Source organism: Phoca vitulina, unplaced genomic scaffold (assembly GCF_004348235.1).
Source record: "Phoca vitulina isolate PV1807 unplaced genomic scaffold, GSC_HSeal_1.0 scaffold35, whole genome shotgun sequence".
NCBI lineage: Eukaryota > Metazoa > Chordata > Mammalia > Carnivora > Phocidae > Phoca > Phoca vitulina.
The window spans coordinates 9310511-9382599 of NW_022589738.1; the positions used below are offsets into that span (position 1 = coordinate 9310511).

The 72089-nt window shown below is 38.8% G+C and overlaps 2 protein-coding genes across 2 annotated transcripts; both read left to right on the forward strand.

Moving 5' to 3' along the window:
* Positions 1–2170: 2170 nt before the first annotated feature.
* LOC116646005 (melanoma-associated antigen B16-like) lies at positions 2171–6876 on the forward strand. Its single transcript, XM_032426486.1, has 2 exons — positions 2171–2184; positions 5779–6876. Exon 2 carries the CDS (start codon positions 5845–5847, stop codon positions 6874–6876), a length of 1032 nt encoding a protein of 343 aa, XP_032282377.1. The 5' UTR covers positions 2171–2184; positions 5779–5844.
* Positions 6877–25934: 19058 nt separating this feature from the next.
* Positions 25935–26966, forward strand: MAGEB16 (MAGE family member B16). Its single transcript, XM_032426487.1, has one exon. The coding sequence runs from the start codon at positions 25935–25937 to the stop codon at positions 26964–26966; it is 1032 nt and encodes a 343-aa protein (XP_032282378.1).
* Positions 26967–72089: the final 45123 nt, after the last annotated feature.

Genomic DNA, 72089 nt, shown 5'->3' on the forward strand with positions numbered 1-72089 from the left:
TCTTTATGAATGAATGCTGAATTTTATAAACCAGTTTAGCAATTTAGGAATGATTTTTTTTCATTTAATATGTTAATGTGGTATTCCCTTCACTTATGTGAGTATAAAACTTCCAGAATAAAAAGTTTTAAAGTGGTTTTTAATCTGCTTGGAACTAGAATTTCTATTAAGTATAAGGGAGGATTTTAGTCACATTTGTTTTTAATATGAATATCAAAATGTACCAATGTGATTTCTTATTAAAAAACAATATTCTTTCCCCTACTTCTCTGAGTAGATAATTTTTAACAAACCAGGACATGATATATAGTGGGTCTGTTTTGGAACATGCTATTCACTTCTTTTGGTCTATTTCTCTATGCCTACATCTATAACACAAACTCTTATTACTACAGTCTTTAATATCACATCTTTTTTTTCAAGAGTATATTAGCTATTCATAGCCATTTGCAAGTAGATTTAAATTTCAGAATTACTCCCCACTCATTGGGGAGTCTACTTCTCCCTCTGACCTTCCCCCCTCTTGTGCTCTCTCTCACTCTCTCTCTCTCTCAAATGAATAAAATCTTTAAAAAGAATAAATTTTAGAATTATCTTGTCAGCTTTCACACAGAATGCACATATATAGTATATAAACATTTACACATAAAAATTATGTGGCTTTATTGAGAAGGAGGGATTACAGTCATTAATAGATTAAATTTGAGGACAATTAACATGTTTACCTAATTGAATCTTCCATCTAAAAACATATTTCTCCATTTAGTTAAGTCTTTAGTAATTTAAATAAATAATAGTTGTATAATTTTTCTATAGAGTTCTTATATTTTTTGTTATATATATTTTTAGGAATCAGGCATTTATTATGGTAATTTACAAGATATTCGTTGTTTAATTTCATCTTTATACTGCATTGCTGCCACAAAAGTGTCTTTTTGTATATTGATCTCATACCCAGCAATTTTATTTAAAAATATTTTTATTGATTTAATAGTTTTTCTTTAGTATATTTTCCTCATATACAATTTATTCATGTTTAATTATACTGACACTGCTTCTTATTTTCTAGTTTCTATCTCTATTACTAGTTTCCCATTACTTTATTATGTAGTGTCTTTATGAAAATGTAGACTAGAAATGGTGATAGCAGGCATTTTTGTTTTCTTCTCAATATTAAAATAAAAGGTTTCAACTTTTCCACATGAGATACGATTTTTACTCTAGGGATTTTTTTATAGATATCCTTTATCTACTTTGAAAACATACCTTTCATCAAGAATGAATAATGATTATTTTTATGAAACACTTTTCTCTATCAATTGAAATATATTTTTAAAATTCATCTGTTGATGTGGTATGCCAGTCCTTCACCTATTTGACTTCAGATTCATTCTTCACTCTTGCTCTGTTCCATACTCTTCTATACACAATTCCTAGGCATCAAGATGCCAATTCAGTTCAGCCAACAGGAGAACTCAGAGGAGATTAGACCCCAGGAGGATGGGAGTGCCCCAAACTTTTCTTCTTCCTTTGCATTATGTAGATTCTGCTTCAGTTGCTACATCTTGATTGCAGCCTTCATCTCTGATAGCCCACCACAGATCCTGGCCCCTGCCTGTTTGTGTTCCAACTTCTTCATTTCACATTAAGACTGGGACATGACCCATTCCACGCTTGGCAAGGGTTTCGGTGGGTAAAGTCATCAAGAGTTTGCCGAGATATAGCATTTCCCAGAAAGCCTTGAGTCATAAGAAAGGAGCCAAAACGAGAACTGCCAGTGAATGAGGACAGAAAAGAGGCCAAAACCAAAGAATAAGGGTGGGTCACATAGACACGAGCCAGTGCCTATTTGAGCCCTACTGGTCCAGGCAGGGCTCTCCGACTGAAGCATCCCCTCAATTCCTCTCGAGGGTTCTAGGGGCATGAGGACATTGGCATGAGAGGCATGACATGGGTTCAAGAGAGGGATTAATTCCAAGGCTACCAGAAGTCAATAGGACTATGACGAGGGACCAGCCGCAACCTCCACCGTGAAAGAGGCTGGTGTGCACAGCCCCGCCCCTGCTGTTGACCCGGAAGAGCCCAGGCAGGTGTAACCGGATGTGACGCCCCCTGATTTCCTCCTCCGGATTGTCGGGTTGCTGTGCGGGATTCCTTCTGGGGCTGTGCGGGATTCAATCTGAGGTGCGTGGAACCAAGTCAGCCGAGGGAGGGGTCCCAGGTGCTACTTGGAGTCAAGTAAGATTCCAAATGAGAACTGAGGAGACCTCGTATCACAGAAATGAGGGGACTCATTAGATGAGAGCCCCAGTCCAACTCAGGGAAGCCCTGGACCGGTCTGTCAGGCTGACCTACGACACACTTCCTCTTTGGAGGAATTGAGGCGACAGCGTTTCTGTTGCGGGGCTAAGAGTTCCCTGACCTGCTGGTAGTCCGGAAAAGGCCCCCGAGTGAGTCCTGAGGGGACCACCCACCCCAGACAGTGGTGGACTCAGTGAGCCTCGGCCAGTCTGTGAGCCCTGGGAGGCGTCGGGCAGGGGTGGCGGGAAGTGTTGCTGACTGACTTCTGCCTCCAGAGTCTGAGGGAGGGAAGAGCTTAGCCTGAGGCAGGCGGTGTCCCGTCGGCAAAGGAAGGAGCCTCAGGCCCTGCGGGGGACTCCTGTAGGAGTCCGGGCGAGGACCCCGCGTGAGTTCTCATGCTTCCCCTGACCGCGGGTAGAGGTTGTGGCGCAGAATCGAACCCCTGTGGTCAGGTCTCCATGTCGGGCGGATGAGGTGTCCCCTCACTTCCTTTCTGGGCATCTCAGACACGTGGGGCCTTGATTAGAAGGTGGAACCTCAGGTAACAGATGGCAGCGGGCACATCACCAACCACTTTGGTCCACCCTGGGAGGTTCCTGAAAGGAATGACCACGTGTAGGTGACTTCACGTCATCCTTTTGGGTTTAAGAGAGGGGTGAGGCTTGGTCTGAGGGAGTGAAGTCAGGTGGTCAGATGGAAGATTTCCAGGTGCTTAAAGGATTCAGGGTAAGGACACAGAGTTATGTCTAAAGGGACCACCCACCTCAGAACACAGGTGGCCCCACGATATCCACCCTTGTTGGCAATCCTGGGAGGCCACGGGCAGGGATATCCATGTAAAATGTCCCTTTAATTCTCCCTTGGAGGTCACTAGCAGGTGGGTGTGTGGTATAAGGAGTGAACAACGGTACAACAGAGGGGAGGGCTGACACAGTGCCAGGAACCAAGGTGTAGACATTGAGTCAGGACTAAGGGGCCACCCATTCCAGTATAGTGGGAAGTCCATGAGCTCCCCTCTGTCTCTGCATTTAGCCCTTGGAAGCCTGAGGCCAGTGGTCAGAATTCTCACATTCTCCCTTCATCTAACAGGGGCCTCAGGGAAGTAATTGTGTCTGTCTGAGCGGCAGCCTCAGGTTAACAAACAGAAAAGTGCCCAAGGGGTTGCAGGAACCTATGAAGACACGGAATTAGTACTGAGGGTATCAGTCACACCAGGACGGAGGGCCCATCGGCAAAGAACTCCTGCTGTCAGTCCAGGGTGTGTCAACAAGGATCACCTGATAAGATATTGCTCTTCTTCCTTGTGGGGTTCCAGTGAGGAGTGTTTGTATATACAGGGCCTACAGCACATTAGGTGAGCAAAGGATGAGTCCCAAGGTCTGTTAGGACCAAGGTAGGTTCTCTGAAAGAGGTTTGAGGGGCCTGGCCACCCCAGAACAGAGAAGCTCCAGAGTTCTTGCCCCTCTTCTCAGCAGTGGTAAGCCTGGCGATGGTGACTGAATGAGATTTCTCTTTCCTTCCTTCTCGGTTGTCTTAGGCAGAATAGTCCTTTTTCTGGTGGGGGTGACATTAGGTTTTAGCAGGTGGGGACTGAGAGGCATGAGAGGGCATGTGTCTACCAGTAGCCAAATAGAGGCCTTGAGTGAGGGCTGAGAGAACCACCTATCCCAGAAGATTGGAGCCAAACATAATTCTTCTTAGCCCTGCTGTCACCCCTGGGAGGCCTGGAGCAGAACTGAGACATGCCCTCATTTCTTGCTCAGTAAGCTCAGGGTGATGAAGAATGGTCTGTGGAAGGGTTTCAGATCCTAGGTCCTACTATTAGTCAAGGGAAGGACCCTAAGTGAGGCTGATGAGGACACCTGCTCCAGAACAGAATAATCTGAAAAGAGCCCTGTCTTGCTGTGACATTTGGAAACTCTGGATGTGACACCCCTTAATTGCTCCTCAGTGGTCACAGGAATGAGTCTCTAGCCTGAGGGAGCAAGAGCAGTTCAGTAGAGGGGAAGAGGCTCATAAACTGTCAAGTTCCAAAGTATACACCTTGTTTGAGCAAGGAGGTGACCATCTACTTGAGCACAGTGAGACCCTTTGAGACCTGTCCTCCCCCTGTAGTCATTACCTGATAGGTCCCAGACAAAGATGGTCAGGATTCTCAGTGGCTCACTTCATACACTGGGCACCGAGGGGATTGGGACATATTCAGAGTCAGCAACGGACAGGGTGGCCAGGCACTACTGGAGTCCGTGTGGGACATACAGAGTAAGAACTGAAAAGGATCCACCCCAAAACATAGGGTCATCAAAGAGACCCTGGACCTTCATCAGTCCAGAGAACTCTGGGCAGAGACTACATGACAAGATCACCATTTTGGTGGTGGTGGTGGTGGTGTGTGTGTGGGGGGGAGGGGGGGTGGTTCACACAGGTGAGATCCTTGGTGTATGTACCTACATTATATGAGGTCATCAAGGAAAGGGATCCAGAGCCTCTCATGGGTCACAGTAGGACATTAAGTGAGATCCAAGGGGTCTACCCACCCCAGAAAAGAGTTTTTCTTTACAGTTTCTACCTCCTTCTGTTAGCCCAGGAAGCCCTTATAGAGGGGTATAGGCAGTGTCCTTCTTCACTTCCTTCTCAGGTAACTCGTGAAGATGAGGCATTCTTACACACAAAAGAGTTGACATCACATAGAGTGGTCAGACCTGAGACCCCACCAGTTGCCAAGTCAAGAACCCAGAGTGAATACTGAGGGTCCACTGACCCCAGGAGAGTGGGGATCATGATGAATGAATCCTGCCCTGAACTGTCGTCAGCACTGAGAGGCTATGGGAAAGGCTATCTGTAGACATATGCCCTAATTACCTTCTAGAAATCAGAAGGTGGAGGCTTTATTCTGAAGGGACAATGTTAGGTCAGCAAATGAAGAGATCCCAGGACCTGCCTGGATTCAGAGTGAGGCAACTAAGTGAGAACCGGGGTGTGGGGGGACTACCAACAGCAGTATAGATAGCCTCCACACAGTCTAGGTCCTGCTGTCAGCCCTGGGAAACCCCAGGTAGGCCTTCTGGAGGAGGTTCCTCCATCAGTTGTCTTGGGAGATGTGACTTTGGTCTTCGGGGACCACCCCATATTAGTATAAGGGAGGTACACCGGGCCCTACTGAATGCCAAGTTAATGAACCTGAGTGAGGACCGATGGGTCCACCCTCCTCAGAACAGAAATGGCTGTCTAGAGCCCCACCACACGTGCTTACTGCAATCTCTGAGAATTCTCAGCCTGGGTTTGCTGGCTGCATCCTCAGGAGCATTCAGACATCCTCCTTCATTGCTCTTCAGGGACATAGCAACCAAGAGGTTGGGAGACCTGTGAGGCCCTATAACAGTGTTGTCGGGAGAAGTCCATTGGAGGCAGTTTTATCAGAGCCACCCCAGTGGAGTTTAGCAGCTGAGGCCATTCACATCTCCTTCTTCCTCTTAGGCTGTGATTCCCCATTGCCCACTCCCCTGTCCTCACTCCTGTCTATTGCCACTCATAAAAGTCACCATGCTTCAGAACCAAAAGAATCCACGATGCTTATACGATCAGTGCTTTCAGACCTTCAGTGAGATCCAAGATATGGAAGTTGTACAGGTCTCCAGGGCTCTGGAAGAGACCCATCTCTCCTCTTATCCTCTGATGCCTGGCAATTCAGAGGAGGCTCCTGATGCTGGTCAACCCAGTACCCCTGAGAGTCATCAGAGTTTCTGCTCATCTTCCATTGCCATCACAACCACCTCATCAAGTGAATTGAATGAGGGCTCCAGGAGCCAAGAAGAGGATAGCACCTCATGGGCTGGGCCTGACCCCAGGAATGTGCCCATGGATGCTGTAGATAAGAAGGTGATTTCGTTGGTCAATTTCATGCTGTTCAAGTATCACATGAAAGAGCTAGTGACAAAGGCAGACATGCAGATTGTCATCAAAGAGTCTGAAGACCACTTCACTGAGATCTTCCTGAGAGCCGCTGAGCACATGGAGATGGTCTTTGGCCTTGATGTGAAGAGAGTGGATCCCATCAACCACTGCTATGGCCTCTTCATCAAATTGGGCCTCACCTATGATGGGGTGCTGGGTGGTGAAGAGGGCATGCCCAAGACCGGCATCCTGATCTTTATCCTGGGTGTGATCTTCATGAAGGGCAACAGTGCCACTGAAGAGGAAGTCTGGGAAGCGCTGAATTTGACGGGGGTATATGCTGGGAGGAAGCACTCCATCTTTGGGGAGCCCAGGAAGCTCATCACCAAAGATTTCGTGAAGGAAAAGTACCTGGAGTACCGGCAGGTGGCCAACAGGGATCCCGCACAGTTTGAATTCCTGTGGGGCCCGAGAGCCCACGCTGAAACCACCAAGTTGAAAGTCCTGGAGTTGATGGCCAAGTTTCACAGGACTGACCCGAGTTCTTTCCCATCTCAGTATGAGGAGGCTTTGCAAGATGAAGAAGAGAGAGCCCGAGCCAGAATTTCAGCCAGGTCTGTCTCTGCTTCTGTGGCCACTGCAAGTTCTAGGGCCAAGTCCATTCATTTCTCTTGCTCCTAGAGAAGCCTGAGGCAGGTTTTTCACTTTGTGTTTGTAAAAGGGCAGTTAGTGTTCATAGAATTTAGGTCTGAGTTGGGGCTGAAAGGAACACAGTATATATGCCTATGTGTTCCTATATTATTGTGTAACTTGAAAATTTATTCTTTTTTAACATATGTATTTGTTCAAATATTGTTTCTTTAATGTAGATTTAATTAGCTTCAGCTTCACAAAGTTTATGAATGACATTGGTCACATATTTAATGCTATAATGAATTTTATTTTATTTTTTTAATGATTTATTTATGTATTTGCGAGAGAGAGAGAAAACAAGCGAGGCAGGGAGGGGCAAAGGGAGAGGGAGAGAGAAACCTTAGCAGATTTCGTGCTCAGCATAGAGCCTGATGCTGGGCTTGATACCACAACCCCGAGATCACAACCTGAGTGGAAACCAAGAGTTGGATGCTCAGCCAACTGCACCACCCAGGCGCATCTGCTATAATGTATTTTAATAGTAAGTTTTGTTTTGTAAAAATATTGTGTAGCCATCTATCTTATTTTGTCATCTGGAATAAGAACATGGCATTGCTATAGGCTTTTCCTTAGAAATATGAACGAAGTCTGTTTTAAGATATTTGAGGTCAATAGAAAAATAGAGAAAAAAATCTAAAAGATATTCAGATCTTGGCATTCCTATCCTTTTCATTTCTTGTTACATAAAATTAAGTGATACATGCATGGATTTGCTTAGATCTTTTAAGAATGTATAAGAAATAAATCTTAATAAATTAGAACTCATGTTCACTGGATCCTTTATTCCCCAAACTTTTATTGAATACCTGTTCTTTGGAAAGCACTGCACTGCTTCTGGGAATGTTAGTATAATGACTCAGTGCCTGTGCATAGGGTGTTAACATATATGAGCAATAATCCTTTAAGGACAATGTGGGATCTTCTAATACCTAAGGACAAGTAAAATGGAGGTGTGAGTAGATATAGGTGGAAAGTCCATATGAGACTTGTCAAAGTGTTAATGCAGTTAGGTATGGCAGTTTGGGGCTTTTGGAAACTTCAAGTCTTTCAGTGGAAGTTAATTTTACATTAAATTGGGTGGTGGGCCAGATGAACGTGAGAGTATCATGAGCACAGACCAGTCCCTAAAATGGTGTGTCTCAGAGTTAAAACCCAAATGTTTGGAGTGGTAAACTGTTGTTCGCTGTTACTTTTGGATCACGAGTAAGCCAGAGAGAAATTCTCATCTGGAACAGGAATGGAAGGGTTTCTGCATTCTTGTCCTAGCACATTCGATCACAGTGCACGAGCCAGGTGTTTTATGTACGTATCTGTAAGGAATTTCTGGAAAATATAGATGATGCTCCATTGAGATTAGACACCCAGAAGCCACTGAGCTGGCACTGCCATGACTTAGCCAGTGCCCACTTCATTCAAAGCAAAATTAAGCTGTCTTCATTGTAATTTGTCAAACAATAAGCAAGGGCAAAATTTTGGTGGGGATAAAAGGAATGAAAAAGTGGGGGGGAGGGTGGCATAGAAGGTGTAGGTTAGGAAGAACTTCTCTATCCTTCTAGATTCTTGGCTGTGACCCCTTGTAATAAAAAGAGAAATGAACAGGAACAAATTTTAATTATGTATATACATGTAGGAACCCAAAAAGATATGAGACTCAAAGAAGTGACTAGAGAAGGAAGCTTTTAGTGTGCTTTTATAAAAAAAAAAAAATGTCTTGTGAAGAATTGACAAGACAAAGGGATTTGGTCTAGGAGTATCAAATGGTAAAAAAGTAGCAAGTTTTCTTTACACAGGCTTCTTGGCCCTAAATTCCCTGTCTCTGGTGGTAAGGATGCCCTGTACCCTTTTGGTACAGCAAGGGCACCTTTTACATGGGAGATTTCTCTCCTGCTTCAAGGGGAACAAAGGAGGGTTAGAGTGTCCTTGTGACAGCAGTTTCTCCAGTACTTTTAATTCAAAATATCCAATATGCCAAAGTGGCATATTTTGGGACAACATATTCTCAATCCCTACAAGGTACAGCAGTGAGTGAGTGGAGGAGTTGGTCCTTGACACAAATTTTAGGAACTTTGAATTACATCCAGCTGGAGAAGATATTCCTATACCCAAATGAAATAACATAAAATTTGAGGGGAAATTTTTATAAAGTTTTACTTGCTGAGGAACATTTTTGTCTGATTGGATATAGCATGTCCTATAGCACTTTATATTTTCTGAGAAGACCTAGATTTAGAAAACACATTATGCACACACACGCACACAGGTGGGGGTGACAGGATTTGGGATCAACATAATGACAGCAATAAATGATTCATTCAAGTTCTAAGATATGCCAGGCACTGTGCCATGTGCTTTATATACTCTATACATATTCCAAGAGTCCTAGAAGGCATGACTTATCAAACCAAATTCACAAATGACTATCCTCAAGCTCAAAGAGCTTGTCATTATACCGCATTTCACATGTCTAGTATGGGAAAGAGATGACATCAGACCTCTTCTTGGAATTCATCTAGAGCCTACTCTGTTCCATTCTTCCCAGCTTGAGTCAGACCTTCAATCTCTTCATTTATTTTTCTTCTCACTACTCCTTAATTCCTTTCACAATATAGAAAGAAGGTTGTTGTAACAGGAACTGAAAGCAGGTTTAAAGAAGGAAAATTGAAATAAGAAACACAATTTGGGGAATGCCGTGGGCTTCATTTATCCAGGGTTTTCTACCCTCTCCTCAAGGTTCTTTAATTGATGACTGTCTCGGGGCTGGCATTTTTATTCAGCTCCAGCTGTCTGCAATACAGTGACCTTCCCCTGGGTCTTCTCCAGTGTGCCCTCTTGTCCAAACTGGAACCTCACCTGCTGGTCAGCTCTTTAACACCAATTCTGAAAGCTGTACCTTGCTCCCAGTGGAACAAACAGGTCAAAAATCACCTGCAATCTCCTTGATTTAGAACATTTCAACTTCCTGGTGGTCCCGTTCTTCACCATATTACCCCTGTGATAACAACATCCTGTTCTCTATAAAAGGTAATTTTGACATTGAAATTTAAATCTGGCCACCCATTTAAATCTACCACAGTCTCAAAATGTTTTCACAAAGAGGAGGTGAATATAGTCATGTTTATCATAGAATCTACTAATTTGGGGACAGAATCCTGAAGTTGGAGAAGGAGTTTTGAGACCACCATGATATTTGCAATAGAATTTTAATGAGCTTTATTTTCACACTGGCCAATGGAGTCATAGAACTGTGAGTTTACCTATGTGGTTAATAACCAAATCTCCCACATAACTGGTAGTTGAGGAGAGATTCAAAGATCACAGAAACTAGTACATAGCAAGCATTTACTGAGGATTAATTTCCTAAAAGTACTGGAATCCTTCCGGGAGGTGAAACATTGTTTGACAGACATGCTATCTTTGGTTAGCAAAGATAAAAATAACCCAGTGTCAAAAAAAGCCCCCCAAAATAAACAAACCAAGTGTTTTCCTAGTGACCCTTGTCTAACTACTTGACTGAGGAGAAAATCTTGGTTTTCCCTTGTGCCTAATGGCACCTGTATAAGTATTCAAGGCATGTTCAGTCATCTTGAAGGTGGCAGAAATTCACCAGTTTTGAAGGGGCATCAACAGGAAGAAGAGAATTCTCACCCTATTACGAGTTTAGAGGTTATTGCATCAGTACAATAAGTGCAGTGCAACCAGTGAATCGGTGCAGAAGGGTACTACTGAGTGAAGAAGGTAAAATATTTCTGCTGATATGTTACAAGATCCTTTTGAAAATTTGACGTAAGCCTGTGTTTGGAAGCAATTGACATGTAGTAGGATCTCAAAAGAGTTGGGAGAATTGCAAGGAAATTTGGCCTCCTCAAATCTACCAGGAAATAAAAAGGGTTGTCATAAAAATTCTGTCATAAAAATTCTACTAGTTGCATCCTATTGAGCATCTACTATGCAACAATTTATGGGGGAGCCTGCAAATGCTCATCTATACCTTCCTCTCCTTCCTGGGCTCATAGGGCCACTGTAATACCCAGTGCACTTTTTTTTTTTAAGATTTTATTTATTTATTTGACAGAAAGAGAGCATAAGCAGGGGGAGCAGCAGAGGGAGAGGGAGAAGCAGGCTCTCCACTGAGCAAGGAGCCCCATGCGGGGCTCGATCCCAGGACCCCGGGATCATGACCTGAGCCGAAGGCAGACTCTTTTTTTATGTGTAATATATTTTATTTTTAATTTATGAAGCATGTTATTAAAATAAACAGCCCACATCCATTTTCAGAACTTGTAACGCTACCCAAACCGCTGATACTTGATGTGCCTTTCTGATCCCATTCGCTTACTCTCCTGAGGAGGTAACCACTATCTTTTTTTTTTTTTTTTAATTTTTATTATTTTTATTTTAATTTTTTTATTAATTTTATCTTATTATGTTAGGCACCATACATTACATCATTAGTTTTTGATGTAGTGTTCCATGATTCATTGTTTGCGTATAACACCCAGTGCTCCATGCAGTACGTGCCCTCCTTAATACCCATCATTGGTCTAACCCATCCCCCCACCCCCCTCCCCTCTAAAACCCTCAGTTTGTTTCTCAGAGTCCATAGTCTGTCATGGTTCATCTCCCCCTCCGATTCCCCCCCTTCATTTTTCCCGAAGGCAGACTCTTAACCGACTGAGCCACCCAGGCACCCTACCCAGTGCACTTATAGTGGAAAGGATCATGTGACTAACCTTCGTTGTTGATCTGTGAACAGAGGCCATATTTGTAATTTCCAGGCCAAAGCATCTGATATTAGTTTGCCACTTTCCATGTATTTTTCTTACATTCATCAGTAATACAGAAAGCATGTGTTTGTACGGTGGACCTACAAGAAGCAAGCAGCCTGGATCTCTGTGTCACCTGTTAGCCCAGATTGTCTACCAGTCCACATAGAGAAATAAACTTATTGTATTAAGCTGTTCTTTCAGATTTTGTATGTTCTATCATTTAATAGTAACTTTCCAGCTAAAACACAGCTACTCTTTCTGGTGTTAGGCTTATTTGATTTTAATTACTAAGAAAACTGTGCATATATTCTCTTTTTTTAATTTAAATTCAATTAACATATAGTGTATTATTGGTTTCAGAGGTAGAGTTTAGTGATTCATCAGTTGCATGTAACACCTAGTGCTCATTACATCAAATGCCCTCCTTAGTGCCCATCACCCAATTACCTCATCCCCCAACCCCCCCTCCCCTCCTGCAACCCTCAGTTTGTTTCCTATAGTTAAGAGTCTCTTATGGGGGACACCTGGGTGGCTCACTCGGTTAAGCGTCTGCCTTCGGCTCAGGTTGTGATCCTGGGATTGAGCCCCGTGTTGGGCTCCCTGCTCAGCAGGGACCCCGCTTCTCCCTCTCCCCACCCCTCATGCTCTTTCTCACTATCTCTCTCTCTCAAATAAATAAATTCTTTAAAAAAAAAAAAGGAGTCTCTTATGGTTTGTCTCCCTCTCTGATTTCATCTTATTTTATTTTTCCTTCCCTTCCCCTATGATCATCTGTTTTGTTTCTTAAATTCTACATATGAGTGAAATCATATAATTGTCTTTCTGATTGACTTATTTCACTTAGCATAATACCCTCTAGTTCCATCCACATTGTTGCAAATGGTAAGATTTCTTTCTTTCTTTCTTTCTTTTTTTTTTTTTTTTTGATGGCTGAGTACTGTGCATTATTCTTGTTGCAGGAAATTCACCAAAACTGAGAAATCATAATTTTCCCCCTTTACAACTCAAAAATTCTGCCCCTTCCTCAAAGGTGAACACAATTAACATCTGGTATATATTATTTTAAAGCTGATTTTAGTTTTTTCCCTTATGTAGATTTAGTATAACAATATGTTGTGCTATTTTTTGTATACATGGGTTCACTAATTTTTTTTAATTCTTTCACTATTCCAATCCAATGTATAGTTTTATCTTAGACATTGTGGCTTTCACCTCTTCTGGTTCATTTTGGGTCTTTTTGTATCTTCTATGTCTCTAACCATTTTGATCTTCCTTTGTGTTTCTTGAACATATGATATATAGTTATAATAGCTCTTTTGATGTCCTTGTCTACTCCTCGTACCATCTGTATAATTTCCATGTCAGTTTTGACTGATTATTTTCTAATTATTGGTTATATATTCCTGCTTCTTTGCATGCCTGGTAATATTTGATTGGATGCCAGACATTGTGAAATTGTGATTTTACCTTGTTTACACTTGTCCAGAACAAAAACAGATTTTTTAAACTGTTAATAACATCAGTATTCTCAAGGTCTATTCTGTAATGCTATGAAGTTACTTAGAAACAAAAGAATCCTTTCATGTCTGTCTTCAAGCTTTGTTAGTTGGGAAAAGAGTACATTTCCTCTGGTTTACTTTGCCTCACTGTGGTGCAGAACACTTCTGGGTAGTGTCCCTGATGCTCCATGAATGATACAGTTTATCAGTCTGCCAGGAAGTGCTCCCAGCCCTGTGTGGGCTACACACTTCTTTGCTGGTGTGGCTCTCTCCTCACTGGTACTCTCTCGCATCTACTTTAGCTGCTTCGTTGTCCCCAGACTCTTAGCTTCATCTCGTCAACTCGAGAGAACCCAGGCTTCACCAGAGCTCCAAGCAGCAAGCTGGGGCAATTACAAAGTCACATCCTTTGTTTTCCATCTCTAAGTGACCACTGTCCTATATGGTCTGATGTCCCTGTATTGAATATCATTGTCATATATTTTATCTGTTCTTTTAGTTGTTTCAGGCAAGTGGGTAAATCTGGTCCTTCTTACTCCATCTTCACAGAAGTAGAAGTTGTCTAAGTCATAAGTAAAATCTAAATTATTGTGGCATGCAACTATCTCAGAATAACAAATGAACATTTCAAATGCAAAATTAAAATTAGGACTGAATGTGGCAAACACAAACACATATACATATATAATTTTGTCCTTTTTGAGAATTTTATATAAATGGAATTATACATAGGTAAGGTTGACTTTAAGATTGGCTTTCTTTCACTCAGCATTGTGACCTTGAGGTTGATCCAAGTTGTCACATGCATCATTTGTTCCTTCTTTTTTATTGTGGTGTAGTATTCCATCACATGGATCGCAGACTTTTATGCATTCTTCTTTGAAGGACATTTGGTTTGCTTCCAGTTTGGGGCCATTACAAATAAAGCTTCTTAAACAATCAGATGAAGGGCTTTTTTGTTTGTTTGTTTTTATTTTTGTTTTTGTTTTGTGCAAGGTTAAGTTTTCATTTCTTTAGGAAAATATATAGTAGAGGCTTGTTCAAATGTAAGTGTAAGTTAACTACATTAAGAAGATCCATATGGGGGGGCGCCTGGGTGGTGCCTGGGTGGCTCAGTCGTTAAGCATCTGCCTTCGGCTCAGGTCGTGATCCCAGGGTCCTGGGATGGAGCCCCGCATCAGGCTCCCTGCTCAGCGGGAAGCCTGCTTCTCCCTCTCCCACTCCCCCTGCTTGCTTTCCCTCTCTCACTGTGTCTCTGTCAAATAAATAAATAAAATCTTAAAAAAAAAAAAAAAGTAGTTCCATATGGTTTTCCAGAAAGCCTGGACCATTTCGTGTTCCCATAATCAATGTTTCAGATTCCTTTTGCTCCATATCCTCACCAGGACTTGGTACTTTTAAATTTTTTTTTTTTTTTTTTTTTTTTTTTTTTTTAGCTATTCAACTAGTTATATAGTAGCATCTCATAGTGGTTTAAATTTACATTTCCTGAAAGGAAAATTATGTTTAACATATGTTCATCTGTTTTTCAGATATCCATACATTCTCTCTGGTAAAACATGTGTTCAGGTCTTATGCTAGTTTTCTAATTGGACTCTGTTTATTGCTGTTGAGTTTAGAGGGTTCTTTTTTTAGGGAACAAGCCCTTTTTTGGATATGTAATTTGCAAATAATCCTTTCATCTGTGTATTTTAATTTCCTTTCTTATCAAAGCTTTTCACAGAGCAAAAATATTTTAATTCTGATTCAGCCTAATACAGAGATTGTATTTTATGGATCTAGAGTCTGATGTAACAACTTTTTATAATGAGGGGAGGGGCATGTCATGAAGGTATGGTGAGTGTAATTTATAGCAGAAGACAGATGACAAGATAGATTGCAGGGAACGTTTTAAAATTTTCATCTTAGTTATTACAAGTCTGCCTTGGTATAATGGATTTCTATTGCTTCATTGTAGGAATTTGAGGCAGCACCTCAAACCACAGCTGCCATCAAGTAGCAATGGAGTCATTTCACGAAAGCATAAAAATTTGTGTTGCTTGAGGCAGTATGATTCCATAGGCTATAATAACCACCTGAAGCTTTTTAATGGGTGAAAAATGGCCTTTTATTATTTTTTAATAGAACATAAAGAATAGACTAGAAGTAGAATAGAGATTATCAGAGAGAATCACACATAATAAGGCTAGGTATTTTTTCATGAAACTGAGATGATATATACATACATATGCACAAAAAAACTATTGGTAGATATTATTAAATATGTTGTATATATGTTTATTTTATATATAATCTTATTATGAATGATGATTAAAAAAAGTCACTACACTAGACAAAACAATTCTAGAAAATGTAAAATGTTTAGGGCCTCACAAAATCTTGTGTATCATGTAGTAAGTACATCTTTAAGTACAGAAGATCCTCAAAAGACTAATTCTAGAGAATGAGTAGAAGAAATAGATCAGCATTTTTTTTTCTTTTTTTTTCCATCAGTCCTCCCCCTGTCCTAGGGCTCTTGCCTTCTGCTGCAGCTTTTTCACTGTGCTTGGGGCCCTGACCCATTCTGTGTAATGGCTGGGCAAAAATCTCAGAGCATGTAGGGAGAAAATATCATACAGAGAGCTGATATCAGGAGCCAGAATTTCAAATACAGGTGTAGATCACCATGAGAGAGATCTGAAAGGACCACATGCCCCAGAACATGGATAATGGGGAACAGAGATCTGCCCCCGCTGTCAGTCTGGAGAGGCTATAGGCAGCTACGGCTGGATGGTGTTGAGGTGAGATACAGGAGCTGGGGAGTTTTCAGGCTACTACTGTAGCTGAGGGAGAGTCCCACTCCTCCTTCTCTCCTCTTTTGAAGGGTATTCCCCAGACTTGCCTGTTTTAGGGACACCTAGCACTCTCCAGAGCCCTCACAGAGTCCCATCCACCGTTACTACTGCTGCAACCATATCATGCACAAGAAGTAATTAAGGTGCTAACAGAGCCATGGAAGGGAAAATTCGAGCACCACATAGACCCTGCCTGACAATGAGTGCTTGTGCAGAGACCCTGTAATTAAGAAGGTGGCTTTTTGTTGTCATTTCTGTTGCTCAAATATAAAATGAAAAAGCCCATCACGAAAGTACACATGCTGAAGAATGTGAAGAATGTGAGCAAAAAGGACACGACCACATTTCTGACATTAGGAGACCTTCTGAGCAGATGGAGCTGGTTTTGGCCATGGACCTGAAGGAGGTTGACTGCATCAAGCACTTCTATGCCCTGGTCAGCGAAATGGACCTCATCTTCGACGGGACGCTAGGTAATGACAAGGACATGCCCAAGGCCAGCGGCTTGATGGCTGTCCTGGTTATGATCTTCAGGAAGGGCAACAGAGTCACTGAGGAGGAAATCTGGGAAGTGCTGAATGTGATGAGGATATATGCTGAGAGGAATCACTTTCCTGAGAGCTCATGAAGCTCATCAACAGAAATATGATGACAGAAAATACCCGATGTACTGGTGGGTTCTCAATATTGATTCTGCATGTTGTAAATACACGTGGAGTCCAACAGCCCAAGCTGAAACTAACAAGATGAAAGTTCTGGAATTTTTCACCAGGTCCCATGCTACAGCCCACTGGTATGAAGAGTCTCTAAGAGATGACGAACAGAAATCCCAGGCCAGAATAGTAGCCAGGGATGTCTCTACCACCATAGCCAGTGCACATACAGAGCCAAGTGAAACAGCTTCTGAGGCAGACTTTTCACTTTGTGTTTGAAGATGACAGTTAATTTCTAAGTAGTTGAGGTTCAGGATAGGGTGGGGAGGAAAAAGTATTTATTATCTTTGTATTCTTGATTATGTGATAAGTTGGAGCCCTTCCTTCCTTCCTTCCTTCCTTCCTTCCTTCCTTCCTTCCTTCCTCTCTCCATTCCTTCCTTTCTGTCTCCTTTATTTTTTCATTATTTCTCAAATGGTGTTTCTTTTAATAGAAGCTCTGAGCTGCTTTAGACTCTAGGTTTAAGAATGATTTTGCTTACACATTTACTGCTTTGTATCAAGTTTGAGTAGGACCTTTGCTATTCTGTAAAACAATGTTTGCAATCCAGAATAAGACAATGTGGTATTGCAATACATGTTTGTTTTTTGTTTTGTTTGTTTGTGTTTTTTTTTTTGAAATTTGAAAGAACTCAATAGTAAAATTGTTTGGTTCAAGAAATTGATATAAATTAATTAAAAGATGGTCAATTCTTGGCTTTCCTAATACTTTTTACTGTGTATTTTTGTAAAATAAAAGACATCTACTTGTATTTGCTTACCTTATAAAGAATGTCAGAGAAATTAAATCTTCATAAATTAGATACCAAGCTCATTGACTCATTTATTTTTAAAACACTGAGCATTCTTTCTTTGAAAACGACTGTACTATTGCTCAAGATGCTCATATCTTTGTGTCTAGAAGTTGGAAATAAGTGAGATTGCATGGTAAATGAGAGGGACAATTTTGAAAAAGGAGCAAGGAGGCATGAGTCCAGGTGAGCACAGTCATCTATAAGTGTCCCAAGGCATGATCTTTTTTGCATTCAATAAGCTGCATGTTGTTTAGTGAAACTGAAGGTTAAATTTAGTTATGGAGTGGGTAAATCAAAGGTGTTGAATTGTTTAATAAAGAACAGATCCCTCAGATTGTGTCTCAAAGTTGAGAGACTAAAGCCTAAAATGCAAATTGGGTCTTAGCATGTAGTCTTGAATCCTGGATAAACTAGGGAGGAACTTTTGACTGACTGAAGTAGGGCAGGTATTTTGGTCCCTTGTCTCAGTACATTTGATCACAGTTCGCAAAATAATTGTTTTTTATATACTCCATTGTAAACACATGCTACCTCCCATTACAAAGGAAGGATAACTCCAAAGAGCAATCAGGAACCCAAAGAGTGGCCTTTGGAAAATTATCTGAAGGCATTAAAATGTAATCAAGGAATTAACAACATTTGCCCACAGGATTTCACAACCCTATGGGCTAGGGGCTGCGTTATCCCTTCCATTTTTCCTGTAATTGAACAGGAATGTCTATAGTTGTTGTACTATACCTGTCCCACTATTATATACTGGGTGGGCTAGGCCCAGATAATTTGTTTCTGTTATTTTATAGGTCCATCAATAGAGAAGCATTCTGTCCCAGTTGGTAAACTTAACTATATATTCTCTAAGAACTTCATCTACACGTGAGTCTTATTTAGATGATGAGATTTAGTTTTTGAATTGCTATTACAGTGGAGTCAGACATTTGGGGATCTTGGGAAAGGTTGAACGTATTTTGGATGAAGAAGAAACTTGGATCTTTGGGGTCAGAGCATAAATTATGGTAGACAGAGTCTAAACTAGTCACCTAGATCCTGATCTTTGGGTGTTCATGCTTTGTTACCATTTCTCTTGAGTTTGGGCAGGGCTCATAACTTCCTTTTAATCAGTAGAATATGGCAAAATGGATGATATGTCACACCCATGGTTATATTACATTATATGGCGAAGAAGATTGAACGTCTCTTGATTATAGACACTATATTTGACTCTGTTTTGCAAGAAGACTTGTTCTCACTCTTTTGCTATTACTGAAGGAGAAATCTACTATGTTGAGAACTTTTTATGGAGTGGACCACCTGGCCTAAAACTGCAGCCTACCATTAGGAAACATTAAAACCAATTTTGCAAGAATTAGAAAAAAAAATTAAGATCTTAGTTCTACAGACAAGAAGAAATGAATTCTGCCAACAAACTGAGTGAGCTGAGTGAATTTTCTTCTAGTCAAGATAATACTTTAATTTCAACCAGGAGAGATCCTGAAGTAGAGAAGGAAGTTGAGCTATGTTTGGACTACTGACACACAAAAACTATGAGTTAATAAATTTTCATGTATTTTTTAATGGGTAAGTTTGCACTAATTTGAAATGCAGTAGAAAACTGATGCATGAAGAATATTCTAAAATATTTTCCCAGATATTTATTCTTCCTTTTTCTCTTTCTTCATTCCTCTATTTCTTGTTTCAAACCTAAAATGGTTACTGTGCAACAAGCAGAAATAGGTTCATGTAATGTTTGAATAAGTAGTTGTTCCTTGACTGTCAAGGGTGAGGGCAGCTGGAATGACATATGTGGAACAGATATGGATGTGTGTCTTGCTCTGGGCTAGTATGTGCCTGTGATTGACAAGATGACCAAGATGGTGCCCATCTTGTTCAAGTTTCTCCTCAGCTTATGACCCTGTGGACCTATTTCTTAGAGTCCCCTTTGACATTTGAACATTGACTGTCAACCTAAACCAGGAGCCCATATTACTATCTGGATGGTGGAAGGTCCTCATTTAGTCACTTCCAAGACACATCCTGCCAAGAGTGGTGATAATTTACTTTCTGGATGAGGAGGCCTTCCCTCTGGGTTCACTAAGAGTTGCCTGCTCTCTGTGGAATTAGCTCAGGGTTCTTGATGCCTGCCCTCTTTCCCCTGAGACTCTCCTTAATCAAAGCAAGTAGAAAGACCTATCCCTTTCCCATAGACACCAAACCCCATTCAGGGGCCTCAGCAACAGGGTCTCTGTGCCAAACGGCAGAATCTGCAGGACACTATCACTTAGGCAAAAAAGGAGAGAGGCCAGTCCCCCAGTTTCCTCACTCCCAGAAGGAACACTCATCGTGGTGGGACAATAGGTAGGATTCTATTCACATCACATCTGGAGAACCTGGCATGGCACTGCATCTGCCCACAACATCCTGTTGGTTCTTAGTATGTCTATAATCAACAAAATATTCCCTGATAATTCTTCTCTAGAATAGTGCAATCCAGGTTATAATTCTAGGAGGTACAGAGCGACATAAGTCAGCATGGGGAAGATGTAGTGGGAGGTGAGATGAAAAAATCATTGGCTTAGATAACATTCTCACAATCCAGCACAAAGTCCCAGTTCCTACTTTTTGAAGTGAAGGTTCAAAAAGGAAAACTGTGTGGAGCATGGGGAAAAAGAGCTGCCATTTCTTACACTACCCTGTTCATAACATCTCAAGTCCTTCTGTTATTGACCTGATAGATGTCCCCAGACTCTTTCAGTCTTTCACCTCCAGATTTATTGATGCCCTCAATGACCATTGCAGCTGGCTCTCTAGTTAATAGATATATGAAGGGTTTTTTGTGCTGTTTCATCTGTTATGTAAGATCTATATGACAGGTAATTTTATAAGTATTATCAACAACAAAAGAAAGTAACTGAAAAAAAGTGATATTAGCTAAATAAGACCGTACAAAATATAGGTGCAGAGGAGATAGTATAAGAAAACACTAGAAATACATTACAACAATACCTCAGGAAAAACAAATGACAAGGAAAAGATTTCCACCTATACAAGCTTTTGAGGTAAAAAATTTTAAAAAGAAATGAGAGGTCACCTGGGTGGCTTAGTCAGTTAAGCGTCTCCCTTTGGCTCAGGTCATGATCCTGGAGTCCTGGGATGGAGTCCCCCATCGGGCTCCCTGTTCAGCAGGGAGCCTGCTTCTCCCTCTCCCTTTGCCCCTCCCCCTGCTTGTGCTCTCTCTCTCTCCCAAATAAATAAATAAAATCTTTAAAAAAAAAAAGAAATGAGAAAATGGGAGAATTACAGTTCTACAGCCTTAAATGGGGGATGGGTAATCATTATAATTATGAGTGCCAAGGTCACCAAAAAGAAGACACACGGACAGTATGTATTTCCTAATGGAAATAAAAAGCATTACCTCTGGAGTGGGAGTGGTCTTGCCAAAGAACAAAATATAGACCAAAAAATACTAATCCAATCAGACTTCGGCTTATACCTACTGATGATTATTAGGCAGAGTGTTAGGTAAACAGGGTTCATTGTACTGTTTTCTGTACTATACTATAAGTCTAAGAATTTCTATAAATAATGATTTTTTATAAATATACCTTTACATTTGAAAATCCAAGTGAAATGCTATTTTTTAAGCAAAATATAAAATGCAAAGGAGACCAGTTAGAAACAGAAAACTGTAGTCTACAATTATGAACTGGAACTCTAAGCCAAAGCCACCTAGATCAGATCAGGTTTGGAGGCCAGTTGCATCTTATACTCAGGCAAAAACTAATCAGCATCTTAAGTAAACTTTTACAAATCACACACAAAAAATTGAAATTACTCCCCACATCTTATCAAGCTAGCTCTTCTTGATACAAAAAGCCTATAGATGAAGAGACCTAAGAAAAGAATATTTGAGCCAAACCCATTCCATTTTTCAAAACTGGACTAGAAATCATACTCAGAGCAATAAGAATAGCAAGTAAATAGTAAGTATGAAAAATGCAAAAGAGAGATAATATTCATATTCTGCTTATGATTTCTGCATATGCAATATGGAATAAACTAAAAATCAGAGGCTTTCAAAATCATTCATTTCAGTGTCTTCTTGTAGAATGTAAATATTTTAGAACAGAATTTATGTAAGAGACTAAGTCTGACTAGTGAACAGCAGAAATAGTGTGATTTTTCTCTGATAGCCCACCACAGATCCTGGCCCCTGCCTGTTTTGTGTTCCAACTAATTCATTTCACATTAAGACTGGGACATGACCCATTCCACGCTTGGCAAGGGTTTCAGTGGGTAAAGTCATCAAGAGTTTGCCGAGATATAGCATTTCCCAGAAAGCCTTGAGTCATAAGAAAGGAGCCAAAACGAGAACTGCCAGTGAATGAGGACAGAAAAGAGGCCAAAACCAAAGAATAAGGGTGGGTCACATAGACACGAGCCAGTGCCTATTTGAGCCCTACTGGTCCAGGCAGGGCTCTCCGACTGAAGCATCCCCTCAATTCCTCTCGAGGGTTCTAGGGGCATGAGGACATTGGCATGAGAGGCATGACATGGGTTCAAGAGAGGGATTAATTCCAAGGCTACCAGAAGTCAATAGGACTATGACGAGGGACCAGCCGCAACCTCCACCGTGAAAGAGGCTGGTGCGCACAGCCCCGCCCCTGCTGTTGACCCGGAAGAGCCCAGGCAGGTGTAACCGGATGTGACGCCCCCTGATTTCCTCCTCCGGATTGTCGGGTTGCTGTGCGGGATTCCTTCTGGGGCTGTGCGGGATTCAATCTGAGGTGCGTGGAACCAAGTCAGCCGAGGGAGGGGTCCCAGGTGCTACTTGGAGTCAAGTAAGATTCCAAATGAGAACTGAGGAGACCTCGTATCACAGAAATGAGGGGACTCATTAGATGAGAGCCCCAGTCCAACTCAGGGAAGCCCTGGACCGGTCTGTCAGGCTGACCTACGACACACTTCCTCTTTGGAGGAATTGAGGCGACAGCGTTTCTGTTGCGGGGCTAAGAGTTCCCTGACCTGCTGGTAGTCCGGAAAAGGCCCCCGAGTGAGTCCTGAGGGGACCACCCACCCCAGACAGTGGTGGACTCAGTGAGCCTCGGCCAGTCTGTGAGCCCTGGGAGGCGTCGGGCAGGGGTGGCGGGAAGTGTTGCTGACTGACTTCTGCCTCCAGAGTCTGAGGGAGGGAAGAGCTTAGCCTGAGGCAGGCGGTGTCCCGTCGGCAAAGGAAGGAGCCTCAGGCCCTGCGGGGGACTCCTGTAGGAGTCCGGGCGAGGACCCCGCGTGAGTTCTCATGCTTCCCCTGACCGCGGGTAGAGGTTGTGGCGCAGAATCGAACCCCTGTGGTCAGGTCTCCATGTCGGGCGGATGAGGTGTCCCCTCACTTCCTTTCTGGGCATCTCAGACACGTGGGGCCTTGATTAGAAGGTGGAACCTCAGGTAACAGATGGCAGCGGGCACATCACCAACCACTTTGGTCCACCCTGGGAGGTTCCTGAAAGGAATGACCACGTGTAGGTGACTTCACGTCATCCTTTTGGGTTTAAGAGAGGGGTGAGGCTTGGTCTGAGGGAGTGAAGTCAGGTGGTCAGATGGAAGATTTCCAGGTGCTTAAAGGATTCAGGGTAAGGACACAGAGTTATGTCTAAAGGGACCACCCACCTCCGAACACAGGTGGCCCCACGATATCCACCCTTGTTGGCAATCCTGGGAGGCCACGGGCAGGGATATCCATGTAAAATGTCCCCTTAATTCTCCCTTGGAGGTCACTAGCAGGTGGGTGTGTGGTATAAGGAGTGAACAACGGTACAACAGAGGGGAGGGCTGACACAGTGCCAGGAACCAAGGTGTAGACATTGAGTCAGGACTAAGGGGCCACCCATTCCAGTATAGTGGGAAGTCCATGAGCTCCCCTCTGTCTCTGCATTTAGCCCTTGGAAGCCTGAGGCCAGTGGTCAGAATTCTCACATTCTCCCTTCATCTAACAGGGGCCTCAGGGAAGTAATTGTGTCTGTCTGAGCGGCAGCCTCAGGTTAACAAACAGAAAAGTGCCCAAGGGGTTGCAGGAACCTATGAAGACACGGAATTAGTACTGAGGGTATCAGTCACACCAGGACGGAGGGCCCATCGGCAAAGCACTCCTGCTGTCAGTCCAGGGTGTGTCAACAAGGATCACCTGATAAGATATTGCTCCTCTTCCTTGTGGGGTTCCAGTGAGGAGTGTTTGTATATACAGGGCCTACAGCACATTAGGTGAGCAAAGGATGAGTCCCAAGGTCTGTTAGGACCAAGGTAGGTTCTCTGAAAGAGGTTTGAGGGGCCTGGCCACCCCAGAACAGAGAAGCTCCAGAGTTCTTGCCCCTCTTCTCAGCAGTGGTAAGCCTGGCGATGGTGACTGAATGAGATTTCTCTTTCCTTCCTTCTCGGTTGTCTTAGGCAGAATAGTCCTTTTTCTGGTGGGGGTGACATTAGGTTTTAGCAGGTGGGGACTGAGAGGCATGAGAGGGCATGTGTCTACCAGTAGCCAAATAGAGGCCTTGAGTGAGGGCTGAGAGAACCACCTATCCCAGAAGATTGGAGCCAAACATAATTCTCCTTAGCCCTGCTGTCACCCCTGGGAGGCCTGGAGCAGAACTGAGACATGCCCTCATTTCTTGCTCAGTAAGCTCAGGGTGATGAAGAATGGTCTGTGGAAGGGTTTCAGATCCTAGGTCCTACTATTAGTCAAGGGAAGGACCCTAAGTGAGGCTGATGAGGACACCTGCTCCAGAACAGAATAATCTGAAAAGAGCCCTGTCTTGCTGTGACATTTGGAAACTCTGGATGTGACACCCCTTAATTGCTCCTCAGTGGTCACAGGAATGAGTCTCTAGCCTGAGGGAGCAAGAGCAGTTCAGTAGAGGGGAAGAGGCTCATAAACTGTCAAGTTCCAAAGTATACACCTTGTTTGAGCAAGGAGGTGACCATCTACTTGAGCACAGTGAGACCCTTTGATACCTGTCCTCCCCCTGTAGTCATTACCTGATAGGTCCCAGGCAAAGATGGTCAGGATTCTCAGTGGCTCACTTCATACACTGGGCACCGAGGGGATTGGGACATATTCAGAGTCAGCAACGGACAGGGTGGCCAGGCACTACTGGAGTCCGTGTGGGACATACAGAGTAAGAACTGAAAAGGATCCACCCCAAAACATAGGGTCATCAAAGAGACCCTGGACCTTCATCAGTCCAGAGAACTCTGGGCAGAGACTACATGACAAGATCACCATTTTGGTGGTGGTGGTGGTGGTGTGTGTGTGGGGGGGAGGGGGGGTGGTTCACACAGGTGAGATCCTTGGTGTATGTACCTACATTATATGAGGTCATCAAGGAAAGGGATCCAGAGCCTCTCATGGGTCACAGTAGGACATTAAGTGAGATCCAAGGGGTCTACCCACCCCAGAAAAGAGTTTTTCTTTACAGTTTCTACCTCCTTCTGTTAGCCCAGGAAGCCCTTATAGAGGGGTATAGGCAGTGTCCTTCTTCACTTCCTTCTCAGGTAACTCGTGAAGATGAGGCATTCTTACACACAAAAGAGTTGACATCACATAGAGTGGTCAGACCTGAGACCCCACCAGTTGCCAAGTCAAGAACCCAGAGTGAATACTGAGGGTCCACTGACCCCAGGAGAGTGGGGATCATGATGAATGAATCCTGCCCTGAACTGTCGTCAGCACTGAGAGGCTATGGGAAAGGCTATCTGTAGACATATGCCCTAATTACCTTCTAGAAATCAGAAGGTGGAGGCTTTATTCTGAAGGGACAATGTTAGGTCAGCAAATGAAGAGATCCCAGGACCTGCCTGGATTCAGAGTGAGGCAACTAAGTGAGAACCGGGGTGTGGGGGGACTACCAACAGCAGTATAGATAGCCTCCACACAGTCTAGGTCCTGCTGTCAGCCCTGGGAAACCCCAGGTAGGCCTTCTGGAGGAGGTTCCTCCATCAGTTGTCTTGGGAGATGTGACTTTGGTCTTCGGGGACCACCCCATATTAGTATAAGGGAGGTACACCGGGCCCTACTGAATGCCAAGTTAATGAACCTGAGTGAGGACCGATGGGTCCACCCTCCTCAGAACAGAAATGGCTGTCTAGAGCCCCACCACACGTGCTTACTGCAATCTCTGAGAATTCTCAGCCTGGGTTTGCTGGCTGCATCCTCAGGAGCATTCAGACATCCTCCTTCATTGCTCTTCAGGGACATAGCAACCAAGAGGTTGGGAGACCTGTGAGGCCCTATAACAGTGTTGTCGGGAGAAGTCCATTGGAGGCAGTTTTATCAGAGCCACCCCAGTGGAGTTTAGCAGCTGAGGCCATTCACATCTCCTTCTTCCTCTTAGGCTGTGATTCCCCATTGCCCACTCCCCTGTCCTCACTCCTGTCTATTGCCACTCATAAAAGTCACCATGCTTCAGAACCAAAAGAATCCACGATGCTTATACGATCAGTGCTTTCAGACCTTCAGTGAGATCCAAGATATGGAAGTTGTACAGGTCTCCAGGGCTCTGGAAGAGACCCATCTCTCCTCTTATCCTCTGATGCCTGGCAATTCAGAGGAGGCTCCTGATGCTGGTCAACCCAGTACCCCTGAGAGTCATCAGAGTTTCTGCTCATCTTCCATTGCCATCACAACCACCTCATCAAGTGAATTGAATGAGGGCTCCAGGAGCCAAGAAGAGGATAGCACCTCATGGGCTGGGCCTGACCCCAGGAATGTGCCCATGGATGCTGTAGATAAGAAGGTGATTTCGTTGGTCAATTTCATGCTGTTCAAGTATCACATGAAAGAGCTAGTGACAAAGGCAGACATGCAGATTGTCATCAAAGAGTCTGAAGACCACTTCACTGAGATCTTCCTGAGAGCCGCTGAGCACATGGAGATGGTCTTTGGCCTTGATGTGAAGAGAGTGGATCCCATCAACCACTGCTATGGCCTCTTCATCAAATTGGGCCTCACCTATGATGGGGTGCTGGGTGGTGAAGAGGGCATGCCCAAGACCGGCATCCTGATCTTTATCCTGGGTGTGATCTTCATGAAGGGCAACAGTGCCACTGAAGAGGAAGTCTGGGAAGCGCTGAATTTGACGGGGGTATATGCTGGGAGGAAGCACTCCATCTTTGGGGAGCCCAGGAAGCTCATCACCAAAGATTTCGTGAAGGAAAAGTACCTAGAGTACCGGCAGGTGGCCAACAGGGATCCCGCACAGTTTGAATTCCTGTGGGGCCCGAGAGCCCACGCTGAAACCACCAAGTTGAAAGTCCTGGAGTTGATGGCCAAGTTTCACAGGACTGACCCGAGTTCTTTCCCATCTCAGTATGAGGAGGCTTTGCAAGATGAAGAAGAGAGAGCCCGAGCCAGAATTTCAGCCAGGTCTGTCTCTGCTTCTGTGGCCACTGCAAGTTCTAGGGCCAAGTCCATTCATTTCTCTTGCTCCTAGAGAAGCCTGAGGCAGGTTTTTCACTTTGTGTTTGTAAAAGGGCAGTTAGTGTTCATAGAATTTAGGTCTGAGTTGGGGCTGAAAGGAACACAGTATATATGCCTATGTGTTCCTATATTATTGTGTAACTTGAAAATTTATTCTTTTTTAACATATGTATTTGTTCAAATATTGTTTCTTTAATATAGATTTAATTAGCTTCAAAATCTCCAAGTTTATTAAAGATATTGATCATACATTTAATGTTATAATGAGATTTAATAGTAAGAGTTTTGTTATTTTGTAAGACTAAATGTGAAACCATCTTATTTTGTAATTTGGAATAACATAACATCGAATTGCCATAGATATTTACTGGAAATGTGAGAGTAATCAGCTTTACGGTGGTTGGGTTCAAAAAATAGAGAACAAATTAAAGATTGCCAACCTATGGCCCTCTTATACCTTTTACATTTTTGTTTTATACAATTAAATTATATATGCTTGAATTTGCTTAACTTGTTTATAGATATATTAAAAATAAACATCAATAAATTAGACCCCATGCTCACTGTTTCTTTTATTCCCCAAACCTTCCTTGAACATTGGCTGTTTGGAAATCACCATGTTAGTCTTGGAAATTATAGCATGAATAATACCTACAACTGCACTTATAAATTTTACGTATAGGATCAGCAATCCTATAATTACAGTGGGATGCCTTCTAATATCCAAGGGGCAAGTAAAAGAAGGAGTTAGCAGATAAGTGGAGGTATTCCATATGAGACTGTCAAGTGTAAATGCCCTGGGACAAGAAGTTTGGGGGTCAGGGGAGCTGGAATTCCTGTAATGAGTGTTAATTTTTAACTTAAATTTGCATTTAGGGCAAGCTGAGCCTGACGGGATGGTGATCAGCGATCAGACCTTCAGATAGTATGTCACCAAGTTGAGACTCAAAAACCTGAACTCTAAAACTGTTCTTTGTAGTTAATTAGGGTGCATGGTTTAAAAAGAAAGAAATCTTTGGGGCAGGTTTGGAAGTTGTCCGGTGTTGGTATCCCTGTGCAATTGAACATAATTCACAAACAAGTTTTTATACACAGTCTTCAAAGAGTTTTCAGAGATAACAGTGATACTTTATTGAGATGAGACACCAAGAAACCATTGGTTGCCCTGGGCTAGGAGAGCCAGAGACTACTCCATTTAAGACATATTTTAAATAAGCTATTTTCAGTGTAATTTGGCATAGTCTAAGAAATGTTTATATTTTTATGGGTGTGAAATTAATGAGAATAGGAGTGGTTTGAGTGGAACAGAAGCTAAGGAGGCAAGGAATTGGTCCTTGTCACAAATTCTAGGAGTTCTGAATTGCATCCATGTGGGGAAGAAATTCCCTATTATTTTTTTTAAGATTTTATTTATTTATTTATTTGGGGGGGCCAGGGATGGAACAGACGGGGAGGGAGAGGAAGTGGGAAAGAATCCCAATCCGACTCTGTGCTGAGTGAAGAGCCCAACTCAGGTCATGGACCCCATGACCCTGAGATCACGACCTGAGCCCAAACCAAGAGTCAGATGCTCAACTGACTGAGCCACCCAGGTGCCCCAGAAATTCCCTATTATTAAAGAACACAACCTCAGAGAGGATATATTTACTGAGGTTTATTTGCTAAGCAGTGTTTTGGTTGATCTAATATTCCATGGCCTGTAGTACTTCATGTTTTTTAGACATCCTGGGTTTTTAGAAATCACATATGTGAGGTTGGTAGGGTCAGTAGTCAAAATAATCACAGTAATAACTTATTCATTAAAGACCTAAGTTATGCCAGGCACTGTAACAGGTGCCTTACATATATTGCACTTTTTTTTCTAGAAATATCCAATTGGCACTTTATTTAAGTCATCTCTACACCCAACATGGGGTGCGAAATCACAACTCTGAGATCAAGAGTTGCATGCTCCACCAACTGAGCCAGCCAGGCGCCCTATTGCACTCTTTCAAACAGTCCAATATGACAAGGCTTATCAGACTCACTCTTCAGATGAGGAGCCTAAGATTCACAAAGCTTGAGAATGTGCCCAAGTTCACAGGTCTGGTATGTGACAGAGCTGAAGCTAGACTCATGGTCTGAATTCTAGAGCTCATGTTGTTTCATTCCTCCAGCCTGAGGCCCATACTCTGTCTCTAGATTCATTTCTTTTCTCACTACTCCACATTGCCTCTTAGGATAAAAAGGACCTTGAATCTGAAGTACTAAAAACACGTGTGAAGAAGAAAGGTGAAAATGATAATCAAATACAATTTGGGAATTGTCTGTGGGCTTCATTTACCTAGGGTCCAGCTGCCCTTAACCCCAGGGTCCCTTGAGAGCTGACTGCCCAGGGGCTAGACTTTTTGTCCAGCTTCCCCTCTTCTGTGTGTAGAGGTTCAGAATATATCACCCCAGAATATGCCACTTGGGCATATTGGTTATTTTGAATTAAAGGTACTTGAGAAATAGATGGTGCAGGAGGGACACTCCAACCTTCCTTTATCCCCCCCAAAAGGAGATGACTCTCCCATGTGAAAGATGCCCTCACTGTACCAGGAGGGTACTAGGCATCTTTCTCACCAGAGACACGGAATTTGGGACCAAGAAGGCTATATAAATAAGCCTTGTTAATTCGTCACCATTTACTACCCCTAGCCCAAGCCCCTCTGTCCTGTCAATTCTTCACACAGTTAGTGTTTGTCTAAAAGGTATAAAAGCTGGGTGCCTGGGTGGCTCAGTGGTTAAGCGACTGCCTTCAGCTCAGGTCATGATCCCGGGGATCCTGGGATCGAGCCCCGCATCAGGCCCTGCTCCGTGGGAAGCCTGCTTCTCCCTCTCCCACTCCCCCTGCTTGTGTTCCCTCTCTCGCTGTGTCTCTCTCTGTCAAAAAAAAAAAAAAAAAATCTTTAGAAAAAGGGTATAAAAGCTTCCTGCTTTGGTTACCTCTTTGAGTCTCATATCTTTGTGGGGCTCCCATACATACGTATGTATGTAATTAAATTTGTTTTTCTCCTTTTAATCTGTCTTTTTATTACAGGGGGCTTCTCAGTCAAGCACCTGAAGGGTAGAGGATAAATTATTTTTCCTCTCCTACATGTGCATTACAGTACCCTTCCCTGGGTGTTCTCCAGTATACTCTCTTGTCCAGATTGGAACCTGAATCTGTTGACCAGCTCTTCACTGCATCCTCCTCTGATATCTGCGTCCTGCTCTCAGTTGAACAGCCCAGATTCATTTGCCCTTTCCCTGACCTAGAGTATTCCAGTTCCCTGGCAATTCCATCCCTCACCGTGGAACCCCCATCCCTCACCATGGTACCTAGCAATATCCCATTCCACACAAAAGGTCATTTTGACAGTGAAACTTAGACCTGGTCATCATCACTGGGTGTCTTTGTCACATTCTCAAAATGATTTCTAAATGATCTGGTGAGGGTAGTCTGATTTGGCAAAGAATCTACTAGTTTGGGTGCTATATCTTCAAGAGATGGGATTTTGATATTTGCAGTAGAATTTTAATGGGATTTATTATTTGAGTATAAGAAAAAAACTCCCCGGGCGCCTGGGTGGCTCAGTCGTTAAGCATCTGCCTTCGGCTCAGGTCATGATCCCAGGGTCCTGGGATCGAGTCCCACATCGGGCTCCCTGCTCGGCGGGAAGCCTGCTTCTCCCTCTCCCACTCCCCCTGCTTGTGTTCCTGCTCTCGCTATCTCTCTGTCAAATAAATAAATAAAATCTTTAAAAAAAAAAAAAAAAAGAAAAAGAAAAAAACTCCCTACATCTGAAACTAATGATGTACTATAAGTTGGCTAATTGAATTTAAATAAAAAGTAAAATAAAATAAAATGAAGTCCAGAAGCCCTGAAGGGAAAGCTTTCATGCCAGTACCACTCCTTGCAGGCTGTATAACCAACAGGAAGAAGGAAGATAAGAATTATCTTGACAAGAGAGGACACTTCACATAGGAGTTTATCTCCTGCTTTTAAGAAAAAGGAAGATCCCCCTCTGCCCTAGCAATGTGCTAACCACTGCTTGCAGCCAGTGAGAAACCACCACAACCTCAAATTCTTCTCCAGTGAACTTTTGTTCAAAACAAACCTCCCAAATTTTCGCTAAAACCTAATAAAAGCTGAACTTCCCTTTGTTTCTTAAAGAAAGAAAAAGAAAAAAGAAAAAAACTCCCATTTCTTCAGTGAAAGTTCATTTTAAGCTAAATTTGGATGTAGGGCAAGATGAGGCTGAGAGGGTGAGGGGGCTGAGGGGGCTACTGGACACATACAGCAATGAGTGAGCCTAACTTGGTGGTTAAAGACCAAAGCCTTTCCTATAAGTGATAGATGAGGAGAGATGATTGAAATAACTAAGTAAGCAAACATCTACAGTGTCTCAGTTTCTGTAAATTCTGGAGTCCTTCTAGGAGGTAGAATTACCTAAGTTCCTTGGAATTACCTTTGGATAATAGATGATAGAGATAGATAGGTAGATGATAGATAGATCCGTAGATGATAGATAGGTATAGATGCATAGATAGGTATATGATAGATAGATAGATAGGTAGGTAGATAGATAGATGATAGAATAGGTAGAATAGAAAGAATTTCGGTTTTCAATGTGCATAATTGCATTTGTGCAGATGTCCAGGCATTTTCAGTTAGGTGATAGATAGCAGAGATCCATAAGGTAAAGTTTTATCAATGCACCAAGAGTAAGGAGAAAATTCTCAGTGTACTGAGATCATAGTGGTTATTGAAAAGGACAGTGTATAATGGTGCATTTGAAAAAGTGAAGTATGGCAAACACTTCCTGCAAAGATTTACAAGGTCCTTTTGAAAAATATATGTGACTCTGTATTGGAAAAGACCTGTTAAATCATAAGATCTCACGAAGTTGGGGAATTGCCAAGAATATTTTGCCTCCTCAGAAACTCCACCAGGAAATGAAAAGGGTCATTGACCTTACAAATTCTAGTGGTTGCTCTCTACCAGGCCCCTACTATGTAAGAGTTTATGGTAGAGACTACAAGTGTTCATCCACAACTTGTCTTCCACTCTTTCCTGGGTACATGGGAGGATTATATTATCCAGTTCGCTTATAGTTAGAAAAGATCTTATGACCACCCCTTGCTGCTGAAATATGAACAGAAACAATGTTTGTCACAGGCCAAAGCATTTGAGAGCCAGGATGCCACCATAACGTCCTTCCTTCCATTCAGCAGCAAACATGGGGACCCTATGTTGAGTTGTCAAAGTACAGGATGGAAGCAGCTTAGATCTCTGTGTTACCTGGTAGTGAAGATTCCCTGCCAAATCAATCACATTTTATGTGTGCAAGAAATATACTTTTGTTATGTTAAGCCATTCAGATTTCAGATGTTTTCTCTTCCATAGACTAGCATAAAATTTAATTCATACACAGCTACTATTTTTGCTGTTAGGCTTATTTAAATATTTTAATGACAAAGCTGATAATGCACATATTCTTGGTGCAAAAATGTTAAAAATACAGACAAATCACAATCTCCACCTTTACAATAGTCCTTCATAATTCAGCCACGGTCTCAGAGATAGCCATGATTAATCTAGTATATTATTTTAAAGCTAATTGTAGACTTTCTCAACATAGCTGTTTATAAAATTATCTATGATTTTAAAATATAATGGGTCATGATATACATGTTATTCTGCTGTAAGTCTTTCACCCTTAACGTGAATGCAAGATCTTTCCATGACAGCACATATAGATCTGCTTTACTTTTATAACTGCTCCCATAGCATGTATGTGTCATGATTAATTTAACCATGTCCCCTTTTTTTTTTTTAAAGATTTTATTCATTTATTTGAGAGAGAGAGAGAGAACATAAGCAGGGGGAGGAGCAGAGGCTGAGGGAGAGGGACAAGTAGACTCCCTGTGGAGTCTGGATGCAGGGCTTGACCCCGAGACCTCAACCCCAAGACCACAACCTAACCCAAAATCAGATGCTTAACTGACTGAGCCACCCTGGTGCCCCTAACCATGTCCTTCAGACAGACACATAATTTGTTTCCCGTTTCTTGCTATGACTTAAAGAACTGAAATATTTTGAACACAACTTATTGGGCTAAAGTTTATTGGTCTGATAGAAGGTAGAAATTAGGTTAAAGTGGAGAGTATCTGGAGATTGTAAATTTTTATAAATATTGCCAAAATTTCATCCCCCAAATACTCTACCAGTTCATATTCTCACAAATTAAGGCATGTTAATACCATAAACACTCACACATGTATTATTTTATAAATCAAAAGCAATTTGAAAAGCAAGGATTCAAAATGGCCAGTTGACTGTGAATGGAGCCAGACAAGACACTTACATTTAGTGACAGATGAAGATCCAGAGAAAGAGCAATGTCCAGGGTTCATGAGAGAGACTACATGGAAATCCAAGTCCAGAGAGCCCAGACCAGGTTGGTAGTCAAAATTCTGAATCCAGAGTTCAGTGTAGGGGAGAAAGGATGAGAAGAAGACAGAGTGGGGAATCTGCATGGAGAGCCCAAGACAATACACATGGATAGGCTTGGAAAATCTCTGAATCACCATTAACAGCTGGAACCTATATGGTTATCTAAGTGTGGAAGTTACTGGATGAAAGGACCAGAAACACCCACCATTCTGTAGAAGTCCTGCATGTACTGTTAGGCCAAAGATAGCAGTCTCTCCTACATCATCCAATAATAATAATAATAATGATAATGTTACTAGTGGATTCTGGGAAAGCTACATGTCTTGACTACTCTTGTGGTCCACTGAACCTTTGCCTGTGTATCAGGGCTGGGATCTGTCTTGATTCTTGCTGGCAATAGGCATTTCATCCTCTGTGCACCGTGCACCCTGTCTCTTGAGGTCCAGGCTACATGAATGTTAGTGAGTAATGATAGACAGCTGAGACAGGCCAGAAGTACCAATGAGCAGTGGGAGGCAGCATGCAAGAACAACGAGGAGGAAACTTAAAGGGCTATCCTAGTACTACATTCCTCAGTTGCTCTTCAGATAAAGGGCTAGCTGTGGACATGTCTCCTAAAATAATCTAGGTGGCGTCCCCAGCACAGACTGCTTCTCATGTTTCCTGAGTTTGTGGCATCCACCAGAGAGTAGGTATCTTACGACTATGGTCACTGGCCTGCATTGCCAACAGATACTGGCTGACAGAGAGGGTTAACCTAAGGTGCAGAGATTTGCAGATTGGATTCAGAACCTATGGAGATAGTACTCTTCCTTTTTGAACTGATTTGGTGAGGGGGATGTGAGGAGCCCAATGCAAGAAGTATCACATACCATCCTGTTGTGAGTGTTCCCAACTCCAAGACAGTGTTTGAGCCAGGTTGCTCAAAGACCTATAAATATCACTTATGATGAGGGCAGGATTTTTTCTTTTGTTCGTATGATATCAGATAATTTTAATTCTCATATTTATCAGTAATAACAAGATTTAAGTTGCTGGTTTCCATTTTTAGGAGGGAAATTTAATAAAATCATAGTAGACTAAACATGAATTATTAGTTGATAACCCTGAAACTTCCCTAACCAGCTCTGAGATCTTAAGGAAGCCACTCAGTCTAATTATGTGTAATGACACAAAGACATTGAACACACCTGTTCCCACCGAAGTTTAGTATTTCATGGAGTGGGTAAAGGTGGGTAGGGGAGAAGGGAAACTGTTCAAGAGAAGGAAAACAAAAAATGTGGTCTCCATTCCTCTTTTGCTGTGAAAGACATTTTTATTTTAACTACTGGGCTTCTTTGTAAATTTTGTTTCAAAAAGAAAAAAAATGTATATAACAGTTCAGTTTTTAGAAAACCAGTATCAAAACTACTGAACAACGTGATCGCTAGTTTTTTTCTGGGGCCAACATTTTATATTTCCATTAGTCATACATGTGTACAGAAATATTTTTTTCAAATATAATAGCTACCTTTTGAGATTTTTCTATATTCTAGAGTGTTGAAAGGTTGGTAATAATGGCAATCTATGACTTAGGCACTGTCATTTCATGGTGTTGGTTCACAGGGGCAAACTGCGCCTAACACTTCAGTTAGCAATTTCCAAAAAGGTTATTTTTTTAAATGCGATTTAAAGTCAAGAGGTGTTATAATTGATGCTTTATATTACATTTATTTTTAATTTTTAAATTTTCTTTCAAAGAAACCTACTCTACATTTGTGAAAAATAAAAGCCATATCTGTATAATCTCAATCTATAGTCTTTTTAAAATATTTTTGAAGTTTTTATTTAAATTCCAGTTAGTTAACATACAGTGTAATGTCAGTTTCAGGGTTACAATACAGTGATTCAACACTTCCCTACATCACCCAGTGCTCTCATTAGTAGCTTTGAAGCCTAAGCATTATTTCTGGTAAAAAGGTAAATGGGGAAAGAAAGCATGTTTCCACTTAAATATGCTTTAATTTGATTTTTAACATCACAGTTAAAATTTAAGTTTAAACATTAGCTAGCATTAGTATTAAATATTTTAATGATATAAAGAAATGCAAATATGTAGATAGCAACAGAGAACTTGTAATAAATTAACTGTAATAAGACTTAATTTCTTAATCTGATCAGTCTTTGCCAGTCACTCGTAAGTTTAAGAATACTTCTAATTCTGGGGCACCTGGGTGGCTTAGTCGGTTAAACATCTGCCTTAGGCTCATGTCCTGGGATCTAGCCCTGCATCTGGCTCCCTGCTCAGCAGGGAGTCTGCTTCTCCCTCCCCCTTTGCCTGCTGCTCCCCCTGCTTGTGCTCCCCCCTCCCCCACCCGCTGCAAATAAATAAATAAATAAGTGAATTAATTACAGCTCTAGGCCAGTTAGCCTGAGGACCCAAAGCCCTTAAATAGCACAGCACTTAAAGAATTATCCTAGGAAATGCTGATTGAAAAAAAAATTTCAAATAAATATTATTTCTTTTCTCCAAACTAAAATGGAAAAAAAATTCAATACAAGAAAATATATCTTAATGTTTACTAGCAGAAAATCAGAAGGTGGTTGCTTTCTTTTCCTAAAGCAAGCCCTTTTGAGACATGAACATATTCTTTTCTGATTTATAACTTAAAACTTGTAAACCCTCACCCACCACCTCACAGAGCCTGCATAATTATTTTTGAAGAAGATGACAATTACAAATCAAAGATCATCAGAAAAAATATCAACAAGTTTTGCAGCAAAGGTGTGAAATTATTTTCCTCCCTATAAAATATGAGTAAGAATACACAACATAGCCTGATGGAAAGGAATAAACATGAATTATACTAACGTGGTAAATTAATTATTACACAGAACAAGGCTATATCAGCCCATTCTGTCCTGAGAAAGCAGTACAAAGAGACCTATACATCTGGTTGATGATTTTATGAAAACTAGTGAAGGGACAATTTTAGATAAACAATTTAAAAATTATGCTAGAAAATATTTCATAAGTGCTAATAAGATACAAATGGTTGGAAAAAAATTGAGATCAGTGTTGCTTGACAAGATATTTTCCCTCCCAAGAGGACACCTATAAACATGAGTATATTTATATAGAAATATTATTACCACTGGACTCAAAAATTGTACTTTCAATTTCTTCTGTGAATTGAAAAGTATATTTCTACACAGTTGCCAGCACATATAAAAATCTTTAGTGGTTAATTAGCCCAGTTTAAGAGCACTTCCATTATTTCCCTTTTATGTACTCAGTTGAATCAATCCAATTGGATGTATAAACTGCTCCCCAAAGGAAAGTTCAGATCACATGTTTCCACTTACAGTGTCAGTCCTCTAGTGCATGAAATGGATCTTGAGTGGTCTTGAAGGATTTTCAAGAACTTTCAAAACCTCTGAACTTTGATCCTCTGTTTCCCCAAACCCATCCATTTCATGCATGGAAATGAAAGGATGGTTATTTCATTGCAGGTGGTGATTCTTATTAAGTGAGACATTTTCTTGTAGTGTCCTTTATTCTTTTTGTGGTTAGAACATTTAACATGAGATCTACCCTCTTAACAGATGTTGAATGCACAGTGCCATATTGTTATTTATATGCATCGTGCTATACAGCAGATCTTTAGAACTTATTCATCTAGCATCACTGAAACTTTATACACACTGGATGTTGGATATGTCCGTTACCTTGAATGTGGTGATGGTATCACAGGTGTTTGCATATGTCAAAACTCATCAAATTATACACACTATCTACAGTTCTTTGTATATCAATTATACCTCAATAAAGCTTTTTAAAACAATAAAGAAAAAAAAGTTTCTTTCACACTTCTAAACCTTTCACCTAGAGGGAGCATCATCTAGGTACTTACAGTGAATTTGGGCTTATAAAAAAAAATCTAAAGCAACATGTGTCCTTAGGGCCCTACAGCTATACCTGCATCAGCACAGAGGTGAGAAAGTAAAATGAAAAGGATTTTCTTCTTGGGAAGGTGTATAGGGAAACTTTCACAAATGGAGACAAAAAGCATGAGCATCAGGATTGGATTTGGGTCACAGGTATCAGTGGCCTAGTTTCAAATAAGAAAAATATGAACTAAAAAGTTATACAGATTAATTAAAATATATTAAAAGAGTTGAAACACGGGCACCTGGGTGGCTCAGTCAGTTGAGCATCCGAGACTCTTAATTTCCACTCAGGTCATGATCTCAGGGTCGTGGGATGAGCCTCAACCCCCTGAGGGCTCTGCACTCAGCGGGGAGTCTGCGTCTCTCCCTCTCCCTCTGCTCATGCTCTCTCTCTCTCTCTAAAATAAATAAATAAATCTTAAAAAAAAATAAAGGGTTGTAACCTAGTTGAAACATTGTATTACTTTAAAAAGTCACTAACTGGCAATGACAGTGAAATGTAGACCCAGCAAACAGTATATTTAGATCAATCACAAGACCTTAGCCTCAGTGTTAAAAGATAAATCAGAAGAGTTAAAAAATGAATTAGGGGTGTTCTAAAAATAACACTGACCTCAAAGTCTCAAAGACCCCATAAAAGCCAGTCAGATGTCAGAAAGAATACTGTACACTATAAATAATGATTAAAGTGACTAAGACATCATCTCTGCTCTAAAGAAATCTGTAATCAAATAAAAGGACAATGACAAGTAGACAAACTACTGTGTTATTAGGTAAAAGATGACAAGGTTATTTAAGCAAAAGCCCAAGGGAGGCTTCCAAGGGAGGAAGTGGCCTTTGAGATAGGCAGTGAAAAATGCTAGAATTTTGAGTAATCTCTATGCCCAACATGGGGCTCGAACTCACGACCCCAGGATCAAGACTCGCATGCTCTACCAACTGAGCCAGGTGCCCAGAATAAGAATGTTAGAATTTTGAAATGGTTGTGTTTGGGGCAAGGGAAAAGGCGTATTCTATCAGAAAGGGAATGAGTATAAGGCAAAGAGATAGTGTTTGTTCAGGGAAAAAGTACCCTTTGACTTATGCAAAAGAAACTAAGAGACAAGTGGGTGAGGAGACTGAGGTCACGTTGTGGAGGGCTCGGATACCAGCGCAAGGGACTTTGTTTCTGAACAAGGGATAATATGACAAGAGCAACAATTCAGGCAGATTAGACAGGAGTGTTTGGGGGATGTCCTTTTGCCAGGAGAGATATTATAATAAGCCTGAAAAGGTAATTATACTGATAAACAAGATAAATTATAAAGGGGATTGGATTTGAGATAAGATTCAAAAAATGCAGAGGAATGACATCAGGGACAATAAATAACCAGAATGTAAGTTACAGTAAAAAAGAGGCCAGCTTCAGAGAAAGGAGGTATTCTTTCCATCAGTTTATAAAGTGCTTAGGATCTCCTAGGAAAGGGTGGAGCTGGTGGACGGTAATTATAGAAAAGAAGCTTTGGGATTGATGTGAAGCAGGGATTCAAATACATACACTTCATCAACTCTGTCATTGTCGACGTACAGGGAGCTCTCCGCACTTCCATGAAATGAAAATCTGTTATGTCTTAATGACACGCAGTCAAGTTACCAACTGAAAATAATCCAGGCCTAGCTTTGGAAACACAAATGGTGCAAGAGCTGAGGAGACCTAAAGTGTCATGTCATATATAATTTTCTAATCCCAAACTTCAACAACCTATCCACACAATTTCCTAAATGTATATCATTTGTACACACTCTATAGTCTAGCCACGCCATTCCCTCCTAGCAAACATCTTCTCTCTCTACTTCTGATCCAAATCTAATACATCCTTTAAGAACCCAAATAATTCCTGCCTCATCAAAAAGTCTTTGGTTGATAAATTTAGATTAAATTGATCTCTTCCCTTATCTTAATTCTACTCTTTCTTCTGTATGTCTCCCAATCATTCTGTATATACTTCAAAGGCAGGAATCATTTTTATATCATCAAATTTCCCTCAAAGAGCAAAGGGCTCAAAATAGTAAGCATAAAAAACATTTTTGCTAATTGCTCTTAGCAACTTGATGTGAAAGGCCAAGTAGAATTATAACAAGGAGGCCCAAATACAAAGATGCTATTACTATAGAGTTTGACACACATATACTTAATTAAAAACTGACAAAAATGAAAAACTTTCCTTTTACTACTAAAATAGAAAATGATCATACTGCATCTATATGAATGCCATTGTGCTTTTTAAATTTATTCTTACAGCATGAGTAATGTTAATAAAGTGCTCAACCTTCCTTCTCTTGGCTTGTGAAACCCAGACTTCTCACTAAGACTACTTTCTAATTATGCACACTTGGGGATACATACTTCTACATATTTTTAGAAATGCAGTAGATTTATATGGAGCCATATTTTAGTTTCCACTCTGTAATAATATCCCATGAAAATTCTTTTTCAATTCAGACATTAAAAATGTATGAACAAAGCAATAATACAAAGAAGTAGAGTAACAAAGATTATTCATAAGATGGTTATAGAATGCATGTTATAAAGGCACTCAATTGTATATGGCCATGCTAAATACAATTTCATGGAGAACTTTCATAATAACCTGTCAATTATGCAGCATTGTTCAGTCATGTATACACACACACACATACACACACACACACACAGAAAATGGGACTAAAACTCGCTATTGTGCTTTTAACAGTCATCTTTATTAATTTCATCCTGAATGCTCACATGACACGTTCTGGCTCAGACACAGACTTATCATTCATTTAAAATACAAATTCACTCAGTTTGTTTCCTGAGATTAAGAATTCCTCATATCAGTGAGATCATATGATACATGTCTTTCTCTGATTGACTTATTTCGCTCAGCATAATAGACATTGGGGAGGGTATGTGCTATGGTGAGTGCTGTGAATTGTGTAGGACTGTTGAATCACACACCTGTACCTCTGAAACAAATAATACATTATATGTTAAAAAAAAAAAGAAGATAGCAGGAAGGGAAAAATGAAGGGGGGGAATCGGAGGGGGAGACGAATCATGAGAGACTATGGACTCTGAGAAACAAACTGAGGGTTCTAGAAGGGAGGGGGGTGGGGGGATGGATTAGCCTGGTGATGGGTATTAAAGAGGGCACGTACTGCATGGAGCACTGGGTGTTATACGCAAACAATGAATCATGGAACACTACATCAAAAACTAATGATGTAATGTATGGTGATTAACATAACAAAGTAAAATTTTAAAAATTAAAAAAAATAAAATACAAATTCACTTAAATGCAAATAAAAATCATATTGTTTGTCACACCCTGATTCTTACTCCTCAAGTGACCTACTGAAAGCCAAGTCAAATGTCCTATCCTTACAAATTTGAAGCTATTCAATCAGTGAAGAATGGAGAAAAATGGATTTTTTTCCTGCTTTTATACAGGAGCAAGAGACAGCTACCTTTCTTCCCCTCTTGAAATGATGGAGAAAAACCTTTGCTCTATGGAGATGGGATAGAAACAAAACCCACACCCTCACCCTAACCTTTGGAATATAAACAAATCTTTCTCAGGGCCCAACAAATCCTGATGTCCCAAGATTCTACAGCCTAGAGATGTCTCCAAGGTCTCATTTTTTGTTAAAATGCAAATACATACCTCTGGATTTAGCTAAATCTTTCCGGAGTTCTAACTTCCCAAGGCTTGCTTTTATGCTAGGATCCCAAATGTAAACAATTTTTTTTCTTAAATCTCCAACTCTGGCAGAAACACATTTTCTCTAAACCCTATACTTATAGTCTATAATAATAAAAGTCATCAGTACTCATAGGATACACAAACTTAAAAAAGAACAATATAGCATAGAATATTTGGATCGAAAAAATGTGTCTTAAAAGGAGATATGTAAATACTGAAATAAACTACAGCCAACATTCCTGGGGGTCAAACTGGGACATGAAGAATCCTCTGCACAAAGTGGCAGTTGGGGACTGAAGTGAAGTAGGCTGTAATGCTTGGACCCTGGGATAAGATTTTCACAATGGCCAGTTCACCTTTACTTCCACCAAAGATGTTACTGTCCTCCCTGGACAGGGAATGAGAAACAAAAACACACAAACAAGCAAGTAAATAAAAACCTCAAAGGTAAGATTTTGAATTACTAAAATTCAAGTTTCATGGAGACATATCATATTGAAACCCAGGAAACATTGAGCAATGATACTTAACTGAAATCTAGCTTCTTGCCAAAGATACCATTTTCCCCACACCTGTCCTGAGTACACAGAAAGATAAATACTGTACAATCTCACTTATATGTGAAATCTAAAACAAAAAAGTCAAACTCATAGAAACAGAAAGCAGAACGGTGGTTGCCAGGGGCTGGGAAGTTGGGGAAATGGGAAGTTGATAGTCAAAGGGTACACACTTCCAGTTGTAAGATAAAGAAGTCCCGCAGATCTAATATACAGCGTGGTGACTAGAGTTAACACCACCATGTTATATACTTAAAAATTGCTAAGAGATTAGACCTCAAATGGTCTCATCACACACACACAGTTGTACTTATATGGTGGTAGATGGGTTAACTAACCTCATTATGGTGATCATTTCACAACATATATGTGTATCAAATTATCACATTCTACACTTTAAACTTACACAATGTTATATGTCAATTATATCTCAATAAAGCTGGAAAAAGGAAAATAAAAGGAAAAGAAATCTAGGTTTCTATCCATTCACTCATCTACTGTATGTAAGCAGAGGAAAAGCCTGTAATGCTGTTCACTCAACAAAAAAGTTGATGAATCATGCATCGTGATATCTTTTTTTTTACTTTTCTGCCATCTTTGAATTGTAAATATTGAGTGTGCATTATATTTTCAGAGTTATTCTTCCAATTTTTAAAATTATCCCCCAAATTTTGTTCCAAGTGAAAACAGAATTGTTGCAAGACCTTACGTAACTAGCTGCTAAATGGTGAAGACAATAAATGCTAGAGAAGATCAAAGGGAAGAGGAGATCGTTTTGGGCTGCCATGATGGGTATATAATTTTGCCAAAATTGAAACAAATATTTAGGCCTATGTACATCATGGGAAATTAATAAAAAATAAATGATAAGAAGTATATCACATTACAAGTATAAAAGATATAAACTATGTAATTTATTGCATACATAAGTTATCTTATAAGGCAACCAGGAAAGTACTATTTAATTTTATCTCTAATTCTGTATTTCCCCAAGTCAGTGGTTTGCAACCCTCACTGTGCATCAGAATCACCTGGACAGCTTTTGCAAACTACAGGTGCTGAGGATACACCCTACCAATCTCAGGTGATTTGGGATCGGTCCCAGGCACCTGTAATTATTTAATCTCTCCAGGTGATTTTTATATGCACCCAGGTTTGACAAAACACTTCTGCGGCTGCAACAGGAAGAGAGTTTGTGAGAACTTAGAGGTCTAAGTTAAAAAAGTCTAATGTTAATATTATGAAGAAGCAGTCACCCACAATGATAAAAATCATGGGCTCTGGAGTCGAACTGCCTCAATTTAAACCCAGGTAGACTCTTTATTAATTATATGTTCCAGGAAAGTAACTTAAAACTCTTTGTGCTTCATTTTCTCCATAAGTTTAATAATAGTAGTGATAGTATTTAATCACGTTGTTTGTTGTGAGGACTAAAGGAAACATATATGTCACATGCTCAGTCCTTTCCTGGCATTCAACAAATGTTGGTTATTATTATATTATTAATCATGAGTTTGTCAAATATTCAAAGTTAAAGCAAATTATATTGCTAAACAACAAAAGTTTAACTGGGTAATTTAAAAGATTACATTGGCTTTATTGAACAATTAATGAATCAGGCAGCATTGATGGAGCTCCATCAAGCTGTAGAAAAGGAAAGGTTTTTAAAGGTATCCAGGGAGTGGGGTGGAAAAAAGGGAATTATTAGCAAAGAATGCATTGTTTCAGGCAAGGTTGTCCTCCTAAGGGGAAAGGAAGAGATCTATCCATAAATTTCATAGTGCTGCCCAGGAAATTCCACGTTGACTAGTAAAGGTTACATTCCTGGGAGAGGGGTTGAAACTGCAGTCAGGTTTACCGACGTGGGGCTCATAATATAAGTGACTCCATTTTGAGCCTGTGGTTTTTCTTCTTAACAATATCGAAGAACAGAGTATAAGTAAAATCTCTGTGTCATTTTGCCTTATCCAGACATGCTTTCCTTACGTAATACTGTAGACTAGCTCTGGTTCTTTTGTAAATAGCCCTGAGTCTGCTTGCCATCAAAGAACTCAAGGACGTTAAGGATTTTTTAAAGCATTTTGAGTTAAAGCTAAATATTGTGAGGATACCTGTCGGGTGTCTAATATCTGGATTGATGGAAGGAACCCACAGTTTTGCAGACTAGAGTGCCACATGTAATAAAACCAAAATAAATACGTAAGAACTCACCAAAAGATACATTTTCTACACAATAACTGATTATCCTGGAATGTGGTGGTTGGTTGCCTGCCTCATTCCCTGTTTTCCTGTTTTTGCATAGATATTACAAGCAATGAAACTTATATCATGATTAAAAGTGTCACTGTTCTTAGAAGCTTAATTAGTTCGCAGAGAAGCACTATGACATTGAAATTCTATTATATGTACTTGCATTGTTCAGAGTTTTATGTTCTATTTTTATGTCTATTTGTGCAAAAGTTTTAAACCATTTTCACTTCATAATATATTTTAAAATATTTTGAATAATAAGTTGCTGCCTGCTCCACTATTTGGTTATCCTCAATGTTGTCCTGTTTTCACCACCTGTTTTTCCAAGTCAATTTTAAAATGATTTTATCAGCTTCCTTTAAAATTCCTATTGGCATTGAATTTCATAAATTTTACTAATTAGCTTGGAGCCACCTGACATTTATACATTTGAGTTTATCCAAAATGAAATATGTTATGTAATTCCTTTTATTAAATTTTCTTTTATATCAATATGGAAGTTATTTTGTTTTCTTAATGTAGTATTGGTCCATATCTTATTAAACTTGTTCTAGTTATTTTTATATGCTTTTGTTATTGAAGTAGTAATTTTTATTAAATGGCCTGTTTATTGCTGGCATATAGGAGAGCTATTGATTTTTACCAGTTTGTTTAACAAATGGCAATATCACTAAGCTCTCTTCTGAGTTCTAATGGGTTTTCAATGACTAATTCTGGGTTTTCCAGGTGGACAAGCAAATAATTTGCAGACCATTATAATTTTGACTTTAAATTTTCCATTATTTATGTGCATTAGTCCTTAAATTTTAAGATATTTTCGGGGCTCCTGGGTGGCTCAGTTGTTAGACGTCTGCCTTTGAGGATCCTGGGACGGAGCCCCACATTGGGCTCCCTGCTCAGCGGGAAGCCTGCTTCTCCCTCTCCTACTCCCCCTGCTTGTGTTCCCTCTCTCGCTGTGTCTCTCTCTGTCAAATAAGTAAATAAAATCTTTAAAAAAAATTTTAAGATATTTTCATATCTTAACATTATTAAATGTGTTTTTAATATTTTACTATTTTGAAATAGTGAAATATAGGCTTTTGAAGACTTCTTTATATAACCGCACATGTAAATATGATATTGAGGTCATTGTACTTAAAACTATGGATGAAAGGAAAACATAAAATCTGCACATTTCCATATATGCTTTATATAATCAATATCAACTTCCACTAATATATTAGGCACACTGCAGGTCCTAAATAAATATTAACAGAATTGAATTATATTGCTATTATTTCTGAAGTAAAGAAGGGGCTCTCTTTTCCCCTATTAATGACTAAAAAGACTTGCTTGCAGCACAATGACCAGTGCTGCTACTTGAGTGGTGTGTTGTATCATTTGTAAATAAGTTTTTAGAATTTATTATTTTTTTTCTTAAGATTTTATTTATTTGTCAGAGAGAGACACAGTGAGAGAGGGAAAGCAAGCAGGGGGAGTGGGAGATGGAGAAGCAGGCTTCCTGACGAGCAGGGAGCCCAATGCGGGGCTTGATCCCAGGACCCTGGGATCATGACCTGAGCTGAAGGCAGACGCTTAACAACTGAGTCACCCAGGCGCCCCCCACTCATCAGCTACAATCTTTGTATACCTTTGGGATATATGGCACAATTCCTTGGTTCTTGACCTTTGGATCCCCAAACAAAACAGTCCAAAAGCATCCCATTTCAGTATTTGGCTACATTATCATTGTATTATTATGTCTTTTCCCTACTCTGTCCCTCGGGGAGGAGTTAAGATGTAAGCTGCAATTACTGGCAAAATTTAATGTTGGGCATTTAATCTTAATAAATAATGCTGATAATGGTTTTAAATAATAGTAGAAGCTCTCATCTAGTTTAAAAACTTTATTTTTTAGAGCAGTTTTAGGTTTCTAGTGAAATTAAGGGGAAGGTACAGAGATTTCCCATATATCTCCTGCCCTCACATTTATTTAAAAATTTTTAGTGTTTATTGATTCAGGCAGATGGAGTCATAGTTAAGAGTCCTTGATTAATTCTACTTGGTGATAACGGGTAGGTATGAATATAAGAGAGAGAATGGTGTCTGGCAAGTGGTCTATTTTACAGGACACGTGATTATTGCCTTGTTCATCAGGGCTTATGGCACCATGTCACCATTCCACTGGAGATGATTTGCCTGTCTGTTTTGACATTCATTTTGTTTCCTTGGCACTTCTCTGAATTTAGTGCTGAGCTTCACACTAATCACAGCATCTACCTATTGACTGATGGTCACACTACTGAAATACAAATGTAAACATAATGTAACAATATCAGATTATCCTATTTCTATTGTCCATGTGCATTTCAATCTTACAACATCAATGATAAATATTTAATGCTGAAATTTAAAGAAATAATTTGTAGCATCTGAAAGAAACACACACTTCTTTGTAAATAATGATTCCTTGCTGATTCAATGAAATTGAAAATTAGACACACTGAAATAGTGCATACAGATTTAAGACTTGAGCACCACATTAATTTTAAAAATACATAAAATTACTAAAAGGCCATCCAATGTCCCAAGCCTTTATTGAATATTCTTTACCTTAGCAAACTATTACAAAATCAGCTCTTAAATTTCATTCAGAAAGTGAAGGGCATCTTTAGATGGTACATAAAATTAAACAGAAATGTTACCAAATATGCTGAAGTCTGTGCTCCTCTCAAAAAAAAAAAAGCAAAACAGCAGCATCTTTCATTCATAAGAACTACAGTTATTATTTCATTAAAAGTGTCTAAATAGACATAAGGTAAATGGTAATACTTTATTCTGTAGAACAGTAGTTCTTTGAACAGACAGTTCAAAATGCCCCAATTGCCAGATTTTGCTAAGACTGTAGCCAAGTAGAAGTATTTAGTTCTGTTAGAAATTCTACTTAAGGTTACAAAATGATCTGTTGTTGCTCTCAGAACCACTAGGTGATTCCATGATGACAAAGTTTCCATTAGCAATCCAATGTAGCAATTGAAGCAAAGGGTCCCAAGGAATCACATAGAAGACACTATCACAGCCATGACCTATTGAAAAAGATACTGCCACTAACGTGTGAGAAAATGGTAATCAGTGAAAAATCTTAACTATAGAGTTAATGCTACAAGTGTTAATGCATACACAATGCAATGAGCTACTGGGAACAGAAGGATGAGTATTTAATAGCAAGCACTGGCAAGCATTACAAAGGCCCCTTATTCACATGAGTAGGTGTCTATTTATTAAATGGAAAATAATTTTTTACTTTCACCACATTTAAAACAAATCGTCACATGTTATGAATTTTCAAACACAGACTAGGGTTTTTGCTTTTGTTTTTTTAACATGGCACCACACAACCATCTGTGGTTAGGGAAAGAAATTTCTCCAGACTGTGATTGACTGTCTGGTACCTTGTGCTCTTGGGTGAGTTCACAGAAGGCTCAGGCCAAAGACATTTCAGTCAGTTCTCAGTTCTGCCAGATCAAAGCTGATGTTATGCAGTGCCCACCTCATCCATCTCCCGTGACTATTTGAGGCTGCCATTTTAACAATTGGTTTTCCTTGTATGGAAGTAAACAGTGTGCTTAAAATAACTGTAGGTCTAGGAGTTACTGTTTAACCTTCCAAGGTATCTTTTTTTTCTTTTTTTTTTTGGATCTACTCCCCAACCCTTTGGTTTAAGAGACGTCCTCTAAGCTTTTGCATCCGCGTTGACCATCTCTGTTCTCTAGATTTCTTTAGTGTTTTCCATTTCTGCCACTTGCTTTAGAGACTTAACAAATCTATAGCCCTAATAGATCACTTAGCTGTTTACCGTGTATAGTTAGGTCCTTGACTGGATTGCAGACAGCAGAGACTATATATTAAGGCATTTTGTATCCATCTCCACAATTTGAAGTGTTACTCAAAATAAACCTGAGATCAGAATTTTTGATGCAATTGTTTTTAATAGTCACCTTCCTCAGCCTGTCGTTTTCTTTTTTGGACACATGATCTCTTCACTTACCTTCTATGAGAGCCTAGTTTTACCACTTCATCTTTTTTTTTTTTGCTCCTTTATGAAATTATCCTTTCCAACTTCTCACTCTCTATATTCATCCAAGAGTCTTCCCTTGGCCTTCATCAAATGACTCCCAAACCCATCTCAATAACTTCAACCTCATTCCAACTTTTCAAAACGTTCCCACATGGCTCCATCTCCAATTTAACATGGTCAAAATGGAGCTCATTATCTTAACCACCAAGTCAATTCCTTTCTTTCACTCTTTACAGGGACTCAGTTCAGATATCTTAAACATATCTTTGACTATCCTTCATATTCTGCATCCAATCAGTGGTGATGCTCCACAGATCTGGACTTAAAACCGCACCCACATTTGTTCTCTGTTCTCCATCTCCAATGCCACCATGGCCCCACATCACTTTATGTTCACTTATTCAGTAGTTGTTGCTCTGCTTACTACACCCCCCCCCCATCTAATTCCTCCTTCATATAGCCAGTGGACTAGTTACTCTAAAATGCGACTGATCCTGTGCCTTCCTAATAAGTAGTTGAAAAAGAAAGTACTCTTCAGTGATTTCCATAATCTCCATAATATTTAAAATCTTATCCTTCACTACTTCCCGTATTTATGAAATATCCTAATCTGTATTCTGAGCTGCCACTTAAATATGATGCAAGTTTACTCACCTCCTGCTCTTTGCTTATATTGACTTTTCTACCTCAAATGATTTCTATGTAATCTGCACATGTCAAAATCCCAGGCAGCTTTCCTTTGATTCTCGTGTTCTTTGTCCCCTCCATTTCAGCACTCATTGTATTTTCTCTATATTATATTTTTCAGGTGAATAATTTATACTGGGTTTTTCTTTTTCTGATAGAGATGCTTGGGGACAGAGATAAGCTTACTCATTTTTCTAGACCCTACAGGACCTTGCATAGTTCCTCATATTGGAAGATTTTATTATGTTGAAATAGAGGATACTGAAAATATACTAGAAAAGTGGATGATAAATATCCTATACTTCAAAAGGGAAATGAAAGTCTTTTTCTCAGAAAGAAGAGTCAGAGGGGGAAATCAGAAGGCATAGGGATATAAAGTTGGAGAGCATCACTTGGCCTGCCAAACTGGAAGTGCAGCTAAAACAATTACACCAGTGTGTATTTAGGGCAAGCGAGACCCTGTGAGAGAATGATGTAGCAACAGTAGGTTTCCTAGATGTGGATAGTGCTTGGCTCCTGAGAACACACTTGTGACCAAGAGTTCCTGAGTTTTTAATCATTACAGTTATTCCTTCTAAGCAGTCATATCTTGGCATACAGCTCTAATCCTGGCTGTTTCTCAGCAAAAATAGATTCCAGTCCAAAAAATCTCTGCAAAAAAGGATACCTCTGTAGTGTTTTATCCCCTGTGACCTTTAGGGAATTAGACTAGTGGCTTCAAGCAACCCTTCTTCTCCTTGAGAACTGTGTGGTCTGACTTCATTTAATAAGAATATCAATGAGCCCCTTATTTTAAGGGAACATTTAAACTCATTCTTCTACAATTATTCTGATAAGAAAAAATAATATTTCCCCTTCTGCCATGATTTTTTTCCCCCAGATACTGCCATGAATTTTGAAACATGACCACAGGTTAAGATAGATTATCAGCAGCAAAACCACTGGTAATATTTTAGTGGCTGACTGAGAGTAAGGAGGGGGTGCTGGGAGACAGAGAGAGGTGGGGGGGAGAGAGAGAGACAATGAGAGACAGAATGAATACTGCCACATCTGGGGCAAAAGTGGTTCTCAAGGTTGAATATGCAAAGTAGGGGTGCCTGGGTGGCACAGTCAGTTAAGCATCAGACTCTTGGTTTCAGCTTGGGCCCTGATCTCAGGGTCAAGAGATGGAGCCCCACACGACGCACCTTGCTCAGCTTGGAGTCTGCTTGAAATTCTTTCCCTTCCCTACCCCTCTGCTCCTCCCCCTGCTCACATTCTCTCAAGTAAATAAATGAATAAAATCTTTAAAAAAAAGAATATGCAAAGTAATGCACTGATAAGTTTGTTAAAGAGGAGATTACCAGGTAATAAATAAGCCCAAGAATTCTAATTTAGGCCATTTTGGGTAAAGCCTCAAATTCCATTCTAACAGGCATTCTTAGGTGATTCTATGCCTAAGGTTTGGGTTCATATTTTCTTCTAAGATTTTTATTTATTTATATATTTATTTGAGCGAGAGAGAGAGAGTGTGTGAACATGGGAAGGAGCAGAAGGAGAGGGAGAAAGAGAATCTTAAGCAGGCTCCACGCCCAGCGCAGAGCCTGATGTGGGGCATTTCGCCACCCTGAGATCATGACCTGAGCCGAAACCAAGAGTTGGGTGCTTAATTGACTGAGCCACCTAGGTGCCCCTCGGTTCATATTTTGAGTTAAATAGGTTCTGGCTTTGCACTAATCTCATATTAGCACCTACTAAGGCCAACGAAACATATGTAAATAACAGAAACCATTCCATTTACATGAAGATACATCTTAGGTTTAATTTTTTAAGCTGGACTCCACTGAATATACTGATGCCATATATTAAAAATTCCCAAACTTACAGGTTGGTAAACATATGCAAAACTGGGGATAGTGGAAACCTCAAAGGCAGTGTGGAAACTGTGCCCTGTCCTATATATCTCTCCCCGTGCATCTCCTCCATCTGGCTGTTCCTGAGTTAAATCCTTTTATAATAAACTGATGATCTAATAAAAAAAATTCCCTTCATTTGTGTATGCTAAGGCACAGTGATTTTTCTAAAGGTTCTATGTGGTTATACTCTGAAATGAGCAACAGATATGGCTGGTGTTGGCCACAGACCTGATTTGGGGTCTTTTACTTTGTCATTGGGACTATATTTGGTTTTTAGTTATGGAGAAATGTTAACAACCAATTTGAATGTCATTCCATAACATTTTTTTTAAGTGTCCACTGAACAAAAATTTTGAGTTATTTAATCATTTTATTTTGTAATGTGATCCAGAGTGGCTCCAGCTGGCATCTAGCCAACATACCTGGGGTCTTTAATTAGTACATAGTTAAATGTATTTTAATGACACATATAATGAAATTAATATTATAAAATGTAACTGCAATAGTTCTGGTTGCGAACGAATTTTACCTAATATATACTACATGGCCTCTGTCAAAATGAAGCATTTGACAAGAGTGAAGTAAGAGCGAAAGAAAAAGACACAGAGAGAGATTAAGATTTGTTCAAACTCTAAAGAAAAGGTCAGAGAGTTATTTTATTTCTATCTCTAGATGGTAAAGTATAGATTTACCTCTTATTACATGTACTTACTTTTCTGCAAAATTTATAATGATTCCATCTTTGGGAGGACAGTCATATTGTAAGTATACAGAGATGCTGTCAATGGCTTCAGTAAAGATTAGTCATCCTAATTTTATGTTAGCTCTTTTTATATATAAATCCACATTTTCAATTTTTCAATATCAACATTTTAAAATCTAAACTTGTTTGTAATATTATCTTGTATTTCCTGCCATTTAAAGATACTCTTAATAATGATGAACCATAATTTCATCATGGTGATGCCACCTTCCAAATTTACCTGTATGGCTTAGTGCAGCACATGACATGTCAAATTTTACTCCAATTTCTCTTCATCAAAGACCATGTGCTGGTGCAGCACCTTGCCAAATAATCTCAACATGTTTGATGCTTGTTATTCTCACAGTATTTTTTAAATGAGAGACACCCAAGATATGTGAAATTGGTCTTTAACATTCTCTCTCTCTCTCGCTCTCTTTATTGAGGTAAAATTCACCTCACTTAAATCAACTGTTTTAATCATTTTAAAGGACAAGGTTAGTGGATTTTAGTTGTGCAACCATCATTGCCATCCAAGTCAAGAGTATTTTCATCACCCAGAAAAAATAACCCATACTCATTTGACAGTCACTCCCCATTCCTCCCCTCCCCTCAGCTCCTTATAACCACTAATCTGTATTCAATATCTATGAATTTGCCTCTTATGGCCATTTCATATAAATGAAATCATAAATTATGTGTCTTTTGATGTTCTAGATTCTTTCACTTAGCATAATATTTCCAAGGTTGACCCATGCTGTGGTATCTATCAGTACTTCATTCCTTTATATGGTTAAATAATATTCCACTATATGAATATGCCATGTTTTGTTTATCTATTTATCAGTTGGCTATTTTTACTGCTTGGCTATTACAAATAATGCTGCTCTGAACATTTGTGTACAACTTTTTGTTTGAACTCCTGTTTTTAATTCTCTTGAGTATATACCTAAGAGTGGAATTTCTCAGTCTTATGGTAATTCTATGGTTAACTTTTTGAGGCAATTCCAGAATTTACAGACTACTTCACCATATTACATTGACACTGGCAATGTAGGAGAGTTCCAACTTCTCTACATCCTCACCAGTACTTGTTACTTTTTGTTTTTAATTGTTGTAGCCATTTTAATGGGTGTGAAGTGGGATCTCATTGTGGTTTTGATTATTTGCTTTTCCCCAATGACAAATGCTGCTGAGAATCTTTTTATGTGTTTTTTGGCAATTTGTATATTTTTTTGGGAGAAATGTCTATTCAAGTCCTCTGCTCATTTTTAAATGGTATTTTTGTCTTTAAAAACACCTTAATTGAGGATTAAGGTATAACTGATATACAAAACCCACAGATATTTAATGTTTACAATTTGATGAGTTTTGGCATACACATACACCCATGACACCATCACCACAATCAAGGTAATAGACACATCCATCATCTTCAAAAGTGTCCCTTTGGGGCTTTGGGGTTTGGGTGGTTGTCATAAGAATACTTAACATGATATCCACCCTCTTAATAAATCTTAAGTGTACAATACAGTATTGTTGACTGTAGGACTGTGCTGTACAGATCTCTGGAACTAATTTATCTTACACAACTGAAACCTTTCCAGGCATACCTTGGAGATATTGTGGATTCGGTTCCAGACCCCTGCAATGAAGCGAATATCAAAATAAAGTGAATCAAATGAATTTTTTTTGCTTTTTCAATGCATATAAAAGTTATGTTTACACTATGCTATAGTCTATTAAGGGTACAATGGCATTATGTTTAAAAAGACATTGTACATATCTTAATTAAAAACTACTTTATTGCTAAAAATGCTATCATCTGAGCTTTCAGTGAATTGTAATCACTGATCACAGATCACCACAACAAATATAAAAATAAGGAAGAAATTTGAAATATTGTGAAAATTATCAGGTGTGATACAGAGACATAAAGTGAGCAAATGCTGTTGGAAAATGGAAATGATAAACTTGGAAATGATAAATGGAAATGATAAACTTGCTCTATGCAGTGTTGCCACAAACCTTCAATTTGTAAAAGCACAATATCTTCAAAGTACAATAAAACACGGTATTGCTGTAAAAATTGAAGAATAGTTATCCATTTCTCCCTCAATTCCTCTCCACCCCAGCCCCTGGTAATCACTATTCTAATTTCTGCTTGTATGGATTTGACTATTTTAGGAAACTCATATAAGTAGATTCATGTAGTATTTGTCCCTCTGTGACTGGCCTTTATTGCTGAATTGGAAGTGTTCTTTATATATTCTGAATACTAGATCATTATCAAATATAATACTTGCAAATATTTTCTCGGGTTCTGTGGATTGTCTTTTCATTCTCTTGATAAACATCCTTTAATACACAAAAATGTTTGATTTTGATGAAATTCATTTTTTCTATTTTTCTTTAGTTGACTGTGCTTTTAGTGTGATATCTAAGAATCCTTTGTTAAATCCATTGCCATGAATGTTAACTTCTGTTCTTTAAGAGCTTAAGAGTTCTAGGGGCACCTGGGCGGCTCAGTCGTTAAGTGTCTGTCTTCGGCTCAGGTCATGATCCAAGGGTCCTGGGATCAAGCCCTGCATCGGGCTCCCTGCTCAGCTGGAAGCCTGCTTCTCCCTCTCCCACTCCCCCTGTTTGTGTTCCTGCTCTCGCTATCTCTATCTCTCTGTCAAATAAATAAATAAAATCTTTAAAAAAAAGAGTTTAAGAGTTTTAGCTATTACATTTAGATCTTTAATTTATTTTTGCTTATGGTGTGAGGGTCCAACTTCATTCTTTTCCATGTGAATATCAGTTGTCTCAGCAACATTTATTAAAAAGGCTATTCTTTCTTCATTGACTTTTCTTTCACTCTTGTTGAAAGTCAACTGACCATAGCTTTATTTGTGGACTCCCAATTTTATTCTATTGATCTATATGTTTACCTTATGCCAGGACCACACTGTTTCGATTATTGCAGCTTTGTGGTAAGTTTTCAAAGTATGTGTCCTCCAACATTGTTCTTCTTTTTAAAGATTATTTTGGCTATTCAGAATCCCTGGTAATTCCACTCAAACTTTAGAATCAGCTTGTCCATTTCTGATTAAAAAAAAAAAAAAAACAGTTGAAATTTTGGTAGAGATTGCATTGAATCTGCAAATCAGTTTTGGAGTATATTACCATTTTAACAATATTGTCTTCTAATCCATGAATATGGGATGTCTTTCCATTTATTTAATTCCTTCATTTCTTTCAACAATATTTTGTGCTTTTCAGTATACTAGTCTTACATCTTCATTGTAAATTTATTCCTAACTATTGTATTCTTCTTGATGTTATTTTAAATGGAATATTTTTCTTAATTTCATTTTCAGATTGTTAATTGTTAATGTATAGAAATGAAGCTGACTTTTGTATGTTGGTCTTACATACTGCAACTATGTGCATTTACCCATTATGTCTAACAACTTTTTATTATTATCTCTAATTTCTTTTTAGTGGACTCTTTAAGATTTTTTTTTTTCAAAGATTATATTTATTACTTGAGAGAGAGAAAGTGAGCAAGACAGAGAGAGCAAGAGCCCGGGCGTGGGGGAGAGAGGCAGAGGGAGAGGGAGAAGCAGACTCACTGCTGAGCAGGGAACCTGATGCAGGACTCCATCCCAGGAACCTGGGATCATGACCTGAGCCGAAGGGAGATACTTAACTGACTGAGCCACCCAGGCACCCCAGATTTTCTTTATATAAGATCATGTCATTTACAAATAAAGATAGTTTAACTTTTTACTTTCCAATTTGGATGCCTTTTATTTCTTTTTCTTGGCTCGTTTCCCTGCTGAGAACTTCTAGTACAAAGCTGAATAGAAATGGCAAGAGTGAGTGTCATTGTCTTGACTCTGATAGTAGAGGAAAACTTACCATCTTTCACCGTTTAATATGTTGTTAGCCTTGGGCTTTTTATAGATACCTTTTATCCAGTTGAGAATATTCCCTTTGTTAAACAACAAAATTCAACCAAGTAAATTTGAAGATCTAATTGGCTTTATTAAATAATTCATGAATTGGGCAGCATCCCATCTAGCAAATAGAAAGGAGCTCCATTGAGATGCAGAAAAGGAAAGGTTTTCAAAGGTAGAGAGAGGATAGAAAAAAGGAAATTATTAGTAAAGAATCTATTGTTTTAGGCAAGGTCACTCTCCTAAGGAGAATGGAAGAGGCCTATTGGTAAATTTCCTAATGCTGACCCAGAAATTCCAAGTTGACTGGTTAAAGGTTTCATTTGGGGTAGGGGTTTGAAACTGCAGTTAGGTTAGATGTTAAGTCTTGGTTTGCTGAGGTAGGGCTCTTAATAGGAGTGACTCCTTTTTGGCCCTGTGGTTTTCTTATTAATGTCTTCTGTTGTTTTTGTTTCTTATCAATAAAGCATGTTGAATTTTGTCAAATGTGTCTTCTGCATCAATTGAAGTGATATCTTTTCCTTTATTGTATTAATAAAGAATATTAAATTGATTGATTTTCATATGTTGATCCACCCTTATATTGTAGGGATAAATCCTGCTTTGTCATGGCATATAATCCTTTTAATATGCTGCTACACTCAGTCCGCTAGGATTATGTGGAGAATGTTTGCATCTATATTCTTAAGGGATTTTGATTTGTTTTTTTAATGATGTCTTTGTTTGGCTTTTGTAACAGGGTATAACTAGCCTCTTACATTAATGAAGTAAATATTCCACTATTATTTTGGAAGAATTTGAAAAGGATTGCTGTTAATTTTTCTAGAAATTCTTGATAGAATTGACTTGTAAAGCCATCTATCTGGTCCTGTGCTTTTCTTTGTTGGAAATTATTTGAATGCTGATTTAATCTCTTTGCTTGTTATAGGTTTATTTATATTCAGTTAGTTCAGGTTATAGCTCTGTTGAGTGGAGAGATGTATCCTTGGATTTCCCTACTCCTCCATATTTGGTGACATAATGCAATGACAAGTTTTTAAAGTTACTTTAAAAATCTGTTTTGTAGGGGTGCCTGGGTGGCTCAGTTGGTTAAGCATCTGCCTTCGGCTGGAATCATGATACCGGGGTCCTGGGATTGAGCTCCACATCAGGCTCCCTGCTCAGTGAGGAGCCTGCTTCTCCCTCTCTCTGCAGCTCCCCCTGCTTGTACTCTCTATCTCTCTGTCAAATAAAGAAAATCTTTTTAAAAAATCTGTTTTGTAAATAGGCAAAGGAAAAAGATGATTTTAATCTTTGTATCAGTAAAAATCTCTACCTTTATTTAGACTATTTAGATATGTTGAAGAACAAAAATTCAACTGAATAAATTTGAAGATCTAATTGGCTTTATTTAATGATTCATGAATCGGGCAGCATCACTTCTAGTAAATAGACAGGCATTCTGAGGAGTTGTGCAAAATGGAAGGTCTTTATAGGCAAAAGGAAGGTGGGGCAAAGAAGTTATTACCAAAAGAAAAGAAAGGATTGTAAAACAGGCCAGATCATTTTCTTTTGGGGGGAAGCAAACAGCAGGGGTCTTATGCAGATTGCCTCACTAGTGCTGATCAGGAAATTTCAAATTGACTGTTTGAAGGTCACATTTCTGAGAGAGATTGAAACTTAAAATGAGTATTGGCTTGCTGTCATGGGGGCTAATGACTCCAGTTGGGGCCCATTGTTTCTTTTCTAACAAATAGTTGGCTTGATTCTGTGTTATTATCTTGAATAGTCTTACTTTGACCAGAAGACAATGATTAATAGTTTGTGACCTTTCTTTCAGACTTAGGAATGCCTGAGGGCTTGACATTTGGTTGGAATCTCTTTACACCATTAACTCAAGGAATTTATGGTAGTATGCCAAATCCAAGTTAATTGAGAATCCAGTTGAGGATTATGTGCTGGACCAAAGTACCCATACCTTATTGTCAAGATTGTTTACTGAGTAATGGATAATTACTCATTATTGTGAGAGTGATGCTTGACTTTATAAGAATAAAAACTGGAAGGATCTAAGACTTGAAGGCTTTCCTGAATTGAAATAATCCCTGCCCACTCAATTCCATTTCTTATGATCATTTCTGACTTAGGTGTGGAATGAGTGAGACAATGGAAACTATGCCTTGACTTGTATACATTGCATTTTTCACTTATGCATTCTGTGTGGTTTCCTATTCCAAATTTTAGCACCATAGGTCACTTAATATGCATTCAGTAGCCACAAATATTGAATTTTGGTAATTAAAACAAGAGTCAATATAATCTTTAAATAGTAGGAAAAAGCACTATTATATAAACAGTGATGACAATAATAATGGCGTCATAGTCATTGGGAGGAATGATCCTGTTAGAGTCTTAAAAAGTATATATTTATCTACTTAGGTGGTGAATACATTGAGTTGATAGAGCACTCTACATTTTCTTTCTTTTTTTTTTTTAAGATTTATTTTTTTGAGAGTGAGAGGAGGTGGGGAGGGGCAGAGGGAGACTTCACGCAGAGCGCAGAGACCCATGTAGGGCTCAATCTCATGACCCAGAGATCATGAACTGAGCCGAAATCAAGAGTCAGACACTGAACTGACTACAGCACCCAGGTGCCCCAAGCATTCTACATTTTCAATTGTTGATTTTTACATACTCTATTTCTACTTATCATGAGAAAATATAATTTCATAATTATGGGTCAACAAGAATGGTGATTCTGTAAGATAGTTCTGGATATTCAAATGAAATATGAAGTGAGACATTTATTTAGGTTTTTCATGGAAATCTGTCCAAACTCTCAGATGCTAAGCTGTCCTGACAAACTTATTACCCTTAATAGCAAAACGTTAAATGGCTTAACTTGAGATAGAGTGGCAAAGATAAGAATAATTTTCAGTGTTATTCAAAGTTTCTTCAGATTCTGTTACAAGAACTTCACTAACCTGTACTGAGCCTTTGTATAAATTTTAAAAATATGTCCTCCTCCCATCAGATGTATATGGTTTTAGCTGATGATATCTGTGCAAAGAAAAATTCATCTGTTCCTCTAGACAGGTACAGTTTGAATATGTTTATTGACTTAGCAAGTAGTATGTAGGCTACATAGCAACATTTATAACCTCACTTGTGACTGCATGACATACTAATAAATAACAGTTATGTTCATTCAACATTTGGAACTTATAGCTTCTATCTTCAGAGAGAAAATAAAAATATGAAGCTCAGTGGCCATTATTTAACAGTATTTGCAATTTTATTATTTCATTAACATTGAATGGAGAGGATAAAACTAACTGCCCACATTTCCTTGTTCATAAGGTTTCAGTTGCAACCTCCTTCATTCACATTCTCTTCCTTACTATTCCCATGGCTAATGCTGTATCATACTTATCCCAAAGTCTCTTGTTTGTATCCTGAATTAATTTTTAACTTAATGACCAAAATTTCTCCTTTTCTATCATGGGCTTTTAGTAATAAACAGAACAAATGTCAACAGATAATTCTCACATATATGTACCACACACATGTAAAGTTATTGATACATTCCCTTTCTGATGTTTTATCCAGTGAAATGATTAATTGTTCTTCCACATTGTGGGTCATCCTACAGAGACATTTAAGAAAATGCTTTCACCAATTTTGTCTTCTCTACAATCATATTTTGGAACTGCTATTGTAAGCTCTTCTCCAATATGAAATCTACATATTAATATTATTTTGTTTCATTTTATTTTATTTTTTTTTAAAGATTTTATTTATTCATTTGACAGAGAGAGACACACACACACACACAGTAAGAGAGGGAACACAAGCAGCGGGAGTGGGAGAGGGAGAAGCAGGCTTCTCGTCGAGCAGGGAGCCCGATGTGGGGCTCGATCCCAGGACCCTGGAATCATGACCTGAGCAGAAGGCAGATGCTTAACGACTGAGCCACCCAGGCGCCCCCTGTTTCATTTTATTTTTGCTGCATTTTTATACACCTCTCAATATGCTTCTGTAGTTTTGGTTTCATTCCCTTACGTTTAGCAACAAAAAGCATCAATTTAATTTTAAAAAGCATAATTTAATACAGCTCTGAGGAAACCTCATTGGTTTACCAGAGGGATCCCTGTTCTTTGTTTGACAATGTCAAACTTTATGATGCAATTGTGACAATATTTGATAAAACTTTATAACGGACAATACTTGGAAGAAATTAATTACCAATTCAATTAAACCTGCTTTTCAGATATTTATTACTATATTTCCTACCACATTTCTATTTTCTAGCTTCTTCTGTAAAATCATTATATACACAAATCCTCTTCTTTAATCACATGCAGATTTATCCTTTCTATTCATGTGATAGCTCTGTTTACATTTGCATTCTGAGTTGGAGTGTTTCTGTTATCCTTTTTTCATCTCTCCTGTGTTACAAAAAACAATTTTTCAACCATAAATATATTTTTTTCATGAATTTTGGAATATAATGCCAGACAATAGCTACAATTGAACAAACAAATTTAACAAGCAAAAATAACGAAATGACACAAAATCAAATTAGGTGAGGTAAGCTATATCCTGTTATCTAAACTATTAGCCAAGAAGAACTGATAAAAGCAGTCCTGGAGTGTATGCGTGATTTCTGGGAATGAGGCAATTAGAGCCTAAGAGGATTTGTATGAAACAACATTCTATTTTTTTTTCTTAAAGCCACTTTATTGAGGTATGATTGCTATGCAAAAAAATTGACATATTTAATATATACAGCTTGATGATTTTGAAGTATACATCTATGAAATCATCACTGCAATCTATGCCATAAACATATGAATCACCTCCAAAAGTTTCTTCCTGCCCTCATTTTTATTTTTGTGTGATGAAAGCACCTAAAATAAGTCCTACCCTCTAGCAAATTTATAACTGTGCAATACAATATTATTAACTATAGGCACTGTGTTGTACACAGAATATATTCTCTAGGACTTTTTCATCTTACATTATAAACTTTGTACCCTTTGCTTCTCCCCATTTTCCCCTCCCCCCGCCCCAGGCCCTGGCAACCCTCATTCTACTCTCTGCTTCTATGAGTTTACTATTTCAGTAGTAAATAGTAAGTAATAGTATTAGTAATAGTATTCCATATTGTGTGTGTGTGTGTATCACATTTCTTCATTCATCTGTCAATGGACACTTAGGTTGTTTCCATGTTGGTTGGCTATTGTAAATTATGCTGCAATGAACATGGGGATGCAGATACATTTTAAAGTTAGTGATTTTGCTTCCCTCAGATAGATACCCAGAAGTGAAATTACTGGATGATATGCTAGTTCTATTTTTAATTTTTTGAAGAAACTTCATACCGTTTTCCATAGTGGCTGTACCAATTTACATTCCCACTAACAGTGCACAAGTGTTCTCTTTTCTCCACATCCTTGCCAACACTTTTTATGTCTTGTCTTTTTGTTAATAGTCATTCTAACAGGTATGAGGTGACCTCTTATGGTTTTAATTAAGCATTTTATTTTTTTTAAAACATCTTTTTAAGATTTATTTAGGGGCACCTGGGTGGCTCAGTCCATTAAGCATCTATCTGCCTTCAGCTCAGGGCATGATCTCAGTGGGGAGTCTGCTTCTCCCTCTCCCTCTGTCTCTCCCCCTGCTCATGCTCTCTCTCTCTCTCTCTCTCACACACAAATAAATAAAATCTTTAAAAAGATAAATAAAAGACTTATTTAATTTTTGAGAGAGAGTGAGAAGGTGGGGCAAGGGACAGAGTGAGAGGGAGAGAGAATCCTCAAGCAGACTCCTTGCTGAGCACAGAGTCCAACATGGGGCTGGATCCCAGGACCCTGAGATCATGACCTGATCTGAAACCAAGAGTCAGATGCTCAACTGACTGAACCACCCAGGTGCCCCTTAATTAAGCATTTTATATGATTGCTTTTTCCCTCCTTTCTGAGCACATCAATTATACTTTTTGGTTTTTTTTTTTTTAACTTTTTTTAGTGGTTGCCCTAGACTTTGCAATACACATTTACAACTAACCCAAGTCCACTTTCAGATAACACCATACTGCTTCATAGGTAGTGCGAGTACATTATAATAACAAAATATTTCTAATTCCTCCCCCTCATCCCCTGTATTAGGTAAACACACACACACACACACACACACACAAACACAAAAAACATAACTGCACAAAGAATAGTTTTTAAAATGAGACAATAAGTCACAACTGTTGAATAATGAATTTTGAATGCCCAATGAATGGTTCCCCCCAAAATAAAAGTAATTTATTAAAATTTACCTAAAATAGGTGAAATTTTCAATAAATCAAACATAAAATTGAAGTTAGAATTAATTGCTGAAAAAAATTACCAGGTTCAGGTAATTTTATAATGAAGTCTTTAAATTTTCAAGATATCTGCTGTATTAAATTTCCCACTATATAAAATCTTAGATATTAACTAATAAATTCTATGGAGTTAGGTTTGTCTTATTAAAAAACTGAAAAGATTAATAGGTAACATAAAATTAGCTCAGTCTCACTTGCTCCTGAATATAGATGCAGAAATTCTGAATATAGCTTTTCTATTTACAGTGATCAACACTTGCCTCTATTGTGCTAGAAAATTACCCTAGTGGTGAAGCTGATGGTAGAGAATTTCTGACAAAATGCCATACCTACTGTGTTGTAACTATCAATGGACCTAAATTCCTAGTTAAATTAACAACAAATATACACGGCTTGATATGGCCAATGAAATTTAGTTATTTTTCACATGCTGAGTAATAACACACGAATGGAGTGAGGTAAATGTATTGTCAAAGATGAGATAGTGTCAAAGAAAAACAAGCTCTCCCTGTTCATTAATATTATGTATCTACTTGACACATATGCTAGATCTAAGGTTGATATTTTATTTATATAGAAATGCATAACTTCAGGGCACCTGGGTGGCTCAGTCGTTGGGCATCTGCCTTCAGCTCAGGTCATGATCCCAGGGTCCTGGGATCGAGCCCCGCTTCGCATCGGGCTCCCTGCTCAGCAGGAAGCCTGCTTCTCCCTCTCCCACTCTCCCTGCTTGTGTTCCCTCTCTCGCTGTGTCTGTCTCTGTCAAATAAATAAATAAAATCTTAAAAAAAAAAAAGAAATGCATTACTTCTAAATTTTGCATTTATAAGTGGACTCTTAGCTATAGCTCAACTTTCTCATTTCGTGAGGAAACTGAAGCTCAGAGTTTTTTAGTGCTTGCCTAAATCATCAGATGTTTAGAAAAAATGAAAAGTGCATGTACTAAACAATATCTATTAGCAGATTTTTGCTCTTATTAACACCCCCTCATAATTTACAGGTTAGAATAAAATATTTAATGTATTTTAATTCTAAAGAATGCATTATATTTTATTTTGGCACAAGGCAAGAGATTTGGGAAAGATGTAATAGTCACCTTCTTATTGTATCTGGAATACATATTCTTTTATGGGGCCAAAGTGACTAAAGCAGGACTGAGCTGCATTTACAAGCTTCTGAAAGAAACTGTATGTCCTTTTTTTTTTTTTTCACCCCTTCCATGGATTTAAGACCTTCTTGCTTCAATGATGTATTTTCCTTCAAATTCAAATTTTCACTCAATATATCCATGCCAAGTACTCATAAATGTTGGTCACATTAAGCTCCTTGAATATTGTAAAATATTCTGTTATTACTGCTTGCAATCAGACAAATACATCCCATTCTACTTAGTCTGTTCTCTAAAAAGAAATTCTGAGTCTGTTAACTATATCTTGAAAAGAATATATTTCTTTTCAAAGATATAACAGAAATGCCCAGAAGACAGGTGAATTTCCACAAACAAAATTTTTCTTATCATCTGAATAGTATGTAGAAACATCCCCTTGAAGTACTTCATTTTCAATGCATTTGAAACATCTTGAAAATTCTTAGCATTCCTAAGTAGCCTAAGTAAAACTTTAGCTGCAGACACGTTAGAAGCAAAAATGGCTTCAGATTCAAAATAATTTTATATCCAAATGAAACACTTTAGTTGAAACAGATCATTTCTCAGTTAACACTATTTTCAAGACCAATGTATATATTTCATCACAAAGTATACACACACACGCAGAGCCATTTCTTCATAAGACAGGCAATCTTCTGTCCAGCTAGATCATAGTAGCTGTAAGTATAACCTTCTCAACCTCTCTAGAATATGGTTTCTTAATCTGTAAAGTGGGCTCAATAAGGTTCTCTAATTCAGAGTTGCTGGGAGGATGAAGTGAAACAATGAATGTAAGTCACATAGCACAGCCCCATATACCAGAAAAACACTAACTATATATTAGTGATTACTATTACACATATTTCTAAAGATATCTTAAAATATTTAAGAATCATGATGCACATCTTTAGAAATATTTCCCAAATGGATGCATTATTTTAACCCATAGATTTCTTGTCCAATAATCTAAGAAAAGCACAGATTTTATTCATATTATAATACTATTTATTGTACTGCAATTCCTCATTTGTTTTTGTGCAAAGATCTTATGAAAAAAGGAAAATAGACAAAACAATAACAATGATAGCAGCAATAATAATGAGAGTAATAATAACACCTTCCAGGTACTTATAGTCTATGTGTCCTCACAAAAGCCTTTAAATAAATAAAACAAACATTATTAATATCCTGCTGTCCACTCTACCAATGTACACATATTCTTTTAATCACAGATAAGAAATATGAGGCTCCAAGAGATAACGATAAAATTATATGGCAAATTAGTTAGGTTCACACATGAAATAGAATTTTCATCCAGATTCTGTGACTTTTCATCTACTGCTCTTATCACTATGTTATGCTATCTGAAATCTTCCTTCCTAGTATATTAGAATATATTAGGGTTATTTAGAAAATCCTTTTAGTTTTGATGATGTTTGTAAAACTGTGATATATATAGATAAAGGTATACAGATATATAGATAGATATAGATTTAGATATAGATATCTATCTTAGATAGTTCTCATCCTGAAGAAACAAAATTTGAACACACTCATTACCAGCAGTAAAATTGAATAAGTAATAAAAAAACTCCCAAAAAACAAAAGCCCAGGACTAGATGGCCACAGCAATCAGACAAGAAAAAGAAATAAAAGGCATCCAAATTGGCAAAGAAGACGTAAAACTTCGACTATTTGCAGATGACATGATACTATATATAGAAAACCCAAAAGACTCCAACAAAAAACTACTAGAACTAGTAAATAAATTCAATAAGGTCACAAGATACAAAGTCAATGTGCAGAAGTCTCTTGCATTTCTACACACTAAAAATGAAGTGGCAGAAAGGGAAATTAAGAAAAGAATCCCATTTGCAATTGCACCAAAAATAATAAGATACCCAGGAATAAACCTATCCAAAAAGGTGAAAGACCTGTACTCTGAAAGCTATAAAACACTGATGAAAGGAATTGAAGCTGACACAAAGAAATAGAAAGATATTCCATGCTCATGGATTGGGAGAACAAATATTGTTAAAATGTCCATATTACCCAAAGCAATCTATAGATTCAATGCAATCCCTATCAAAATACCAATAGCACTTTTCACAGAGCTAGAACAAATAATCCTAAAATTTGTGTGGAATCAGAAAAGACCCCAAATAGTCAAAGCAATCTTGAAAAGGAAGAACAAAACTGTAGGTATCACAATCGAAGATTTCAAGATATACTACAAAGTTGTAGTAATCAAAAGAGTATGGCACTGGCACAAAAAATAGACACATAGATCAGTGGAACAGAATAGAGCCCAGAAATAAACCCACAATTATACTGTCAATTTATCTTCTACAAAGGAGGCAAGAATATGTGATGGGAAAAATGGAAATTCTGCAAAAGTATGCAACTGGACCACTTTCTTATACCATACAGAAAAATAAGCTCAAAATGGATTAAGGACCTAAATGTGAGTCCTAAAATAAAAAAATCCTGGAAGAGAGCACAGGCAGTAATTTCTCTGACATTGGCTATAGCAACATTTTTCTAGATTTGTCTCCTAAAGCAAGGGAAACAAAAACAAAAATAAACTATTGGGACTACATCAAAATAAAAAGCTTCTGCACAACAAAGGAAACCATCAACAAAACAAAAAGATTACGTACTGAATGGCAGAAGATGTTGGCAAATGATATATCTGATAAGGGGTTAGTATCCAAAATATATAAAAAATTTACACAACTCAATGCCAAAAAAACCCAAATAATCTAATTTAAAATGGGCAGAAGCTATGAACAGAAAATTTCTCCAAAGAAGATCTGCAGACAGCCAATATAGACATGAAAAGATGCTCAAATCACTCTTCATCAGAAAAGTGCAAATCAAAACTATAATGAGATATCAACTCACACCTGTCAGAATGGCTAAGATCAAAAACACAAGATACAGTTGTTGGCAAGGATGTGGGGAAAGAGGAACCCTTGTGTGCTGTTGGTGGGAAAGCAAACTGGCACAGCCACTGTGGAAAACAGTATGGAGACTCCTCAAAAAATTAAAAATAGAATTACGATAGGGTCCAGTAATTCCACTACTGGGAATTTACTCAAGGTATACATAAACACTATTTTGAAAAGATATATGCACCCCTTATGTTCACTGAACTTTATTTACAATAGCCAAATTATGAAAGCAACCAATGTGTCTATTGACAGACAAATGGATAAAGAAAAAGTGGTATATATACACAATGGAATATGACTCAGCCATAAAAAAGAATGAAATCTTGCCATTTGCAACAATATAGATGGACCTAGAGAATATAATGCTAAGAGAAATGAGTCACAGAAAGACAAATCCCATGTGATTTCACTCATACGTGGAATTTAAGAGATTAAAAAAAAGAAACAAAAAAACAGACTCTTAACTATAGAGAACAAACTGTTGGTTTCCAGTTTAAAATAGATAAAGGGGATTAAGAGTACACTTATCATGATGAGCACTGAGTAATGTATAGAATTGTTGAATCACTATATTGTACATCTGAAACTAATATATCATTATATATTAATTAACTGAAATTTTTAAAATACAAAAAGTAAGAAATTAACCCCTTATCTTAAAAAATAAATTTCCCATCCTGTCAATAGGATTATTCAATAAATTACTTTAAAATCAATTTCTCATCACTCAGAATACACTGTTCCACATAAAATCTACTCCCTTATAAAATTGTATTGCTCCACTATACCTTCATGATGGTTCATAATTCAGACTATCCATTCTATAGTATGGATTGAATACCTTTTATATGCTAAGCATTGCACTAAGCACTGTGGATTCAAGGGCATAAAGGATAGATAGGATTCCTGTTCTCACTGACCTTATAAATATTAATATTTAAAAGTAATACAGATAATGGGAAGGCTAAGTCACAGTGTGGTTAAGGGCCACGACAAGAGAATTGTAGAACTATGAAGGTGGACCAGAGAAACATAAAACCCCTACATGCAAAGACCTGGATCTCCTATATGTGTGTGGGTTGTGGTTGGGGAAAATGCTCCAGTTATAAGAAAGACCATCAGCAAAAATAGAGATGCTGGAAGAACTCAAGGAAGTATAATATGGCTTTGATATGGAGTGAAAGATATCCAAAAATGAGAATGAAGCCATTGGCTGGGACCATGACATTGGACACTGGGGCCTTGTAGACTTCATCCTAATGTCAGTGGAGTTCTATGGATGGATTTTAGGCTTCGGAAAGACAAGATTAGATTTTCAATTTAGAAAGACCACTGTGGCCATTGTGAAGGATGGCTTGGGAAAGGGAAGAAGATCGTAGATGACAAAATAACAGCTTATAGACCTTAGTGATAATCCTGGGAAGTTATTATGGTTGCCTGAATGTGGGTAGTTGCAGTAGAGAGGAAGGGAAGTGAGTGGATTTGACAGATATTTAGGAGACAAAAGTGATGAGAATTGGGAGACTGGAAGTGGAGTGTAGGAGAGACAACTTTGTTCAGGATGGCATTCAGGTTTCTTGTTGGATACTGGGATAGATGGTAGGTAAAAACAGAGAGACAGGGCATTTGGAAGGAGAAGATGATTTCAGAAAGGGGAATTCAGTTTGTGCCATGTTCTTGAAGTACCTGTGGGAATCCAATGAAAGATATACAGAAGGCAGTTGAATATAGTTTTCTGAAACTCTGGATAGGATCTAGGGAGATACAGCTCATAGATTATAGGTGAAACTATGAAAGGGAGAAGAGAAAAGGAGCTAGAAGAGAATTCACTTTGACACAAAGAATTTTAGAGGACATGTAGAGGAAGTGGATCTCATGAAGGATGCTCAAAAGGAACAGTCAGAGATGAGACCCAAGGCAGAATAGTATGTGGAAGCCCAGAGAGAGTCTGAAGAGAGAATAGTCACAGTATCAAATGCTGCTCAGAAGTCAAGTTACAAAGTATAATGAAGGAATGCTTCTTTCTCACTTCTGACATTTCCTTCCAGTTAGAGGGAGCTAAGGTACTCTGCCTAGTTTCTTTGGCTAGTTTTCTTTCTCTTCCTGGGAAGTGGAGTGATTTATCTGATAGATAAATTTGGAAAGAGTAGATTAGGCATGTATAGCCTGAATCAGCCCATTTTCCTGGCTGGGAATGAACCTGTCCACTGAGAAAATAAAGTCACCTCCCTCCTTTCTACTGCCATATCTGAACACTCTCCCAAAGAAGCCTAGAGGGAGGCAGAAGTTGAAGGTCAAGAGTAAGAAAGGACATTTGAAATAAAGCCCCTGGATAAAGGTATTCATTCCATTAGGGGAAGGAGTGGCCTAGGTTAATAGGTTCCTACTTTGTGACAGGTGCCAAAGGACAGATCATGGGTTCCAATTCATGTTTGGTACTTGGAAATCGAGAGTCTTCCTGCCCAGTGGTCTCTATTTGTTCTAAAATTTAGAGAAAAAGACATTCCCTCCCACCCCAGCTTGAGGCAGAAGGATGGAATAGATTTAATAAGAGTGTCAGGTCATGATCCCAGGGTCCCAGGATTGAGTCCCACATTGGGCTCCCTGCTCAGCAGGGAGTCTGCTTCTCCCTCTGACCCTCCCCCTTCTCGTGCTCTTTCTCTCATTCTCTCTCAAATAAATAAAATCTTAAACAAAAAATAAGAGTGGTAAAGATTTGAAGAAGCAAGTGTAAGACAATCAAAGACACCTGGATAAGAATACAGAGACCTTCCATCAACACTGAACATTAAGGCCTTGACAATCTATACATATGGAATTTTTTTCATTCTCAGCAGCTGGGAGAAGATCTAGATTTGCAAAGATCCATGGGTGGGGCTTTTTCAGACAATTGGTGAATAAAGACTGTGAAGCAAAGGGTCTCAACTACTGTCAAGAGAGACCGTAAAGTGATAGATAATTGAAGGAAATGGAGTTAGAAGCAAGAGACTAATAGGTCAGGGGGCAGGTAAAATGGGAGTTCCCCAGTGTGAGCATGAGAGGACAAGTGTTTGGGGTCATAGAAGAGAAGTACAAATGTGTGATGTCAGAAGTAGAGCAATTTGGGTGGAGACAGGGTCTGTGATACAGCCATGGAATTAGTAGTGAAGTAGAACAAAGATAGAGGCATTTATAGTTAAGAATTTGAGGAAATGTGTTTAGAGTCTTGAAAATTGCAGTCATCCAGGGTATGGTAGGAATCAGCATGAACATAACAAAAGTGAATATGGAGCTAGTCATTCAATGAACGGAGTGAAGAGACAGAGTTTGTTGAATCCAGAAATGAGATTTGTAGAGGGCAATGGAGCCAGATGGCTTAAGAGCAAATGCAGCAGGAGAATTTAGATAAAAATGGAAGTGGGATAGCAGGAAGGGAAGAATGAAGGGGGGGAAATTGGAGGGGGAGACGAACCATGAGAGACTATGGACTCTGAGAAACAAACCGAGGGTTCTAGAGGGTAGGGGGGTGGGAGGATGGGTTAGCCTGGTGATGGGTATTAAAGAGGGCACATACTGCATGGAGCACTGGGTGTTATATGCAAACAATGAATCATGGAACACTACATCAAAAACTAATGATGTATTGTATGGTGATTAACATAACATAATAATAAAAAAAAATGGAAGTGGGATAGTCTAGAAGTGTCAAATGGAGTTTAAAGAAAAAGCTGACCTCACCTCTTGACATAAGATATCTGGGGTATAGGAGACAAAATACTCACCTCCTTAGAAGGTGACATGCATTCTTTTTTTTTTTTTTTAATTTTATTATGTTATGTTAATCACCATACATTACATCATTAGTTTTTGATGTAGTGTTCCATGATTCATTGTTTGCATATAACACCCAGTGCTCCATTCAATACGTGCCCTCCTTAATACCCATCATGGGGCTAACTCATCCCCCCTACCCCCCTCCCCTCTAGAACCCTCAGTTTGTTTCTCAGAGTCCGTAGTCTCTCATGGTTCATCTCCCCCTCCAATTTTCCCCCCTTCATTTTTCCCTTCCTACTATCTTCTCTCTTTTTTTTTTCCTCAACATATAATGTATTGTTTCAGAGGTACAGGTCTGTGATTCATCAGTCTTACACAACTCACTCTTATAGAGGATCCTGGAGGGAGTGGAAGTGAGTGGGAGGAACTTTCCATAAAAATTTGAAGAATGAGCTGGTTTAGATACACATGTATATATTTAAATTCAGTATCTGTGTGTACCCATAGGCACTGTATAGATAGATAAGCATGCACAGAGGATAAATGCTAAAACACTAAAATATTAACAGTAGATACCTTAGAAAAGTAGCATTATAATGAACTTGTCCTCTATAGTTTTCTGTAACTTCCAAATTGTCTACAATGAGTATATACTACTTTTAAAACCAGAAAAGTAATGCCAGTTTTTTAAAGTTTATATTTATGAGTGTCCATAACAATGCCATGAACAAGACCACTGACTTTAACTTTGTTTTAACTAAATCAAAAGTAATTGATTTGCATGTAAACCACATGAGGGTATATGATAAATGCTATCCAAATAGAACATATCTATATGTGCTTATAAATTACTCAGGGACTGTATTAATTTAGTATTTGTATTTACAAAATAACTAAAATCCTTTGCATTTTTTGGTTAACCTATTCTTTTTCTTTGCATACTTCTAGTTTCCAGAGCCCTTAATTATTTGAATATGCTAAGTCATCCTTCAGATAATAAACATGACCAGTCCACTTCAAGTGCTTTGTCAAAACATTCTTCTTTTTTTATGATCATCAGGATGGAGATGGGGATCCTCTCTCATGAAAACCATTCATTTAAACTCAGCCTAGATTAAGTGTCTGCTGAGTACTGAGTGCTAATGAACATAGCTTATTACAAAATTAACCCAGAAATTGGAAGCTTGTTATTCCTGACCTTAGCTATCATGGCATCTGGATCCTAACATTTTGCTATTATATCACAAATTCCCTATTCTCTTTTTCATGTATGACATCTATTTTTTTTTCTTTTGGGGTCGACTGAATTATATCACCCTGGGTTTACTTATCCATGAAAGGTTTTTTTTGTTTAGTTTTGTTTTGTTTTTTAAGGAAGCCATAATGCATTAAAATTTTAGTTTGTACTTTATAGTATAATACACCTTGGTTAGAAAAATATAATTAAACTAATCGTTCACAGAAACAGGGATTTAACCACAACAGATCAAAATAGTCAATTATTTTCTAGGGCTTCCTCTTCTTTTATCAACCAAATTCTGAATTCTAACCCTTCCTCTTGTATGCCTAATTCAATATTGTCCTCAAATCCTCTCTAATTACTACCAGTCCATTGAATTTTACAAAAATTATTCTATTAACTGACATTAAGACATAGACTTGGAAATTAGCCAGATTTATCACCATCATAATTATTTGAAGGATGCAATTCACTGAGATTTTAGTGATTTCATTGCCCTCCTCTTATTAATTGGAGATTACTTTCCCTGCCATTTGCTTGTCCTTTATTTGGAGACAGGTTCTATTCCATTCCTCATATTTCTTTGGATGACAGCTAATAAAAGTTTTTTCTTGTTGAATAAAGCATCATTAAACTTTCAAATATTTTAGGAGACATGGATGCTGTCATGATGAAAAATTTTAAATTCTGTTCACGTCTAGAACATACTTTTAAGGACTTAATTTCCCCTTTCTCCTCATATAAGCATAATCTATTTTGTCAATTTTGGAGTATAACAAACACTGGTTGATGGATTTTGTAACTGAACAGAGAAATGACGTATTTATTAAAATGGCTCACTGAGTGATTTTGCAACTTGATTAATGCTGTAGCTGTATAATTGATGGGCTAAGAAATTTTTGTGTTCCAGTTACTATATGCATATGTGTGTACAGATGTATGCATGTGTCCACGTATATGTGTGTACATGCACACATAATTGGTGTGTGTATGTGAGAACGAGGGGAAGAGGGAGATCAATATACATAATACAGAACGAAAGTTAATTTAATGTATTTTATCAATTAGTTTTAAAACTAAATTAATCTCACTAACTTCCTACCATTACATGAATTCACCTATCACAGAATTAAGAAAAATACTTTAGCTCAAATATAAATAGTTCTCAAGGATATTAAAAATGATATATCCCATATAATTGGATTTTTACTTCCTCCTTGTTCTTGCATATATTTCTTCCTTGTTGAATTCATTATCCATTTATTTTCACCCTTTCAAATTCTTCAGACTCTTTGCAAAATCCACGTACTTGATTTTCTTTTTTAGCTGTCTCTCCAAACCAATCATTCTATTCACTGCAGCCTAAACACATGCATCAGATTTCTTCATTGAATGTTAATTTGCATTTGTCTGCTGTCATAGGCAGAATTCTAAAGATGG

Coding starts and splice junctions, on each gene's coding strand:
- LOC116646005 (XM_032426486.1), top strand. CDS start 5,845: ATGCTTCAGAACCAAAAGAATCCACGATGCTTATACGATCAGTGCTTT.
- MAGEB16 (XM_032426487.1), top strand. CDS start 25,935: ATGCTTCAGAACCAAAAGAATCCACGATGCTTATACGATCAGTGCTTT.